Source organism: Ambystoma mexicanum, chromosome 2q, assembly GCF_040938575.1.
Source record: "Ambystoma mexicanum isolate Mex_15411 chromosome 2q, UKY_AmexF1_1, whole genome shotgun sequence".
Taxonomy (NCBI): Eukaryota; Metazoa; Chordata; class Amphibia; order Caudata; family Ambystomatidae; genus Ambystoma; species Ambystoma mexicanum.
Window position 1 is genome coordinate 185242351 of NC_090924.1, and position 72089 is coordinate 185314439.

The window sequence follows — 72089 nt, forward strand, 5'->3', positions numbered from 1 at the left end:
CATGGATCTGCCGTATGAAACAAGCTTAAAATTAAAATTAAATGCAGCTATATCTCAAGCGCAAATTATTAATGGCAGATACTGTAAATTCTCCATCTGTCCCCTAATAATATTCTACAAGCAAAAAGTTATGCCAATCTTATTATATGGTTCTGAAACCAAACAATGGAAAGGTGCTAAGTAATGGGACATGATAGAGGGTAAATACTGGAGGACCTTTCTAAAATTACTGTCATCCGTGCCAATAGCTATGATCAGGCACGAGTTGGGGCTAATTTAATTATTCATGACTTATAAATGGAGAATGTGTATGTTATAATGCAAAAGTATACTTAATGGCAATAAGGATGGTCTTCTGGCCATTTTATCTAATTATGTGAAAGATTCTAATGACACCTTTATAAAATGTTGGGAATTGAGGGCACAGGAGTTCTTGCACAATGCTGATATTATAGAGGAATTGCTCGTTGAAATTCCTGAAAAAGTTAAATAAAAATGGTGGGAAAATGATTGGATCCAAACTGTAGAATGGCGCCTTAAGTATAAGACATTTAAGAAAGATCCATTTTGGTTAAAACACTACAGGACAACTGAGTCATATCTCTTGAAGTCTGCAAATCCTTAGCATCACACAGAGCTACTGCGTCTAAGATTCAATTTGTGGAAAACGAGAGAAATTAAAGCATGGTGGAACCTGGGGCAGCAAATACATCAATTGTGTTGTTACTGCCAAAATATGAATGAAACCCTGGAGCACATTGTAGCGGAATGTAACAATTTATCAGTACTGCGAATTAAGCACTTTAAAAAGTCCTTTGAATCTTATAGTAATGTTGATGCACAGACATTATGGAGGCAGATCTTCCATATAGGATCAAAAACTTTGGGATATGCCACTGTGAACTATCTGCAAGAGTTAAAGGTGGGAAATGAAGAAATTATAGAAACTTAAAATAGGAAGAAAGATGCATGAAATACTAGATGAGAGATTGTTGTTGGACATTTTTATCGGTGTTTAAATCATGTTTCTATAGTATAGGTTCTTAAATTTTATGAGAAAATAGAATTGTGTTTAAAATGACAGTTTTCTTCTTTTTTGGAATTGTGTTTTAAATGGTGATTTTTCTTTCTGTATAACAATGTTGAAAGGTTGAATGTTTCAGCCACACCAATAACAAAAAAAAAAACTACCCTTTATTTAAGCAAGGTGTTTCTACAAGTGTGGCAGGCATACGCGTGTTATACCTGTCTTAACACCTTGTTTTACAATCTGGGCGATATGTATGTTGTGTTGGGTTGTTGTGGGCACAGTGAGCAGACTTAACGTGTCTCTCGTGCATTCCTGCTCTGCCTAAACACACTGCATGGTTTAACACTAGCGTACATTTTCATGCTGGCATTAAACCAACAGATTCCCTGGGAATCCATTTGAACTGGGGTATCCAACCCAGCCCTTTAAAACAAGATGGCAGTACTTAGAGACGGATGCAGATGCAGAACATACTCAAACATCAATAATCAAAACTGACTCTGGAGGTTGGCAAAGTGCGACTGCATTAATATCAATTATCTAAAACAGGGAGTTACAACGAACATCAGCGTGTTCGCTCGATCTTCACACTCAATGCAACACATAAAAAACACTTTTATAAAGAAAACTCATCATTATTGACGTCTACCTACGTTGCAAACTACAAAAACCTACTTGGAATGGTGATAGGCTTACAAAGAACATATAGGTATGTGTTCCATACTGGTCAGGAAGGTGATTGAGTCTCTAACATCAGGTGGGGCAACTAAGCCCTCCCCTAGTGCAGGTTTCTATGAACATCATCAAATACACAACATTCCATTGGTTATGCAAACTATAGGGCTCTCTATTATGTGGCCCTCTATAATTGGTTGGCACCCTTGTACCCCTCTGTAATATTCCACCGACGCAAGCAGCACCCAAGCTATCATCCGGGTGCTAGAGGGCTGGTCATAACTATAGCTTCCCATCAATTAGCCCTGTCATCTATCATCACCCTTACAGTCTGCCAGTCAATTAAGCTTTGAACATAGCCTTGAAAATGTTCTCTGTGCTGAAGAATATGAGGGAATATATCATACTCTGTCTTCTCGATATCGATACAGCTTGCCATCCTATCTATTCTCATCCAACCATGTGAATGCAAACCATGTTTTCAAGTCTTTCTGTATTTAAAATACTATAATAATAATAATAATAATAATAATAATAATAATAATAATAATAATAATAATAATAATAATAATTATTGTGATATAGTTTAAATTATAAACTTTACACAAACATTTTTAAAATAACAAAATAGTAAATAGTAATACATAATCCAAATACAAATGCAGAAAATTCATAGCCTAGGAAAAACACATAAAACCCATCAACATATATTCATAAGTTCAACTCTCAGTTATCTGTACTAAATTAAAGTAACATTTCTTGATCAGTAACCTAAAGTGTTGTGCCCAGGCTAACTTCAACTCTCAGCCAGATGGTCTATAAGGCTGTCAACAAGCGCATACTATTGGATTTAATACAGTAATGTCAAAAGAGGTCGTCCTTGATGTACTTATTGTCATGAGCGTAGCTACCAAGGAGGGGATTAAATGTACTAGCCATTTCAGGGCATTCAGTCAAAAGGTGCTTTGCCGTCTCCAGCTGATCTTGAGCTTTACATAGGTGGCATGTTCGCAGCTCAACAGCAATCATATTCTTTTCTCCCTGTGATCATAATAGTGGGTAGTTGTTCCAATCTGAGCAATAAGATGAACCGTCTAAGTCTGGCAGATGGGCAGATGTTCAAATATCTCTGCGGTTTCTTAAACTCGTACAATCTGTATTGCACAAATTGATAGCTTTTTAAACTCCTTAGATGTTCGTAGTTCTCTAACCAATCTCAGAGATCTATTCGTTTACTCAGAGCCCTTTGTACTTCTTCTGAGTAGCAACCATCCCTAGATTGCCAGCCTATTTCATGTAACAGTTTAGCCATCTGATCAATGGTCGTACATACCGAATTCTCCCTAGCCATTTCCTGATGGACAGCTGTTAACAATCCATTACTTGAATCTTGAGTCATTTTTAGGTATGATGAGGCCTGCTTCTTCAATACTAAGGCCCTTAGAGAGATGAAGCCTAGCTCTAATCTAATAATGGCCATTGGAATACTGGGAGGTAGGCCAAGAATACAGTGCCAAAATCTACCTTCGATCACCTGTAGCCACTTTAGATCACTCTCAAGAAGGGATTCCAGCCCCTATATTATGACGTAGAGAAAGCTTGTAGGTAAAGTTGGCGAGTGTCCTACAGAGAGAAACCGCCCTGTTTGTCAGTAACTTATAGAACAGGGCAGTCAGTTGTGCCACTCTAATGCTGCGCACTTGTTCACAGACCACAAAATCACCAGTGACTTCAAAATCAATGCTCAGATATCGATATTGGGGAACATAGGAGATACTCACCTAGCCTACTGTAAGCTGCACACGTGATACTTTCTTATTTGTGTATCTCATGACCTTCGTTTTTCCTAGATTGATACTAAGGCCATTCACATCTGCAAACTCCCACAATGCAGCTGCCGATCTACGTATCCCACTAATGGTGTAATCAAATATCACCAATTCGCCCGCGTACGCTAATACGGGACAAGTGGCAATGCCAATTTTAGGCGGGCATTTGCTTACCGCAGATATTGTTGAGGGATGTCATAAACATACCAGTTGTAGATTAAAGGTGCTGTGACACAGCCTTGTTTTACTCCCCTTGGTCTAACTTCAGTTTGACTGAATTATCTTTATGTAAAAGTCTAAGATAATATAGTAAACCTTCAGGGCAGCCCATTAGTTTCAATTTGAAGCGGCTTCTAGGAATGGAATCGAAGGCTGCTGTGAAATCTATATATAAGGCATAAAGTGGGGCAGCCCCCCCTCTTTTCGCTCTAGATCGTCAGTTGTCCATAACCATGATATTATGGGAGGTGGAGTATCCCTGTCTAAACCCACTTTGAAATTTGGACAGTACACCGGAATTCTCTTCCCCTAGTTGTAGCTCTTTTAGCAAAAGCGAGGCAAACATCTTCCCCATGGCATCTAACATCGAAAGCAACCTATAGTTGCTTGGGTCCAGTCAATTTCGCTTTTTGAACACGGGGATTAATATTGCAGTTTGCCATGAACGGGGTATTTTACCTGATTTTAAGATCTTCTCAAATAATATGCCCAGCAGGCTGGCCCAGGGTACGATTTAATAACAATATTGGCCAATCCGTTAGGGCCTGGTGCTCGTGAAGATTTTATCTCTTTAATCTTATTCAGTATAAGTTCATGTGATATAGCAATCGGAGCCACTGCCCAATACTGTTGGTTTATCATCCTCGACATTCTGATTTTCCAGGAATTTTACCCACACCCTAGCTTCAATGGGGTTGGCTAGTACCCCATTCTGAACACCTTGTGCCTCGCCCAGGAGGGACCAGATATTACGTGTCTTTCCTTCACATATGGTCTTCACCAATCTTTGCCAGGAGAGAACCTTGTTCCCCCTTCTTTTTGCCTTAATGGCTGCTCTATATCTGTTTTTGATCCCCCTGATTTTTTCATAATATCTCAATATCTCTCCCCAGGGGCCATAGCTTTCTTGGCCTTACGAAGCTCAGCTCTGAGATTCCTTTTCATATCTCTAATCGTTTTTTCATAGGGCAGTTTTTTCCCCTCAGGTCCTATCATAACCCCCATGGATGCCGCTGCATGCTTTCCTGCGAAAGCATGAATCCAGTCCTCTATAGAGTCGATTGACATTTCATTAAAGTTAGGGAACTTATTGAGTTCTACCACCCCCAGAGCTTCAATGGCGAGTGTTATGTTCCTGGTACCCGCTTTATTAGTTTTCACCATACCTATATTACTGAACAAAGACCGCTGTCTGGAAAAATTGATCTCACATTTCAGGGCACCGTGGTCACTCCATTCATTGGGGATAACTATCATGTCCTCCACCTGTTGTTGGATCCTAGGATATACAAATACATAGTCCAACGTACTATGAGAGCTACCATTTGACCATGTATGATGCCCAGGATGATCACTAATTGTTCTGCCGTTAAGCATTTCCATATCCCAGGACTCAAACAGGGATTCCCATGCTCCACCCTCAAGATCTTTTTTATTATGATCCATGACTCCCAAATCTTTTAATTTAGAGTTCTGCATTTTACACTCATGCCCTGTCATATGACAGTTAAAGTCTCCAACAACAATTATTCCTGTGTCACTGGATAAAGACAGCCAGTTCGCCAATAGATCCTGGAGAGAATCTTGCAATTGTTTGCTTAGCATCGCCCCAGGTGGATTATATAGGCTCACCAGCAGAAATGAGCCCTTGGGGTCCTTACTGTCAAGAATCACTTCGACTGCTATCATGTTACTTTCAAGGTTACAATAAATCTGTCTCGAGCCCAAGGTATTAGCCACCCCTATAGTCAGTCCACCATATGACCTGCCTTTTTCTCCTCTTTTGGTTGTCGAATGGTATAACACATAGCCATCTAATATTAGGGGGTCTATGGCTCATGTCTCTTGTAAGTAGTAGCAACTATGTTTGTCGAGTAGTTTTGTAGAGCCCTCCGATGATAAAAGATATGAGAAGCCCCGACAATTCCAGGATAGTATGGAAAGATCTCATTGTTTGGATAGGATCTCGGGAAGTGCATCTACCAACCATTTCAGTACTTGTTGGACTTCTGATGCCTCGACCTTCTTTCCCTTTGGTGAACAATCTAATGTTACCAGAGGGATATCTGCCTTTTCCATCGGGCAGTTTGGGTCTATTTCATTTAGATCGGCATCCACTTCAACGTCCACTGCTTTTAGTTCCTCTTTATAACTTCTTAATTATTCAGCTGTGGATATGTGGATAGGAACTTACAATGTAGCGCAGATACTTTAGGGTTTGGGCCTTTCAGGGGTTCCACAAATTGAAAGTCATCAGATTTAAGGACCCGCAATTGTGGAACAGAGTATAGTCTTGTCAAAAATTTAGAGCGCGATAGCCATTTGTTGTCCTTGCTCTGATACAAATTCTTGATCAGACATACATGACTTCCTCTCGTCTCCCCTTTATTTTCCGTGGTGGCAGTTAATATGGTTCCTGGATTTTTCAGCTCTGTAGATTGGCTTACTGCCTTATCCATATTGGTGACGTCCACATCGCACACCACCTCCACCTCAACGGTCTCTATCTCTTCTTCCAGCTTGTGTTCAACGGCTTGTTCGGGTAGCAGCCAGCTGGTGAGGTAACCCTCGCTAGCTACCTTCCTTTTCTTGGCTCTTGCTAGTATTTTCCTGCTCTTCTTGGTGGTCAGTCCCATTGGGCCCTGCTCTAACATCGGGGATATAGTGGTACTGGCTCTTTTACCCTTTCCAGCCCTTCTTGCTAATCTTTGCTGTTTTCTTGAAAAGAATGGATCAGGACTATCCATATGCTGGTCAATCTCCAGGTTTTGCTGCTCTTCAGTTTCATTAGCAATATGCATGGCTTTGGAAAGATTAGTTTCTGCATCTTCTACAGTTATCAACCTCCCCTTATTTTCCATGGTTAGTACATCAGTATTAGCTGGTATTCGCCCCGACATCTTAAGCAAAATCTTGAGCGCAAATTGTAGAGATGCTACTGATGACTGGATCTCAGCTAACTCTGCTGCCCCTGGGTAGGACTTATCCAGGTACTCTATTTCAACGTCAGGAACATCCTCCATTGAGACCATTGCTAGGTTTGGTGAGATTGATAATCTACCTAAACCTCCTCCAGTGGTGGATGTCCCTGGAGGTGTGGTCATCAGTCTGTCTGCCTATATTCCACTGTGTTGCTTGGCCTTGCTTCGGGGTGTGGTGTCATACTTCTTTGGATGTTTAGACATAATTCTAGTAACGAGTTGTTGTCAATGCCTTCAAAATTTGATGAGCTCAATGGGTAATTTTTGCAGTGAGCAGGTGTGTTTTCCTTGATAATGGTGGAATTTATATCAAGGGGTGGGTTTAGTGGAAAGAATTTGGTAATCACACCTTGGTTTGCAGGAGTGGTTTTCTTAGCTTTGTTTTTAGACTTTGTTTTTTCCATTTTGCTCTCCTTGTTAGCAAGGCTCCGGGTTGTTGCTGTTTCCTTGGTTCTTCTTAAATTGTATATGGTATGGTTCCACTCTTTTCCTAATTGCATTTGGACCGACCAATTAATAGTCCTCTTACTGTAAGCCAATACAATTTCCTGGCCGATTCGCCTTCCGCAGGCTGTCGATCTCAATTGACTGGGTTCCATCCACCGTGCTCACTTTACCAGTACCCCTTTCAGTTGCACAACAGGATCAAAGGCACAAGGCCCGCAGTCTCCCGATGTTATTGTGGAACCTACTGACTCCGCAAATAAGCAGGCTCAATCCTTCTGTATGTCAGGTACCACCAGATTGTGTTTGCAATTTTCTGTTCAGCCCTGCCTAAGGGAGTCTCAAAATCTCTTTTCAGCAGGGCTACCGGCAGTCCTCTAGGTGCTGGCCCAATAAACACCGGGAGGGCAGGGCCGGGGAGAGTTAGGGTGAGCCGTCCTGGCCGTTATTTTAAAACACTCGCTTACACCCCCCCAGGTGGTAAAATCCACGCCCGTAACCACCTCTTGTCACTAGGTATCAGTAATGACTTTTTTTAGAGAAGAGGCAATGGGGGAAAGGGAGGCAAGGGGGAAAGCAAGAGAATGGAAAGGGGGAGGGGGGCCTCTGTTATAATATAGTGCCCAAAATGCTGCTCAGGATCGAGTTCCACTTCCTGGTTCCCAGGTTATCTTCCAGGCTGCTTCGATTCTATTCACAAGGCTAAGCAGCAGAGCCCGGAAGCAAGCCCTTACCAGTCTCTTCAAGGTCCACTCTATCCGTGCTATTCGCGGTTGCACCTTTCCCCTTCCTCTGGCAATCGACCACTGCTCTCCTGCTGAGCCTCGGAGCCTCAGAGCTTCAGATTCCCAGGTTTTTTTCTGCTCCTCTACCCGAAGCGCGAAGCACAACCGCAGGAGCTCGCACTGCCATCTCTCGTCCCAAGGCTGAGGGAGGCTGAGGAAAGGACCTTACTATTAAATGATGAACCTCTGATGTCTTTAATGTTCTATCTCCTCACTTAAGACAGGTGTTTTGTTCTTTCATACGTTCTGTAACCACTGTGCAAACATTCAGACTCATGGTGGCCTTAACTTCTTGGTGTTGAGCCAGCCAGATCCTTCTTTCATTCACCTCCATGGTCCAGCTTCCCAATTTCGAATGGTGACACACTGAAAACTTTTCCTTTCCCTGGATCTTGCTCTCCTAAAGTGCATTGTGGAATCATCCAAAGTCCATATGTTTCCTATGCATATACGTTGGCGCATCAATGCAATCTCTTCACTACATAGCTAGCCTTTACGAATACTTTATCTACTTGCGTTTCTGCGACTATTCAATTGTAAAATGACTTGATAGCTTCTTAATTATTTCTGTAGCCCGAGCATCTTCATCTTGAGCCCAAAATGTTGCTAATCTTTATAGAATATTTATGTTCTCTTTTCTCTGCATCTCTTGTGGGTGCGTTAGCTCTGTCCTGTATGACGGCACCAATCTGCTTTATCGCTTGCTTTTCCCACTTCCTCTGGGATTTCATTCATATGGCCATCATATTGTCGTGTATGCATGTATGGCTTTCTCAATGAGAATCTTCCTTCCAGGATTCTCTTTTGTATAGGTATTCTCACTGGCAATGTGCATGTTTCACACTCTGGTCCCCAACCTATAGGCAGCATGGGGTAGGAGCTTTGGGTCGGGGTACTTGACTCCACCTCTACACTCCCCCCTCTGGGCAATTCATTTACCACTCTTTCATCTGCCTTTACATCAAGACATACTCATCGGAAGAAATGCTTTGTACATCCACTTCCCCACATATTTCTTATGGTTCTTCAGGTACATGAACTTTGTTCCCTCAGGTGCCTGAATGCTGGCATTCACGTAATCTCTAAATTCTTCATCTGTCAGCTCTTTAGTTTTCAATCCTGATTCAACATCAATCATGATCTTCATTCCCACAGCTTTCTTTGCACTCTTCTTGTATTGTGAAATTACTATCCTGATCACACAGAATCCAAGCAATAACATCCTTATATGGGTTGCAAGGAACTTGAACATGTCTGCCATACATTGTGGAACCCACGAAAAGAGTGATCCAAACCAACTGTCATCAGCAATGTCTTCCACTTCGTCTATCACTTCGATGTGTAATTTTGTCAGCATTTCTATGGCCTCCGTCAAGGTGCCATTCTCATCGTCATGAGAATGTATGAATGTGCAACATGATTCTCCAATTTTGGCACAAACAGCTCCACCCATAGCTGTGATCATGTCCAGGATGTATCTATTCTGGAGAGTCATCAATCGTATGGCTCTCAGCTTTGATATCTTTGATATCATTGGATCCCTTTGTGGTAGTGTTGATTGTCTGCAACAGTTCCCATCTGGTTATCTGGTTATTTGTAACCACTTAGTGTTTGCATCTGTCTGAATCCTGGGCATGAAGATTATTGTGAATATTGATGAAGTCCTACTGAACAATCTGTGCTCATACGGGATACAATCAAAGGCTTCTATTGATTTGGCTGAGAAATAGTTCTCTCTCTTCATCCAATTCAGGAGCTCAGCAGATCTCTTCTTCCTTAGGTGAGCATCTGCTTTGGGAAATTCACCAATATCCAAGTCACCCTTGGGAATCACCAATGCTGAAACATGAACATTCACTATAGGACATAGTCCTCCCCAATCATTGGGCAGCTTCATATAAGCTCTGGGCCCACATTCCCAGTAGTGGTCCATTATCACTGCTGTTCCAATGCTCATTCCTGGTACATCAAAGATTCAACCACAGTTCTGGTTTTCTCCAAGTTTTCTTGTGCCATTATTTCTGAAACACAACTTTGCACTTTCCAAAGGCACTATCTGCAAGGACCCTCCTTTATCTTTGACCCATGCCAGTAGTTTAGCAGGTTTTGGCAATAGAGGTTTGGATCCATTCTGTACAATGTCAATAGTTGGCTTGTAACGTCCCATCACTACCCATGCTCTGCAGATGACCACTCCTTCCTCCCATCCATCTGGAGAAAACACTAATCCCCAAATTTGCATCTGGCCTCTGTTTTTCCATCTTTGAATGTCTTCTGCTGATTTTCCTGGACTCTCAAGTCTTCTGTTTACTTCCCATCTGATTCCAGCACCTTTCATTCCAGGCTGTTTGTATCTTATCATATGATTTTTATTATGGGCTCTTGCTCTTGTCTTTGTGTCTTGCAAATAATCATCTTTGTCTGGATATGTCCATTCAGTTGCCCACGCGAGGTCGGCTGTTCGGCCCGTAAATTGGCCTCTTGTTCAGCAGAGGGCAATGTGAGATAGGAGGTGTGCTGTTTGAACATTTATTTCAATAGCTTAACATATTTTAGACTTCCCCATATTATAAGGAAGGAGGGCACATCTACAGCATTCCTCCACTGAGGTTCTTCTTCCTACCTCTTTCATGTGTTCATACCATATGTTGTTTCCCAAATGAGCTGTGCTGTCTAGATAATCATTTAAGTCATGATCTCTTGGGTGTCTTTCTTGCCTCATGAGCTTCTATAATCATCTCATGAAGTATGTCTGCATAGTTCCTTCTCATGATAGATCAACAAGGAATATCGAGGCTTAGTACCACCAAAATTTTAATCCGCCAGTCACAAAGTCAAAGTTATGAATATAACTTTATTCTGTACAGATACAAATATCAAAGCAGATAGCTATCTGGCTCGCAAGCACCTTGCAGTGTGTACCAGCAGACACAGTGAGGGTTGAGAGTACTGGTCATCACAAAGCAAGCAGTATTCATACACAGTACTGGTCATTGCCCAGCCCTTCTCCAACCTAATAAGTTACAAATTTGTGTTTGTGCCCAGTTCACATGACAAATATAACAATATTAGTTTACACTTTTGACATGTTGTCCTATCCTTGGAGATTCAATGGTGATGTTGGTTCTCCAGCTCAAGTTAAGCCCAGTTTCAAGAAACAAATTCAATAGTTTATTGCAAAGGCACATGGTTTTAGTTTGTGTGCCATTCAGTTCTGATGTTTGTATATGGCTGAAGCTATTGATGTCCACAACACTTGAATTGAGGTTCACTGTGGCTCCAAGGTTCCTTAAAGATACATTACTGACAAACTGTGTTGTATTCAGCTGTGTAGATCTTTCCTTGTTTCTTGAGGTTTAGTATAAGTTCTGTTCCAAGAGATGCATACAGGATTTCTTCCAAAACACATTGCTGTAGTTGCTTTGCTTTGTGTGTCGTTGTTTGAAAGAGGATGAGTCTGTAGGCACAGATAACATTTTGAATGGGAGTTCATTTTGACTATAAGGTGTCATGGGTACTAGCATAGGGACCCACACCTCAGTAACACAAACACATGGGGAAAAGCCTAAGACACAAGTAGGGGCTAGATGGGTAAAGGCCTGGCAAGCAAAACATGCACTGAGGGAGTTTTAGAATGTGCATCATTCACATAAGCCTTATTTCCTAGTCACTTCCTGTGCTTCCAAAATGGATACCTGTGTGACATCCAGGAACTGTGTGGAACTGTGAAGCACACTCTAGTGTTTGGGTGTGGCTGCCTCTATAAGCCACACCCAAGAATTGGCCCATGCTTCGTGCATTCTGTAGCTTTGAGCACACGTTCACCACAGCCCGGATCCTTACCTGTTTCTGCTGCTCGCCCCTCGGATATGCAGCGGAGCTCCCGCCATCTGTTTCGTCGCAATTGAGGCAGGTTCTCTTCTCGGGTCTGCTCTTCAGCGCTCCGGACCCGATCTACGGAAGAAGAAAACAAGTCAGAACTAGTATACGTGCGCGCATGCAATTAATGTCTCAGCCACCCACGCGACCACAGTAACTTACCTTCATATGCGAGTCAAGTGGAATTCTTCTCTCCGCGCCCGCATCCACCTGGCAGCTTCATTCTGAGACCTGCAAAGACAACAAACTCAATACTAACACTCAGCATATCCCCAACCAACCACTCACCTTTGTAACTAGCACTCTAACCAGTGAAGTAACTGGCCTCCATTGGACTTACCTTCCGCTCGCAGTTTAACTTACCTATGGGCTCCTGAACTTAAGCCCGTGCATTGAACTTATGGACATACCCAGTGCTGTAACTGGGCAAACGCCGAAGAGTGCGTTTCTCATCTACATCTGCCTGAACCTAGTGAAGCAACTAGCTCCGAACCCCAGACTTCCACACCCCTGCAGATGCAGGATGGAGAGCGCGCCACACTAAAACAAAAGGTGAGCCACACTCCAAGCAAGGGAACGCACTCCACTAGGGACACTAGGAGGGCGAGGGAGGTTTGGGAAGTCTATTTACAGAAGCCCTCTAAACACCCATTCTTTTGGCAGATCAGTTTCCAAGCCCCGGGGTAACGAGAGGAAGAGTCCGGAGGAATCCATTGCTCCCACAGAGACCCAGGTGAACGTGACAGAGGTCTCTTTGCACAGGACAAACATTTCTGATTTTGGCAGTCCTAGTGTTGACATAGGCTCAAAGGTAATTCTGCTCAGTGGCAGCTGAAAACATGGTTAATCATTTCTGAACAGGCAGAAGGAGTTGGGATCAAAATGGCGGATGTTTCCAAGATGGCGGCAAAGTCAATTCTATCTAAATCGAGTTAATCATAGGTTTTAATACAAATGCCAATGTCTTAGGGCAATGTTCATAATCAGGCGGTATTTATGCGAATATGGTTTAACAAACCCTCCTTTTGGCCTAAGCCAAGAGAATTTACTCAAACATTCGCTTTACTCAAAACCCAACGTCACAATGTCCGTACATCCTGAATCACATTCTTCAAAAATATCAATCGCCGTAAGTTCCTTGATAGTAATATCCTTCATTACCAAAACATTAGTAGTTTCCTTGGGCGCATGTATCTTAGGTCGGTCCTAGTGTACCTTTTTTTGTGCACAACATCCTCCTAACATCGAACATATGGCAGGAAGACATCGTACACAACAACAAAACAGTAGAACACCAAGAACTACCATTAGGACTGCAAAGAGTTTCCAAACCCATGATCGTAGTAAGTCCCAGAACCAAGAACTAAGATCCAAGTTTCCCTCAGGGACATGTACTTCAGTACTCAAGATATGCAGATTTTGTATTGCCTTGAATATAGTAGAGGAGGAGTCAGGTACAAAAACACAGCACGCGGATCCCACCAATTTACAAAAACACTACTGAGGTAGTACAACTGAATCAGATCACAGGCATTGATGGGGCAACGACAATACGGCAATAAGAGCACAGAAGCATTCTATGACATTGGGTGCTAGCGGTAAGGAGCCATGTGACGAAGGGGAGACCGCACCAAAGAAACAACACGGCATGCTAAGAAAGAAAAGAGAAAACACACATGGGGCACCAGTAGATACACAATTTCACATACCTACCAACAGTCCCACAGCCAGCCAGGGTCCCAAAAATTCACACAATCGGGCAGACAAAAATCAAGCAAGCCCCAAACACTGTTTAAAGAACTGAAACAAACAGCTAAGACAGGACAAGACAACCCAACAGTCACGTAGCACAACAAGGGTAGAGGGTGCTAGAGAGCTGACCAAGATGGCGGCTCCCCTGTGAGCTCCGACAGAGTACCCTTAATGAATCCTGAAAAGCATTGGTTCCAGGAATTATTTAACAGTCCACCGGGGCAAAACTCATCCTGGGACATCCAGCACCAGCAATCTGCCTGGCTGCGGTGCCAGAGACCCATCTGAGCTGCTCAGACCAGGAGAAGCCCATTTCGGGAGGAACGCGGCGCTGCGGTCTCCTGATATGGCTACGCAGCCCTCCGAGACACGAGGGAACTCTGGTGCTCCACAGACCCGGCTAGAACCAGACAGACAAGGAACCCGAGTGGTGCACTGTGCCCCCCGCACCCACCCCCAGTGAACAGGGCGACAGGCCGGGTGGAAGTAGGCGGGGGACAACATCCGCTCCGCCTAGCCGGGATCCATACGCCGGAGGCCATGGGGGAGACCACCGCCACTGCCCTCCCCAGCAGTAATCGGGACCCAACCTCAGCAAAAGTGGTCTGACTCCAACGGAACACAACGGTCCAGATTCAGCATCCACCATAGCAGACACAGACCGGAGGGCAGCCCATCCCCACGCGCCCGCCCCGTAGCCGAGATGCTTCGGAGCCCAGTGGACAGTCCGAGCGGACAGTCTACACCAACGGCGAGTGCCGAGGGGGGTCCCAAGGTGCTTCTGGAACAGCCCCGCTTCCAAAAAACTGCATCGCTGCAACAAACTGCTGCAACATACACCACAACACTGGCTCGCAGCGCCAACTAACCACAGTGACCACCGGTCGGAGTGGCAACTAGACAATGACACTGCCTGAGGTGAGGCAGCACATCTACTCCATACCCCCCCAGCCAAGGTGACTGGAGGAAGGCACACAGGGCCCCTGGATGCTGGCAAGAGGGAAGACTTCTAGCTGGGAGACCCCACTCCCTCAGATTAACCTAACTGGGCACAGACCCAAGTCAACCAGCGGGCTGCATTATCAAACGTGAGCCCAGCCCCGAACTTGGGTGGGGCAGGCCCCAGGATCCTGATTCACCAACCCATTCAACAGCAAACTCCACAAGGGTGCGAATAAGCTCCCACCACCGGGCCACAACATGCATCAAGTTGCGAACTCCATCTGAGATCCAGCTACTTCTTGCCTGTGGACGATAACCCAGGATTCCCCACTACGCCGATACCACTGTGCAGCACCACCCGCATCTCCTGGGGTGTCGGGGCGTGGAGGAGCCTTGGGTGGCCAGCAATCGGCCACGTGCGGCCCTCCGGTCAACTTTCAACACATCCTTCTCGCCCGCAGGCCATCACCCAGGATTCCCTCCGGCACGGATATCACCGCACAGTGCCACCCGCTCCTCTGTGGGAGTCAAGGCATGGAGGGTTCCCCGGTGGCCAGCCATCGGCCACGAGTGGCCCGCCGGGCCAATTACCAAGATATCCTGACCTGTGAACCTACCCACCCAAAAACATCTTCAAAGCATTGCCTCCATGATCAACAAGGCTGGCCTCCAGCGGAGGTCCCAGAGGGCCAGCGTCCACCTGTGCCGCCCGTAGCCGGTGACACCCTCGTAGTACTCCCCACCTGACCACATCTCACGAACAGGAGGAGGAGCAGGGGTAAAATAATTGGTCACCTAACGGCGGGACCTCCAAGATGGGAAAATCAGACAAATCACAAAGGAAATTAACATTTGAATCTGGAGCAGTGGTCAAAACCCCTAAAACGACCGATCGGCCAATTAACCCTGAGGTGACAATGGCCCAAGACAGTGAATCCACTCAAGCCAAAGACATCAGGGGCATGCTCCTCGAGCTAAAAACAAGTATAGACAGTAAGCTCGACACCTTGTCCACCAAAGTGGATCAGATACAACATTGCCTGGACAAGCACGGAGACAGTCTAGATACAGCCGAGCAGAGTATCCCCGACCTCGACGATAGCACGCACTCCCTGTCAACAAGGATATCAACACTAGAAACCCAAATGAAGTCCGTCATAGCGAAAAACGAGGATCTCGAAGGGCGATCCCGCCGCAATAACATTAGGCTCATAGGGGTAAGAGAACACAAATCCGCATTGAAAATGGAGGACTTTGTAGAAACCATCAGTAAATAAATATTCAGAGACACCGCACTTGTTCATAGTGGAGAGAGCCCATAGGGTTCCTACCAGCCACCCCATCCCAGGTGCGGCACCCCGCCCAATCGTAGCCAAGCTCCTCAACTTTAAAGACCGCAACACGATCTTACGCCTGGCGAGGGAGAAAGGAGTCTTGAACTACGAAGGAGATAACATAACATTCTTCCCAGACTTCTCCCCATCGGTCCAAGCGCAACGCTAGACTTTCACAGGAGTAAAACGGCGGCTTCAGGAAATTAAATGCTCTACTCTATGCTATACTCGGCCAAACTACGGATCCAACATGATGGAAAGTCCCAATTCTTCAGTACACCTGAGGAGGCAAACTCCTTCCTCGAAAGTCTGGGATGCAGACAAGCTGCCAATAACCCAAGACCCCTCAGACGTGATCGGGCAGCAAGAGACCCGCCATAACACCTCATCCTGATCACCAACAACCAGCTCTAAAATACATAAATGTTCTCCTGGAACCCTAAAAAAAAAGTGAATAGAGCATAGGGTGCACTGGACCTTGGAAGGACACCAGCGCCCCAAGCGCAGCTTTGTTTATGTTTCAGTGGTTAGGGAGGGGAAATTTGGTTGGGGGTTGCCTGCGCAGGGGAGGGAAGTTATTCAAAGTTTAGGAATTGTACTTACTATGGGTCTGCGTCCCACCGCCCGCCTTCGCTGTCTCCTACCGAATGCACTACAAAAGTTCTTAGCCCGAAAAAGCTTGTTCCCATGCAGCAACCTACTAAGCAGAAGTTCAACACTACCAACATCAATACCACACGATCACGAGGCAAAAATGGCATCAACCCGCCGCATTCAAGCTAGCTACATGGAACATTAGAGGGGGCAATCACGCGGCCAAAACGAGGAAGATACCCCAATATCTCCGGAGGTATAAAGTGGACATCGCACTGATCCAGGAAACCCATCTCCTCCCTGAAACGGAGAACCGCTGGGCACGAGAATGGGGCTGTCATAGATACTTCTCCTCGTACTCCTCGTACTCCAGAGGGGTGGCCATCATGATAAACAAAACCCTGAAATTCAAACTAATATTGTCCAGCAAAGACGCAGAGGGTAGATTACTTCTGGTACGTGGGATCCTAGAAGGAACAGAAGTCAACATTGCAAACTCCTATGGCCCAAACAAAGACGGGGCTAACAACTACGACTGGGTGATGACACGCCTAGAGGGAGCAGAGTCAGCAACAATTATCTGGGGCGGCGACTTTAATACCATGCTAGACCCTATGAAAGACAAATCCCATGCAACAGTCACACCCGCCCCCAAGGCAGCGCGCCAAATATTAGAAATCTTCAAGGCATACGGTTGCAAATGCGTCTGGAGATGCCAACATGGAGACACCCGTGACTTCACGTTTCACTCCTGGGTCCACAACACAAGCTCACGCCTCGATTACTTCCTGGTGTCAGCTCGCAGCCATCTGCAGTGGAGCCAATGCAATATCCTGCCAAGGGTCAGAGGGTTATGCATAACCAAAGAACTTGGAATACTGAAACTCATTAGACAAGAATTTACCCTAAGTGAAACCCACTTAAAAGATCTTGAAAGGCAACACCCCTCATCAACCGACCCACATACAACTGCGGTGATAAAAAAGGAATTGGACAAATTTAGGGCAGCAGCAGACCATGAAATAAAATTCCTATTACACGGCCACCATATACAGCAATACGAGGAGGGCCAGAAACAGGGTGCCCTTCTCGCAAGACTGATTGCAGCAGACAGAAGGCCCCCAGTGATAGAGCAGTTACGAGACTCATATGGCACCCTGGTGCACACCGACAAGGAAATCGCAGAAACCTTCTGAACCTTCTATCAAAAACTGTACAAGTCCAACCACACGGCCGGCCCAGAGGAGCTCAACCGATATCTGAATGACATCAAACTCTACTGGGTAAATGCCTCGCTAAGGGAGCCGCTAAACCAACCTATCACGTCAGAGGGAATCCTCCAAGCAATAAAAGAGCTCCCGAACACCAAGGCTCTCGGCCCAGGCGTTCTGATCGGTGAGTTCTACCAATCATTCGCCCCCCTCCTTGCCCCCATACTGTTGCAGGTCTTTGAGGAGGTGCTTGAGACAGGTTCCCTACTCCCGACCCTCCGAGAAGCGAATATGATCCTGCTGCACAAAGCTGGGAAACCCCCAGAAGAATGCAGCTCATACAGACCAATCTCACTGATCAATCTCGATAACAAGATCCTGGCCAAGATCCTTGCCACTAGACTACTTCCCCTAATGCCCGCACTAGTACTTGCAGACCACGCAGGATTTATTCCGGGCCGTAATACGTCATTTGGGATAAGGCGCATGCTCGGTGTCATGGAAGCATTAGACCCATCACACCAAGCGGTAGCGACCCTCTTAGATGCTGAAAAGGCCTTTGATTCCATTGAGTAGCCCTTCCTGTTTGAAGTCCTGAGGTGAATGGGCCTTGGGACTACTACATTAGGCTGACCACCCTTCTATACAACCAACCCCGTTCACACATAACCCTGGGAAAAACCAGATCAGCACCCATAGACTTGCAGAGTGGGACCAGACAGGGATGCCCCCTGTCTGTCATCTTGTTTGCGCTAGTGATGGAACCCCTCGCTGCAGATCTCCGTATGTGACACATACAGAGAGGCCTCTCCTTTGGCTCACATAAACTAATAATCTCCTAACATTGCCCTCTACATCTCAGACCCTACCGAGAACCTAAACCCAATAATGGGGGACATCATTAAATTCGGCACCCTATCCGGCTTGAGAATAAACCACAGCAAGTCGATAATATTTCCCCTGACCATAGTGACCCGAGTTTTCCCAGATGACTGGTTTTAAATGGGAACATACCAACGTCAGATACCTAGGCATCCAACTGTCCAGAAACCACCAAAACCTCTTCCAAGACAATTACGGCAAAGTAACTGCGTTACTCCAAGAGAAAGTCAGCAGATGGAAAATGCTACTACTCACTCTTTGGAGGCGGGTGTCACTGGTCAAAATGTTGATCCTCCCCAAACTTCTATATCTCTTTGGGAACCTCCCTCTGCTGGTGTCTCAGAAGTTCCTCCAACAGTTACGATGTCTGGTCCTTGAACTACTATGAGCCGGAAAACCAGCCATAAAAGCATATAAGGCATTGATCCAACCAGTGACAAAAGGGGGCGTAGCACTCCCTGACCTAGAGCGATACTGCTGGGCAGCACAGGCCCAATTCCTTGGCCACTGGTACGCCATCCACTTCTTCCGACCTCATGTCCAGCTCGAGCCAGCTCGAGGGCAGCTATCATTGGCCACACACACATACCGCATGATACTCTAAACACGGTCCTCTCCACCATTGCAATCTGGCTGGAAGAAAATAGCACAGAGATGCGACATTCCAGTCAGATTCTCCCCGCTTCTCCCAATAAGATTTATCCCCGGAATCCCACTGACCTCGGAGAAAGTCTTTCAGAACTGGACCAACAAGCTACAGCTCAACACCATGGGCGATCTGTTTAGCGACGAGAACTTCATCACACCGGAACAGGCCAGAGCCCGTGGGGCCACCACCGCCCTAGACACATTCATCTATTTCCGTCTCAGGCTCTCTCTCCAGGCCCTCTTCCCCTCGTTCCCACATCAACCCCCAACATGTCAATTATTACACAGGGTTATCCAGTCACAAGGGGAGGGCAGACTTGTGTCATCAATCTACAAAACGCTGCTATCTGACACGACTCTACAGCCCACAGCGCGAAGAGCTAGATGGGCAAAGGCCCTACACCTGACAATACCAGATGAAGACTGGGATTACATCCTAGCCCAAACATAGAAGGTATCAATAAACACTCAATATAAACAAATACACCTCAAATACATACACCAGGTATATCACACCCCCGCCAGATTATACTGCCACCACCCCACTATCCCACCGTCCTGTAGCCGCTGCAACGCCCCATCAGCAGACTTCATCCATCTCGCATGGTTGTGTCCGGCAATACAACAACTCTGGAAAACGGTGCTTGAGAAGACAGCAGCAATCATAGATATGCCCCTCGAGCCAGATCCCAAGATCACACTTCTTGGATTAACCAAACATCTACCACCCCAGTGCACAAGCTGTGTGGGCTGTTATTGTTACTGGCCCGTAGGAGGATCGTAATGACATGGGGAAAAGGACCTCTGCCGACAATACAGCAGTGGCTAAACGACATAACATACTGCCAAGATACAGAAGCAAACTTCATTAGACTTTAGCCATTGCATACTCAACCCCCCGATATCTGGGGCCCGTATATCACTTACCTAATGTCCACCTCGATCAATAACTCTTCACGAGACTCATCCTCAGGACCCGCCACCAGCGAGTCTGTGCATACCGTAGACCAAGCCAGAGATGGAAACAACCTCTAACCATGAAGTGCAGTAGATTAGAATCAGCACCAAGGGGAGGGAGGGCGGTAGGATGGGCGCGGACACCAAGGCACCTGTTTTTTTGCCGTTTCTTCTTTTTTTAAATTATGTTTACTATTGTATAACCTATTGGATATATCAAAAATAAAGTTTTTAAAAAAAGGTAGCACAGCAAGCAGTGTGTTTGCACTTTGTTAATCCGCTCAGAGACTCTTGGTTCCAGTGTCCAGCTAGGGCAGTACCAAACAGCCCACAGTCTTTCAAAAACCAAAAGAACTATCTGTCTCAGATTATAAACCCGCGCATAAATGCAGAGCCGGATTTTTAACACAACAAACATAGCGCCCCTTTTTTACATCAACCCACAACCTGCCAACACAGTTTCAATCCCCGGCAAGGCCCGAAACCCAGCCTGTCACACCCCCCTCCCTGAGGGTGAAAAATCAGCGCCTCTCACATCAGGGGTAAGAATAACACAGCACTCAGAGATCTCTAGGGGCACAATTATAAGTTTAGCAGGGCCTAGACCCAGCAACAGCACACATACCAAAGTCAGAGCCTAAAGATTATAACAAACCCCAAAATTAGGGTGCCAACAAACAAGAAGCATTCCAGACCACTGGAATTTCCCACAAGGTACAAGTAGCACACAAGTTGATTACCAGGCTTCCAGCGGTTGGAGGGGACACACCACAGCAAGGGCAGAACATTTTTGGAGCCACTCAAGGAAGACACGGAAGCACGTTTTCCTGACAGCTGATAAAAAAACAAAGCCACAGATACAAGCCTATCCAAACGAGAATGGGGAAGAAGCAGCAGCAACATATATAGGCGGGACAAACGAGCAGCCCAGGCTTGCCACAAAGCACAGCCAAAGTAACAGAAAGGGCGACATATGCCCAAACATAGTCACCACCCTCCCAAACGGTGCAGAACAGAAAAGAGGGGGGAAATCAAAAAAGGTATCGGCACATATAAGAGAATAAGGTGTACTTAAACACAAAGAGAAGCCATAGCACATGTGAAAAATCACAAGTCAGGCAGATAGTACATCGGGATACTAGAGAATAGGGCGGCACAGCTCGCGAGGCAGCAAAAATACGAGCGTGAAAGAAAAAAAGACAAAGGGCCAACAACCGAAGGCTGGGGCAGGAAAACTGCAAGTAGCATGGAACCTGAAAACGGGTTCTACAAAAATAATAAGCAGTGGGCAATAAACACTAATCAACACAACATGCAAATGCCCGAGGGCCGGGGCCAGAGAGCTACAAGTAGCACTCACTTTTATAAGAAAAAGGTTTGTTGGTTGGCTGGAAATATGTACCAGGACCCATTTTGAACAATTTCTTCCAAAGTCTCCAATTGTTGTTCGCAGTCCACCCTGGGTGTTAAAACACCACGCAGCACAAGAAAACCAGGGCCCACAGCTTTTTATAGCATAAAAACCAATAATGGTTGAAATAGACAAATGGGCCAATGCCACAAGGGCCGGGGCCAGAAAGCAGCTAATAGCAGGATAACCAAAACGGTTTGGAAATATGAGCAGTACTGATAAGCGGGGGTAGCGTGAGGGGCTCCCCAGGAACAGGTGGAAAAACTTGCACCAGGCGGGAACCGGAGTAATAAAGCGAAACCAACCCCGCAGCAAATACATGGCAGAAAACCTACACCACAGCAGACGGGCCAGAAGGCCCCTCCGAGCAGGGCTATACGTAAGTACTACCTCAAGTAGATGAAATAGTAGGGGGCCCATAACCATTCAAAACCACGAGCGGTCAAAGCAGGAACCATCCCACCCACCATACCACCCAAGGGGTATCCAAGGTCTAAATTTCTTAGACAATCTGGTTTTGATTGTTTTACTAAAAAGAAACAAACCTAGACAGCCGTACAAAGGGAAATTAGAGGGCAGCACAAGATGTTGGGCCACACATAACTACAAGCCAGCAAGGTGCAGGCAAATAGAAGGAGAATGGTTTTGCAGCATTAACGCACCCCTCTAAGGTTGAGACCAGGTACAGGGGCCAGTACCAGGCACGGACAAGGGACTAGCCCAAACTTTTGGGAACAGACAACTCAGCTAGGGGGAAAAATGAGCAACAACTTTTGGGGGAACCTGGACTGCCGGTAACCCATCCAAGTTGTTGTGGCATGGGCCAGAGGGGGTAACCTTGGGAACCGATGCCCAAAAGTACAGCATATTATGGTTACTGTAATTATGATTATGTTTGTTATGACCATAACTTTACAATAAAATCTCACTGCCTTTTATTGACAACACCTACCCAATGTCTCGCGTACTACCTGGGGGGAAAAAGCATGGGGCGTATTGTTAACCAAGTCATGTTACCACCCTGCCGGCATATGGGTCAACTGGTTATGAGCAACGCCGCAGGCACCAGGTGAGGCCTGGTAACCTGTGCCCCATGGCAGCCAGGCAGGGTAGAGGGGGAGCAGCAGCCCAACAAATGGGCCTGTGCTCCCCCTCCTCCCCACCAAACTACAAAAGCGACAAGCAGTCGCCGAACAGGGAAACACAGAGGGAAGGGCACAGTGTTAATCAACACATTGCCCTTCTCCCACAGGGATGCAAAGCATCAGGGCCCCCAAAGGCAGGAAGTAGGCGGGGGAGCAGTTGTCAGGCACCATAAGGTGCAACTTGTTGTCAGCATCAGCCGGCCTGGGGGGTTGGCACCACACCCCCGCACCACACAGAAGGACCCAGGGGACAGCCCCTGGGTCCTATATAAGGAGCTGCTTTGCCAGTTTGTGGTACCTGCACGGGGACCCAAACCAAAGAGTACTCTGTGCACTCAGAGTCTCTTTGTTTTTCCCAGAACCCTCCCACCCTAAGAAAAAGGAGGAGAAGAAAAAGAAAGAAGACAGGTCAGTGTACGGTGACCACACTGTCGTGGGACAAGAAAGGTGGCACGGGCACGGGCCAGAGGGGGTAACCTCTGGACCTGATGCCCAAAAGTACAGCATATTATGGTTACTGTAATTATGATTATGTTTGTTATGACCATAACTGTGCAATAAAATCCCACAGCCTTTTATTGCCAACACTTCCCCAATGTCTCGCGTACTACCTGGGAAGGGCATGGGGCATATTGTTAACCAGGTCGTGTTACTACCCTTCCGGCATATGGGTCTACTGGTTACCACCCACAACTTTCAGTCCTTTTGTTTGTTCTGCTTAGGACAAGCAGATGATAGCATGACTCGCTCTCTCACTCACTCTGGCAATAATGTGAGCAGGAGAGAGGAAGGGAGACAGGGATGAGATGCCACCCATGTCTAGTTAAATAATGTATCTGTGACAGCAACTCTGTAAAGAACACCAAACCGAATCTCTCTCTCTCTCTCTCTCTCTCTCTTTCTCTCTCTTTCTCTCTCATTCTCTCTCTCTCTCTCTCTCTCTCTCTCTCTCACACACTTCTATCTCCATTCCCATCTCCGCCCCTCCATCTCTGCTGCTCCCATTTTCTGATTGTCTCCCTCATTATTCAACTCGTTTCCATTATTAATAATAACACTTTAAAGGCTACTGGAAAATGTCAATATATTTGTTTCAGTTTGTATACGTCACCTACAAGTTAAGTGGCGATACTGCGATTAAGAGGAGACCCTGTGCACAGCAGTAGATAGCGTCTTTATCTGCGTTAACATGTCCATTTCTCACCATTGTGTTTCTGCATCTTTTTTTTGCCATTGGTGATGGAATTGGAATTCAGGGGTTATCCTGTAAATCCTGCGCTCCATTTGCATGCCAATTTCAACCGAATAATGGGCAATTACACTTTAACGTAAAGCGTTAGCACCGCTTTAATGACCCGTGTTCTGAATGCAATCCCCATCGCGTGCCCGTGCACACCAGCAATAAAGCCAGGTAATGATAGTCGCATCCGCAGGACACGCATTCCCAAAGATAATATTAACCTTCTTTATCTGCAAGACCCATATGTAAGTTCCTGGCCACTTGCATATTGTATCGAGTGTGATTTTCTATACACTAGATTTCCGATTCATTATCGAGCTTATAACAAAAATTAATGACAGTTTCATGCACATTTGTTCACACTGTGACCATTAAGTCACTCCTTCCTTGACCTATGACTCCACAGCCCATAACATATATTTAAGTTGTCCATACTAGGGTGCATTTATTTTTGTATCTGCTAGGGCCAGTATGTGATGGCCTTCTTAAATGGTGAGAAACTGAGTTTGGTTTATTTATTTATTTATTTGCATTTGTTGAGCGCTCAGCAGTGCATCGTGGTGCTTGTTACAGTGGATGATCGTGGCTTAGTTACATACAAAAATACAGAAAGGCATACTCAGAATAGATAGTATGCACAGTAGAGGAAATGTACAGATAGTGGGTATATGAGAGTGGACAGTTAGTTGAAGAGAGCCGTTTTAATATTTTTGCAGAAGGCATAGAGAGACGTTTCGGCTCTGAGTGCAGTGGGGAGCGCGTTCCATAACTTGGGGGCAAGATAAGGGAAGCTTATTCCTCCTGCCTTGGCCTTTTTGATGCGCAGTACCGTGAGTTGGTTAGTGTAGCATAGTCTAGTAGGCCTTGTTGAGTGTGATCTGGATAGTGTGTCTGATAGGTATGAGGGTGCTCGGAGGATGATGCATTTGTGTGTGGTTGTGAGAATTTTGTATGTAATGCTGTCTTTAACTGGGAGCCAGTGAACCATCTTTCTTGCTTGTGAAGTGGTCTCTTTTGGGTATACTGAGTGTCGCTCTGAGTGAGTTATTTTGGGTGGTTTGGAGTCTAGCTAGGTTTTTTTTAAGGTGCCAGCTAGGAGTCCATTGCATTAATGCAACTTGGCTCCTATAGTAGCTCTGGCAATGGAGAGGCCGTTTTTCTTGGTTAGAAATGGCTTAATAGCATTAAGAAGTTTAGTGCTCAGTGCGGAGGCAGAGACAATGGCACTGACTTGTTTATCCATAGATTATGTAGCACCAATGTGGACTCCTAGAGTTTTAACAGAGGATAAGACTGGGATGACACAGTTATCGATACAGAAGTTGGAGTAGAGCGAGTCGAGATTAGCTAATGTGGACTTTTGACCAAGAATGAGGATTTCTGTATTGTCTCCATTGAGGTAAAGTCCGTTAGTGGCCATCCAAGCTTGGATGGTGGAGTAAATTTGCTGTAGGGTTGTAGCGTCTTGGAGATAGCTCCCGGTGAGGGGAAGGAGCACCTGGGTATCATCAGTATAGTTTGTGTATGTGATCCCAAGAGCATCCAGTTTAGCAAAGAGTGGCTTAGTGAAACGATTGTAAAGAGTGGGAGCAGTACAGGATCCCTGGGGGACACCACAGTGAATGATAGTGGGCTCTGCATTTGCTATATTAGAGAACACTTTCATAGCTCTGCCTTCTAGGAAGGAGATGACCCACATCGCTGCATGATTGGAGAAGTGCGCAACATGCCTGAGATGATTGGTGAGGGTATTGTGATCAACCAAATCAAACGCCGCTGAGACATCTAAGAGGAGGAGGAGGGCAGGCTTGCCCTTGTCAAGGATATGGGTGATTTGTTTTTTTAAGTCTAATAAGGCGGTTTCAGTTCTGTGCCCTTTGCGAAAACCTGACTGTCTTTTTCCTAAAATAGAGTTAGTTTCAAGGTACAGTTGAATTTGCCTGTGGGTGGCCTTATTTAGTATTTTAAGGAGAAATGGGACAATCGTTATGTGTCGGTAGTTATTTGGTTGAGAGGGGACTAGCATGGGTTTTTTAAGAGCGGGCGCACCCAGGCCTCTTTAAGGCTGATAGGGACTGAGCCTGTATTGAATGATGCGTTGATGAAGGCGGTAAGGAGAGGAGCGAGTGGCTCCGAACATTCCTTGATGATTTTGGGGGGGCACACATCGCCTTGCATTGTGATGGTTTGAGATGTTTAAGGATGTCTATGACCTCTGCTTCTGTGATTTCCGTAAATGTGAATTTGGGAAAGTTGCTGTTTTTGGAATGAGCAGGGTCTGGGTTGGGTGGTTCTGCTTAGGCAATGCCTTGTAATGTTCTGAGATTTAGTTTTGGAGGAGGTCTATTTTTTTTGCATAGCAGATTGTATGCTGGTGCCCCATGCTTCATCTTTAACGATCTTGTCAGTGCAGATGGGCGGGACTGTTAGTTCTTTAAAGATGGTAAAGAGTTCTTTAGTTTGAGCGTTAGCATCAGTGATTCAATGATTGTAAGCTTCGGATTTAGCAATGAAGATGGAGTCTTTGTATTTTTTAGCAATGGTTTGGAAGTTTCTTTAGTGATGTCACAGGGGTTGCTCTGCCAAGTTTTAAGCACCTGGCGCTTGCTTTTGCACAGGGTATGGAGCTCCTCTGTGAACCTGGAATTGGAATGGAATGATTTTTTCTCTTTTTTATTTTCTAATGGTTCAACAGTGTTAATTACATGGGTAAGGGTGTCTTTGAATATCTCAGCTAGGATGTTAGGGGCTGGTGAGAATGGCGGTGCTAGGCATAGAAGGTCAAGAAAGGCACAAATCCTATCCGCAGTGAGTTTTTTTAGCGCTTCTAGCTAAGGTAGCAGGTGCTGTAGTAGTAGATTTTGTGCACAGCGTTAATGGGCCGGTGAATTGTAGGCAGTTGTGGTCTGTCCATGGGAGGACAGTGTTAGAAATGATGGCTGAATCACAATTATGGTCGATCACCCAGTCTAGGATGCAACCTTTGGAGTGAGTAGGAGAAGTAATTTTCTGTGAGAAGCCCAGATCGAGGAGGTCCTTGGTGAGAAAAGTGGCAGTTTTGTCATTCTGGTTATTGAATCCTAAATTGAGGTCGCCTAGGAGCAGTGTTTTGGTCGATATTTTAATATTGTCTCTGAGAAGGTGGATGACTTGACTTTGGAAGTCAGTGGGGGGTCCCGGAGGTTGCTAAATGACATGAATGTTTATGGTGTCTTTCGGGGAGAGTGATAATGTGGCTGATAGGATGTCTACCCTCTCTTCCCCTTGGTGAGCTATGGGTCTAATAGATCTGGCCTCTTTGAAGATTAGAGCTACCCTCCCTCCTGTTTTGGAAAGCCTGTCCTGTCTGAGGATTGAGAAACCTACAGGTAGGGTTAACGTAATAGTGGGACCGGAAGCCTCATGAAGCCATGTTTCCGTGATGGCTAATATATCTAGGTCTTCACTAGTGATTAGATCATTAACTTCTAGTGCATGGGCATTAAGAGAGCGTACATTGAGTAGGGTGCATTTATAGTGCAGAGGCTGGTGGTTCTTTTGTGGTAGAGGTGGGAAGCCTATTTTAGTTGAGGAGGTATGTTCTTTAGTGGCGTTGTGGCTGGGCATTAAGTGGGTCAGCTTAGTATTACTGAATTTGCGGACAGTTAAGCAGTGGTGGCTAGTGTTTGCTCTGAGGGTGGTGTGTGAACCCAGTCGGGTGTTTCTGAGTGCTACCATTGTGGGAATGGCAGAGATGTTCATGGGGTGGGTGCATGTTCTGAGTCTATGTAGTCTGTACTGATGGTCAGGTGCGTGTGTGGCTACATGCCTAGTGTGGTGAGTAAGGTGGATGTGCCTGGGCAGGATGTGCATCGTGTATTGAGGCATTTGGGGACTAATTGTATAGTCCCTGCAGCATAACATAGGATTTAAAGAGTGGCCCTGAGGAATTACACCTGCCCCAATAGTTTTTTGATGCTCTGAGGGCTTTTCTCTGATTTTTGAAGGCAGTGTGGGGGCACAGATTGGATGACCCGTTTCCGCCTTTTTTATTTTATTGCTTATGGCAGGAACCTAGATCAAGAGCAGCAGAGCGCTTTCAAATTAAAATGGAGGGTGGAGGGAGAGCAGTTGATAAGGATGTTTTTTGCTCAACTGGAAGATGGTGGCGGCATCTTGCATTTTGCGTTCTAGATTGTAAGGCCATTTATTTATTGTATTTATTTATTTCATTTGTATTTAGCGCCTTAAGCCAAGGCGCTGTACAGAGAAAAAGTAGTACAATAAAATGAATTACAATAATGATACTAAAAACAGTCTGTCATACTAGCCAGAAGAGAGCAAGTGGGACTTCAATGACTTACAAAAGACAGAATAGATTAAAATAGAATGAAGAAAATAAGGAAGAACATTCCAGTGGAACAGCGCTAGGGGAGAAACATTTCGGAAAAGAGACTGAGCACAGGGAAGGTGTGGGACAACAAGAAGAAATTGAGAAAGGGATCAGGAAGGAACGTAAAATGAAACCAAAGAGGAAAGATAATCAGGTGTAGGACCATAGAGGGATTTGAAAAGAAGACATAAGAAATAAAATTTGAGATGAGAGTGAAACGGTAATCAGCCAAGAGTAAGAAGGGAGGAGGAAATAGAATCACGAAAAAGGGAGAAGACACAGAAGATGAATGTGGACGTTTAAAACAGATTTCAGAGGAGCAAGATGAGAGAGTGGAAGACCAAAGAGAGCAAAGAGAGCAGTAGAACACTAAAAGAGTCTAGAAAAAATCAGAGAAGATACAAGTAATTTTGTAGCCTGAAACGTAAGGGACAAGCTTTACAGATGTTATATAAATGGAAGCGACAGGCGGGCAAATACAGAGAGATATGATGAGCAAAGGATAAGGCAGAGTTAAAACGAAGGCCCAGATTACGAGCATTGAGGGAAATGGAAAGCTGGGAGTGGGGACATGAAAGAAAAGAAGGAGAAACGGAGGGCTTGCTTGTGAGTCTTCCCTTGATGGGCTGGTTTAGACCTCAACCATCAGACCGTTTTCCTGTGAGATGCAGAACAGCCTCCAGAATTGTGGCGTTCAGCTGCCAGATATGTTGCTGTTCCGTTCCAGACTGGATTTTAGGCAATACATGCGCCTTTACATAGGATTCTGGCAGGAAGGGGAAGCCACTGTAGATTGTGCAATGTGGGAGAGATACCGTTGAATTTGAGGGCACCTGTTATGAAGCGGGCTGCGGCGCGGCAGGCTTCCTTAACAGAGGCCATGTGTGTGGCTGTAAGCCCAGTACGGAGAGCAATTCCCCCAACGATGTGTGAGATCACGATGGCTTGGCCGACATGCGGAAGTCATGCAAAGGGATGAAGGGTTTCTTTTTTAATGCGTGTGGCCATCTGTAGCCACATGTGCCTTCAGAAACCACTTGGTCTTATGCCAGCATGTCCTTTTCATGCTGTTGCAAAATCAGTAGAAACGTGTTCATTGCATGGTGGGAATCACCAACGTTAGCACATTTTAGCTGTTAGTTCCACTGCCTGCAATTTGCTGCTTTTCCAGAACAGAGGTCAAAATAGCAAAACCGGGCAGAACACTCTTTGTTTTACTCTTTCTGACTTGCGGGCAGCATGTACATTAAAAAATATTAATTTGCAGTCTCCATTTGCAGGGATTCCTATGAAGTCTGCCTGCTCCCAGCAGAATGCTAAAACCAGGCGTACTCCATGAAGCCATTACTTTCACCCTTGTGTGAAATCTCATTCAGGTGTAAAAGTATGTGCACTTGGAAATCAGACCATCCAGCTCATCGCAATATCAGTCCTTAAAATATCTGTGGAAAAAGGCCATTCTTGCAAAGCCACTAAAGGGCTTCAAACCTTCACTGAAACCTGGCCTGGATGATATGAATCAATGAAGGCTGGTTCGATAGACACCAACATTGGCTTGGCAGATTACGAGTGCATGCACCCTTCAATATGGCGCTGCAAGTGTCAGTAGAAGGCCTGCTTCTTTGGTGATTGCCTTATTTATCACACTGTGTACATGTGGAACGCATTAGAGCCTCTGCTTTCATGGTTGCCTTCTTCGTCCCTCATCTGCTGTCCCTGCTGCAGCTGACTGATGCGAAGTACCACAGCTGGTAGATTTAAGCAAAGTGAGTCATGAATTTAGTTTTGTCCCTCCCTTTTACCCGTTATATATAATGTTTGCTTTTACTCGTCATAGCTCTCCCTCACCCAAAGTTCCTCTTTGTCTACTCCTACAAGCCTCTTCCGTTCTACTACAATATACATACCTTCCCCATATTCATCGTTGTCTGATCACCAAAGCCTCTTGCTTTCCTTTTATTGCCCGTAGCCCTTCACACACCACACACACACACACACACACACACACACGCACGCCATCTCTCTAACACGCCACTCTCTTACTGCTCTAACTAACCCAATCTAACACTCTCTCACTGAAACACTCTCACACTCTCTCTCTTCCTTATGGACCCTCTCTTTTTTCTCTCTGACCCTCACTCTTCCTCTCTGACCCACATTGTCTCTTACCCACATTCTGCCTGTCTGTTTCTCCCTGTGATCCATAGTCTCTCTGACCTCCTTGTTCTCTATCTTTTTGTCACCTTTTCTCTCTCCGAGTCACTTTTTCTCACTCCAACTCACTCGCTCTCTCTGACTTTTTCTAACCCCTCATTCTGACCCACTCTGCCGCTTTCTGACCCTCTTTCAAAAGCTCTCCCTGAAACACTCAAACTACTCTTTCTGAACCACTCTCCCCTCCCATCCACTCTCAACTCCTGGCTCAACCGCATTCCCCTTCTCTCATACAGGCCCTCTCACAAAGCTCATATGTTCTCCCTCGGTCTCCCCTGTGTGCACTTCACACTTGCATGCTCTCCATCCACTCTCAGACCTTTGCTCTCTTGCTTGTCAACTTTCGTTCTCTCTCTCGCACCCTTGCACCTTGCTATCTCACCTGCACTCTTGCTCCCAGCCACGCACCCTGACCCACTCTCTAGCACACTGGCTCTCTCGAAACCCGTGCGCCTTGACTCCCTCCACCCAATGTGCCACTAAAATGTCAAAAATATAATTTTGTGTCACAACATTTTTGATTCTATGCAGCAAAATTCCTGATTCTATACCTCAGAAGGTCCAATTCTATGCCACAATATCCTGGTCGGTCTGAGAAATGTTAATTCCATGTTGTGTTCCTTCTTCCCCGCCAAGTGGCTTTAAACCCTCCTGGAGTTTAAATGGAAGGCGTACATTGAGACCACCTTGCTTTTATGCCTTACCTTTGCACCCCAAAGCCTTTAAACCGACACACCTCTGTTTCAGGCTCCAGCTGAAAACAGATAGATTCCATAGAAATACAGTGCAAAGGTCTCCCCAGAGCATTATTTTGTGAGAGGCAAATATATTTTCCATTACAAAGTGCAAAAATATGTAGAGGCAAGTTCACCTGCTTGTACATGCTGTCTTTGCACTGTTTAGTGCAAATGACAAACACTGTTGGGGGAGACTGTTTTGCACAAATGGTAAAAGAAGAGGTTCCTCTGCATGCAATACATTCTTTGTTTTCCTATTGGGAGCCTTGATATTTCACATATCAATGATACCAATAATTATGAGCTAGAGGAGAGTGGGCTATTAAGTACATGAAGGACATAAACAAGTGCTGTATTGTGTAAATGTGTTTTATTTACAACAGGAAAATATGTTGAATGTCCCCAAGGCCTAAATATCTCATTCAGTTCCAACAACTCATACAATGGTGCATTTAAAAAAGCATGTGATTGGAAAATAAAGGTTAAGTTTTAGGAAAGATTTATGTATCTTTGTATTAAAACGCACCCTTTAATTAAACAAGGTGTTTCTACAGGTATTGAAGGCATATGCGTGTTATACCTTGTTTCACAATCTGGCCGATATGTATGTTGTGTTGAGTTGTTGTGGGCACAGTGAGCAGACTTAACGTGTCTCTCGTGCATTCCTGCTCTTCCTATACACAATGCATGGTTTAATACTAGCGTACATTTTCATGCTGGCATTAAACCATCAGATTCCCTGGGAACCCATTTGAACTGGGGTATCCAACCCTTTAAGACGAGATAGCAATACTTAGAGCTGGATCAAGATGCAGAACATACTCAAACATCAATAATGAAAACTGACTCAGGAAGTTGGCAAATTGCGACTCTTTTAATATCAATTATCTAAAACAGGGAGTTACAGCGAACATCAATGCGTTCACTCGATCTTCAAACACAATTCAACACATAAAGAAACACTTTTATAATGAAAACTTGTCATTATTGACTTCTACCTACATTGCAAACTAAAAAAACCTAGTTGGAATGGTGATAGGTTTACAAAGAACATCTAGGTATACGTTCCATACAAGTCAGCAAGGTGATTGGGTCTCTAACATCAGGTGGGGCAACTAAGCCCTCCTTTAGTGCAGGTTTCTATGAATGTTATCAAATACACGACATCCCATTGGTTATACAAACTATAGGGCTCTCTATTATGTGGCCCTCTATAATTGGTTGGCACCATTGTACCGCTCTGTAATATTTAACCTACGCAAGCAGCACACAGGCTATCATCCAGGTGCTAGAGGGCTGATCATAACCATAGCTTCCCGCCAATTAGCCCTGCCATCTATCATCACCCTTACAGTCTGCCAGTCAATTAAGCTTTGAATTTAGCTTTCAAAATGTTCTCGTGCTGAAGAATATGAGGGGATATAGCATACTCTGTCTTCTCGGTATCAATATAGCTTGCCTTCATATCTATTCTCATCCAACCATGTGACTACAGACGATGTTTTCTTTCTGTATTTCAAATATTATTAAATGATGAACCTCGGATGTCTTTAATGTTCTCGCTCCTCGTCTTAAGACAGGAGTTTTGTTCTTTCACATGTTCTGTAACTACTGTACGAACATTCAGGCTCAAGGAGGCCTTGACTTCTTGGTGTTGAGCCAGCCAGACCCTTCTTTGATTTACCTCCATGGTCCAGCTTCCCAATTCCGAACTGCGACACACTGAAAACCTTTCCTTTCACTGGATCTAGCACTGCTAAAGTGTGTTGTGGAATCATCCAAAGTCCATAAGTTTCCCATGCATATACGTTGGCGCATCGCCGCATTCTATTCACTACATAGCTAGCCTTTATGAATACTTTGCCTACTTGCGTTGCTGCGACTGTACAATTGTAAAATGACTTGATATCTTCTTCATTATTTCTGTAGCATGAGCATCTTTATCTTGAGCCCAAAATGTTGCTTATCTTTAACACCTTCTCTTCAAAGCTTATAGAAAATGTATGTTCTCTTGTCTCTGCATCTCTTGTGGGTGTGTCAGCTCTGTCCTGTATGATGTCACCAGTCTGCTTTTTCGCTTGCTTTTCTCACTTCCTCCAGGATTTCATTCATATGGCCATCATATTGTTGTGTATGCATGTATGGCTTTCTGTCATGAATCCTGCCTCTCGTGTCCCCAGCCCTCCAAGGGCTGGAGCCAGGCCACGATCACCTACATGGCCCTCAAGGGCCTCACCATCCCTCCAAAGACCCACTTGGAGTCAGATTTGGCGCTTGTGGCACCAGACTCACTCACTCCCATAGGATAACATTGGGGATTGGACTTGTAGTGCATTGATGGGGACAAGATGGATGCCCCCACATATTTTGGTTCCCAGAACTGTATGTGCGGTCTAGTCTTTCGGGTGTGGTTCAGCCACAAAGATACACCTGGGATACCCAGAGACTAGTTAAGCTACACTCAGGCTGAGAAACATGCTTTGCGTTTTCTGCATCTGCAGCGTGACACTTACCGTGTTCGGATCGGTCTCCAGTAGGCCTGCATCTTTCTTCTGTGCTCAGCTCCTGCAAGAACAAGAACACCATTAGGAACAGCCTTACTCTGTGGCGCTTCTGCCCATCATTCATCGCTCCTTCTGTTCTGCGGGCATCTTCGGCAGTGTCATTCCCATCCCGGCACTACGCTTCCTAAGGAAAAGGGAAAAGAACAGAAAAAAGGCATTAGTAAGCATTCTGCAAATCTTTGCTTATTTTTAAATACTGTACGAACTTCAAACGCTTACCTGAATCCCAGCCGCTCTGGGGAGCTCTGTCTCTGGAACTTCTCATCCATCTGCAAGAGGGAAAAGACACTCCAGGTTAGCGTGGAAACATCTAGAGAGGCCGCATACCGCGCTTACCCACCGCATTTGTTCTTCATAACCGGCATCCATGGTGAAAACGTTGCGGCACCCAAAAGACACAGAAAAAGAACTCAGTTCAATGCAAAGACGAAAGGGGAGCATGGCGCGTCGCGCTCTCAAACACCTTCAGCGCTACTCATCTCAGCAGCACGCCGCCATCCCCAGACACCGGCCATCATCTAAGGAAGGAAAGGAACAAAGTTAGAGAACTGTTCAAAAGACTCATTATACTTACCTGTCAGACTCTTGCCAGTGAAGTAACTAGGCAGCAACGAGCCTGCATCAATCAACGCGCCCCTGCGCTGAAAGCAGGACGAAGAGCACACGATCCAAAAAAACAAGGTGAGCTGTGGATCAAAGGGAAGGGTTGAACCCCGGGGAAGAAGGGGTTCAAGCACACAGAGACAATAGGGAGTTAAACTCTACCAATCCTGTGTTTCAGGCCCAGTCTCCAGTCGAATAGCCTCCAGGGAAGGGTTCGGGGTTGTAAGAGGTCAGAACAGGCTGAGTGACGTCCCTGTGGATACCAGGTGAGCGTTACACTTTCTCAATGAGAATCTTAGTTCCAGGATTCTCTTTGGTACAGGACTTCTCACTGGCAATGTGTGTGTCCCACACTCTGACCCCCAACCTATAGGCAGCATGGGAGAGAAGCATCGGGTGGGGGTACTCGACTCCACCTCTACACATTGTTAGGTTACTCTCACAATAGTTCATTGTGGGACAAAAATGTGGTGGGAAACAAAGGTCTGTTTTTATAGGTTTTGTTTTACACCAAGTTTAGAAAATATTAAACATTGCATGGAAGCGGCCTTTTGCACATATTTTCACAAATAGGTGACCGCCTCTGTGCAATATGTTTAAATGAAAGTGCCCTCACCATATCTTTTGGTGATTAAATTCAAGAGGTCAATCGCACAGCATGTAGGTAGTAGTAATACGAACTTGATAATGAAACTGCTCCCTGATTTTAGCAGGCCAGCTAAAGCGCACGGGTAATGTACTGCTTATCTATCCAAGTTACTTCGGTATCCTGGATCTTTGTTTTAATTGAACAAACAGGTGGGGATATTTTTCATATAACCTTAAGTGGTAAATCAAGGCATAAACCCAGGCATACATTGCATCTGAAGTCAGACAATGGATGAACCACAACAAACTACATCTCAACCTCTCAAAACTAAGCTTGCTATCCTTGGTCCAAAAAACCTGTTAAGCATTATCTCACATCTTCCATCCCCTCCTCCCTTATTCAAACTCACCACCTCAATCTCTCCAAAGGTCAAAAACCTAGCATGTCTATGGCAAGCCATCTTGGATCACTAATACCAGGTCAGTGAAATAGTGAAATCTATCTATTTCTGGATTCACTTCTATGTCCGGTTCTCCTTCTCAGTCATGCAACCGACCGGCTTGTAATGGTAAGTGCCTTCAACAACTTTGAATTGGACTGGAAATGCTATATCAGCTGGCACGCCTGAAAGACCAATGCCATACCACTGGGTTGCCCAAAATTTTACCATTAGATAGATTTTCTGTGTCCTATTATCATTCCCAATTTCACACATTCGTCGTTCCCTCCACTACTCACTCCGGGTTGATCAAACCTACCCTAGCATCAGACGCAACATACAGAAATGGATCAGAACCAATGATGCCCACCATAGGACACAATGGTAAACAACATACTAAGCCAAATATCTATGATCATAAAATCTTACAACTGAAATCACCAATATTGCTCGGCAATATAATCGTGTATATCTGTAATTCACTACAAAAAACCTAATAGAAAGAACCCCTTGTAGGTAGGGACTTTCCGTCAACATTATTTTCACATGTGATGTCATCAGTGATGTCATCAATGATATTTGTGATGTCATATTTGATGTTCTGGGTGTTAGTATTAGCAATGCACGTAGATGCTACGAGTTATGGTTGCTGAGCTTACCATAATGGGGGAATGTGCAGTGTTTTTTGGTTTCACTGTGAAGTCTAACATCCCTTTAACAAAGTTTTTTTTACTGAATGTACATGTATATATGCGGCAGGGAATGAAAACAAAGGGGCTAAACATGTGATGTCGTCAGTGATGTCATCAATAACATTTGTGATGCCATCTTTCATGTTCTGGGTGTTAGTGTTAGCAGTGTACAGTGGTGATGGCAGGTATGGGGGCTTAGTTTACCATAACTGGCGAATTTCAGGGGGTTTTCGGTTTTATTTTGAACCATAATGGGGAGGGCGAACATTATTTTTTTAGTGAAGTGCACAGGTTTTTGGTAGGGCAACTTAACCATAACGTCCCCTCAACAAAGATTTTTTTGTAGTGAATTTTACAGGTTTTTGAGAGAGCAACGTAAGCATAACGTCCCTTTAACACATTTTTTTAACTGAATGCCATAGGTTTTTAGTAGTGTAAGTACATCATTACAGTATGTTAACAAAAATGTTGTACTATATTCATCAGGGTTCTAATAGTAACACATAAGCGTACTACTGTAAAGGAAAATTTGAAGTAACTGCCCACCTTTCAAAGAATTCCACATTATCATATGCTGGCGCACAGCATGGGGGCGTGTTCGAAAAGTCATACGCACCTCACAATGACATGTGTAACTGGGTGATAGTGGAGAAGTACATTCTATATTCTTGTACAAACTTGAAAATGAAACATTTCCGGCACAGAACTCCACAAGGCAAGCGTGCAACACAATATAAGCAAGAGTGCATACCGACGTATCTGGATCATTAACCCCCATTCCTCCCCAAAGAGTGGGTGATGAATGCCATATGCAATCGAGATTTTACAGCAGTAACCCGTGCTACCAAGAAAGAGGATGTTTTGTCTTCCACCGGAACGCCTCCGGCGTTCCCGGCTGAAGAAAACAAATCCTTCTTTAAAATGGCCACCATAGAAAGGGAAGAGGGGTGTTGGATAGAAACCCTTCTTCGCTTTCCATTGCAGGCTATAGAAAGCAAAAATGAAACTGTGTGACCGTAAAGGCAGCACCACGTTTCTGTTCCTTGAGAAATGTATGGTTATAAGCACACCTTCACCAGAAATGCAGTCCCTGGTGGACATGGCGACCTCAATGCAATGTTTTGTCCCTTCCAGTAATAGCCAGTAGCCACATCCCCGATATTGTGGCCACTAACCATACATATATGTTACCCCTCAGAGACGGAAGTTGTACGGTTGATTTGTTATGTACATGAGTACACTTGTTAAACATCAAAACACTATCACATACACAACATAAACCTTTTCGGATGTTGGCAATGACCTTTACTTACATGGTTAGTAAATGTACACATTTTTTTCTGTAAAACTGTGCTTACAAAACACAACGGTGTACTTTACTTACAGTTACATAAACTCTGAAACAAACTCTGTGATGGGAAGCACAATGATGTTTGAAGGACTGGAAGCAACACCATTACCACTCCCCGTTCAACACATAATTTCGTAAGTGGCACAGGTCGAAAGGTGTGAAAATATGTGTATTGGGAGGGTGTAACCATGTATTATTTTACAAACATTTCTGTGCACCAAACACTTTCAGTGCACCTTACCTCATTTTCCTGCTTTTAAGAGGATAGTAAGTATTCGGAACTAATGTTGGTTAATAGTGCATCTGGGTGATAAAAATTGGTCGGACGGTGACAAAAATTGGCCTGATGTCACTAAAGCATGTGATATGGGCCTGACCCTCCCATAGTCAAAGCAGATGGGGTATCCAGTACCTTTCTCCATAATGTTCCTTGGCAGCTTCAACAAATGTGTCCATATTGACATACATGCCGTGATGTAGCACCTACAAAAGAATACATTACAACATACATGCCACAATGTGAAAGGAGAAAGTACATTTGTAAAAAAAACACTGACATTTCAAAATTAATACAATAGTTTTATTTCACAATAAACAAAGCGAAATCATCGCCCTAAGCAATTAGTATAGTAGTTGTGTTTCACAATGAACTGTGCGAAATGATTTACCTATGCACATTTCCATGCAAGTAGTACGTTTATGTCTTTTGTCGGCAATGAAAATTTTAATGGGCACGTTGATTTCTTTCACACACAGAAAGTGAGCGTTGCCGCCACAATAATCGTTTTCCTCCCACATTTATGTGCAAGATGACGTCAACCGCTGTGATCTACACCACCAGAAAGGATGGAATGTTACTTCTTATTGCGACAGCAGAGTACGGACAGAGAGGTAATGAACAGTTGCATTTTACGGTTAAAAAAGGCGTCACTAAGCAACTGTAATCCGTGACAATCAAAATAGGGAATGAAGTTTCTGAAGGGAAAAGCGTAAATAAAAGGTATATCAATATGCAACCTCTGCACAAAACAAAGTTGTAACACATACTTTTATTAGTAAAGAATAATTTAAATTGGGGGAAATGTACTGGCACCCTACAAACGGCGACAATGTGCAATATGACGCACAGACAAGCGGTAATTAACAGTTGCATTTGACGGTTAAAAAAAGGTGTCACTTGCCAGCTGTAATCCGTGACAATCACAATAGAAAAGGAAGTATCTCAGGGGAGAAGCGTAAAAGAAATGTATATCAATATGCAACCTCTGCACACAACAAAGTTGTAACACATACTTTTACTACTAAATAATTATTTAATTTCGGTACATGTACAGGCACCCTGCAAACACCGACAATGTGCAATGTCCATAATGGGGAAAAAAATGTCAACGGCAATTCAACCTTGTAATGCAGTAGGATTTTTTTTTCTTTTTCCTCCAAAGTAAAAATTTACTGTCAATTTCCCATATAGGCGGGAAAAATACACTTACATGAGGTGGACCGGCTCTATTGCATTAGCTGCAGTCAGACAGTAGTGTAACTAATACTTCATGGTTGGTGCAAACGTTTTTGAAGCATAACCTTATCAAACAACATGTTTTTCTAACTGGTACTCCCTACATTCTTTCTGCTCTTTCCCTGGACCTCAAGGTTAAAAAACAACTGCCCCTTATGGCTGTCGACAAATTTGCGGCCGTACCAAGCTTGTATTTCAAATGGAAAATGAAGTGGCCTTCACTGCAAATGCAAATACATTCTCATTTTGCAACAACATATCAGCGACTATTCATGAGAAAGGCTACTCCCGTACACGGGCGGAACTGCTCTGTGTAGGAAATAGAGCAGGTGCCTGCCTCAGATTCCCGCCAGTCTGACTGCAGTAATGTTGTTTATGTATTGTAAAATGGACGCAGTAAGTTCATTTCGTACAATGAATAGCAAGTTTCACTGTACCGTACGATAGTGCTAAAAAGAATACTTCAATGGTTCACTTTCTACTATCAAATCTCATTAACGCTCACCCTTCGGAACAGGTATATTAGCGGCGATGGCCGCGTTCAACAGAAAACGAAGTAAACATGGCGGACGTATCGAAAGATTAAGAAGCACTTGACGCTGTGCCACAACCAATCGGTGAAAGCGCAACATGGTCACGGCCAGCACGCCATGGAATAGCCAATTGCAATCTTCTCCACGGAGCGAACAGGGAAGTGTGACCGCGGAGCGGACATAGATATCACTAATTTGTAAACACATACTTTTGGATTGTTTTTAAGGAAACTACTGGACGGATTGTCACCAACTTTATAAAAGCAGGCTTTCGGGACCAAGCCCCTGCTGCAAGTTTGGTGAAAATCCATCCAGCGGTTTCACCTGTAGCCACGCGCAAAGTTTTTCCCCCATTCAGTCTATGGGAAAAAAGATGTTTTGGTACCCCCCCTATAACTTTCTCCCCCCTAGATGAATTCTCACCAAACTTTCAGAAACAATTCAGAGTGCCCCACATACTTTTTTTGCAAAGTTTGGTGAGGATGTGTCCAGGGGGAGCGGAGTTATAGGCCACCCAAAAAGTGCTCTTCCTATGGAAACAGCAACTTAACCATAACTACACAGCCACTACTGTGGCTGTGTAATGTAACTGTATATATCCTCAATGCTTACCTGCAATTTGTGAACCATAATTTGTGTACTGTCAATATCTCCATCTTTGTACCTGTATTACCATGTCAGCAACTCTATGTATCTCAAGCCTAAAGCCTCCTTGTACTGCTTGCGCCCAGTTACCTTTGGGTTTGGTGCGCCATACAAATAAATTAAAAACAACAAAACAAAAAAAACAAACAAACTAGTTACCAGCTAAGCAAAGAGTGTGATTCAAGATCCCCGGTCTGATATTTAAATGCATCAATGGATTAGCACCAGCTTATCTGGTAGCCAAGATCCATCGTTATTGGCAAAATCGATCTTTTCACTCCAGCAACCAATGCCTGCTTGTTATACCAGTATCCTATCATACCCATTGAGGAGCCAGAAGTGTTTCGGTCCTGGGGCCCCACCTCTGGAATTCATTACCCTTTTTTAAATGTTTTTAATATATATTTATTGTGATCAACAGATGCATTACATGTACATTGCAATCCTCTCAAGTGCTACCAACACAACACGTGATCAAAAAGAAAAAGTTTTAAAATGTTTGTTAACAATGAAACCCCCTACCCACCAACCATGTTTGCCCTCCATAGTCCCCTCCTTGATCCAATCAGTCCGGGTAGCAGGGAGACCCTGCGGAAACTAGCAGTTCCCTTTTCGTTTACATGAAGCCAACAAAATGAAGATGACCAACCCAACCACAAGAAGAGACGAGAAAAGGAACAAAAGGTTTGAAGTTGATAGAGACAGAGCACGACGGGCAAGTACAGGAGTGACTATGGTCCATTCTGCAATTTTTCACTGCTTGGCGCATTAGAACGCTCGTCGGGGACATAGGTGTCAGGGTTTGGCAATTTATTCTCTAATAAATTCCAAGAAGGGGAGCCATTGTGCGTCAATGTGCGTGTGAGATTCCATGAGCATTGCTGTGAGGCTTTCCATCTCATAGATCTGTTTAGCTTTGGGAAGCCAGTCTGTTTTGGTGGGGAGTGTGTTTCCCTTCCACTTTATTGTGATGCAGATGCGCGCCATTGAAAGCAGGTTGCATTGGCCACCAGGGGGCGCATGGATGAACTCTTCTCCTGCGTGAGCTCCGGTAGCCGTGGCCCCACAGGTGAATTGAGCCCAAACATGCGGCCACCCAAACCTGACCAAACGGTGTAGGAAGGTGGCCCCCCACGGCTGACTGAAAAATCTGATCGGAATCGGATGAATATTTACTGAGAAACACAACGTGGAGGAGGGCCCCCCTCCCCTGGCTCCATTCGGCCCTCAATGAAGAGGACGACGCGGTGCTGCTCAATCGAGGCGAAGCTGCAGCTGAATTCAACAAGAGACACCCAAGGACTGCAAACCCACTGGGTGGTGACATTACCCCCAGCCATGGCTGCCCTTACCAGAAGTTGAGCATCAGAGAGGAGACAGGGCAAAGTGGCGCCACGTCAGACCTTTCAGACACTGCGATACAATGCTTGTGAGCGACCCCTGTGCAGCCCCATACACTGCGGCTCTTGTACTCTCCCAACTGTAGAACCCCTCATCGATCCTGGAGAAGTAGATTTCTAGTGACTCTGTAGACCGCGGAGGGGGGAGTTCCTGAAGTAGCTATCCGTCTGATGCGCATTCCATTCACCCAAATGTGCAGACTCGCAGCCTGAAGAAATGGCGGACTTGGACCCCCTGGCCAGGTACACCCTCCTCCACCCTCTCAGAGAGATCACTCACCCGGGGTTTGGCAGGGCTATACCGAGTATCCGTGCAAGTAGTTTGCCAAAGACCAGCCAGCTCCCTTACCCTATAGCCAGCACTAAAGGTGACTATTGCAGCTATTGACTAAGGGTGTGCCCCTGCCGATGAGACGTGTATCCTTCCTCCAGTGAAGTGGTCAAATATTGTTCATAGCAGATCGACCCCTACAAACTGGATATGCTCCATCGAATAACTTAAAATATCACCCACTCTAAATTCTTCGGACACGCATGAGTCACACAGCGAGAAAACTCCCTAGAGGGTTGGGCCCCCGACCTCGGGCGTGTGCCTTCCTCTAGGTCCTGCTAGGTCCTGGCAACACACACAACGGGGAAAGTCAAGTTTTCACACCACCTCAAGTGGCCCAGAGAGCAACAGCAAGTGGCACTATATCATTGGTAGTACTTTAGAGTCCATGAGACCCTCGGGATCGAACGCCACCGCCCCGATAAGAGGTCTACCACTGTGGATTCACAACTCTCGCAAAGCAGCACTAAACCTTCTATACCGTCCTTATCACAAACCAGTGGTTCCAGACGTCCAGTAGAAAATCTGCTTGCGCATTTATGGACATAAGGCTGAAGCTGGCCACTTTCGCCTACTCCTCGGCCCCTCCTTCTAGTGAGATCCCTCACATTTCGAACATGGAAGTCTCCGGGACCGAATAAGCTGCCACAAAGGGAGATATTGCAGCCCTCCTGAGTGAAATCAAAAATATGGGAACCAGCATAGAAGGAAAGATTGACAAAATTACACAACAAATAGACAATATCGAAGAGAGACTCAAAGGGGTTGAGAACAACCAGGCCTCAATAGACACTCTTGAGACACAAATGTAGCATAGAATCACAGAGTTAGAACAAAGAGAGGAAGAGTTCAGACTCAAAATGGACGATTTGGAAAATCGAAAGAGGCGAAACAACTTGCGCTTTTTCGGTATTCCGGAATATTATGGGGAAACAGAAGGCGCTTCACGATATCATCAAACGTTTGGTAGCTGATGATGCGATTGATGAACCGAAGACAGAAAGAATCCATAGAGCATGAGGACCACTGGGCGGGCAGAAGTCAGTCCTTGCCCGCTTCCACAACTTTCAGGATAAGGCCAGAGTATTGGAAAAGGCTAAGGGTGCTGGATCGATCACTCTTGGAGGCGCACAGATATCTATTTTTCAGGATCTATACTCCTTGACTTTAGCCCTGAGGTGGATGTGTGGACCCCTCATGAAATAGCTGAGGGAACGCGGAGTCAGATATAGATGGGGCTATCCATTTTCCCTGTCTTTTGAACATGAAGGCAAGAAAATACGGCTGAGGTCAGAGAGGGAAATTCGGACATGCACCTACGAACTCATGGAGCCTCACATGGAGGGAGGTGAATGGGAGGAGGTGGGAGAAGATGGGTAAAAGGGTTTAGAAAATTTCAGAGGGGAAACACATCACCGGAGGGAGATAAATGAACATCGCTGACACTTCACTTGGTGTCCGATTGATTCTGAAACTGTGTGTGAAGCGAGTTTACCATTTACCGTTTATAACTCACTAAAATGATCCTATTTTGATGTGGGGATGGGAGTGGGGACGAAGGAGGCAACATTTTGCCTGAGGGAGACAGCTGAGTGAGGAGATCAACTAAGTGGATATCCTGAAGTTCGCCGCTGCCGACGGGCTCTTCATGGCCCAGACTCTGCCCGGACCGGGCGTGTAGTGGATTTTACTCGCCCAAACACTCTCTGTTTGGGGAAGCTATGAACCCTACTGTGGGCGAACTTAAGTGAGAAACAATTTTTCAATTTATATTAAGAGTTATTGTTGTTTTCTGGATGGGGGGACATGGAATGGGGGCTCAAATGTTATTGAATCTGATAGGCACCTACATTGACTCCTGACATTTGCCACCACCTGTTAGTAGGCTGCCCAAGACACTTACAAACTGGATCTCCCCGGAAGTCGATCTGCGACCTTAAGAGATATCTGATGGCTCCTTATGGACCCAGACCCTGCCCGCTCTGGCGCGGAGAGAACCTCATTTGCTTGATTGCCTCTCAACCAGGAAAAGAGAGCTTTTTTACAGAGAGCATGCCAGCCTGAGTTCAAAACATTAACTTCTAAAATACTCATTTAGAAGTTAATGTTTTGAATTGCACTGAGGGGGGAGTGGAAGGGGGTTAAAATGTTATTGTAGATGTTGAATGAGATGGGGCCATGAGGTAACAGTCTTCACTGGTGGTCCAATACCGAATCATTGTCCTTAACTGATCTTGGTCGGACGCCGTCAACTGGGAAGGGTTTGTGGGGGCAGGAGGAGTGAAAGGGGAGAGTGGGAGTCCGAGGGGGGTGGGTGTGGAATAGGATCTTCATTGAAACATGATTTGGTTCACACATGGTTGGTTGAAACCTCACTGGGTCGCCAATCTCTGTAGAGGGGTCATTTGACACAGACGATCACAAATGGCAGTTGACAAGGGCTCACGGATGAATGGTCTCCTCAAGGTAGCAACGCTAAATGTTAAAGGTCTCAACTCTCCAACCAAAAGATCACTAGTATGCCAGAATTCCGGAGGGCAAAACTTGACATGATATATCAAGGGTGAAGAGCGAAGGCTCCTTGGGACATGAATGGGTCTGGAATTCTGGGGCTCGGGGCCTCGAAGGAAGGGAAGAGTGGGCATACTCATTAGGAAAGGGCTGGGCTTCACGTCCACTAAGACATAGACTGATGTGGAACGGCGTATCCTGCTGTTAGCAGGCTCGATAGGTAAAAAAAATGTTACGTTTGCCACAGTGTACTCCCCTAATACAGGACAATCCCGATTCCTGGCTAAACCAGTTCCCAAGATCATGCTGGAGGCCATAGGGCATGTCTTCTTTGCAGGTGACCTTAATTTGTGGGCCGATCCCGAGGTAGATAGGAAAGCTGGCAATCCGGACACGAAAGAACCGGTTGAGGGTGGGCGCACCGAGGTCATGAATATGTTTAGTATATACAAATTATGAGACGCGTGGAGGGACCTCCACCCGAAAGAACAGGGCTACACCTTCTACTCTGCCCCCATAACACTTTCACCTGGATTGATTATACATACCTATCAGAAGAAGTTTACAACACTGTGGCCGGATCAGATATTGTCCCAATCACCTGGCCTGACCACAATATGGTCACGGCTGAGGTGAATTGGGACAACTTACCTACCGGGGAAGGTCCATGGTGATCCAATGAAACCCTCTGGAAGGACTCTGTCTTTAAAGCAGAGTTTGAAAATGAAATTAGTGAATATTTCAAGGTGAACAATACTGGAGAGATTTCCAAATTAACGATGTGGGAAGCAGCGAAGGCAACCTGGCGTGGGGTTCTCATCATAAAAGATTCAATCAAAAAAAAGGGAAAGGACCTTTGTGGAAAATAAATTTAGGAATATCTGTAAGTGATTTCAACCCGGCACACACCTAAGTCAATGCCTAGCATGTAATGCACAACTGAAATCCTTATTTAGTTTTGTCTAAAAGTGCTTTTATTCTGAATGATGTACCACTCATATCACGCCCCTCTCCTGGAACCCCCCCACGGTCACACTGAACCAGGAATCAGGCTGGTTTGCAAAGTTAAAATATTTATTTATGTATTCACAATTCAATCACACTATGTTTTAATGGGTATACAATCATCACCAATGGGGTGATGTAACACTAAATAATATCTTTGATATACAAGGAGTAATAGTGGGCAAAACAACGCAACACACAAATGATACTTTTGTGTGTGTGTTCAGATTAAATAGCAGTGTGGTTACTAGTTCCCCCTGCACACCCCTCAACCCCCCAACAGGCAATGTAAAGAGATGAGAAGAGAGAGCAGGTATTCAGGAATGACAGCATTCAAACAAAATATCAATCCCAATTTCCCCCCAGCAACACAAGAGAAAAACACAATTGATTGCCAAGCGGTCAGAATGGTTTTAAAATTATCTTGAGAATGGATTGGGTAAAAACACTAAATATGGTTTAAATTGCTGGAATTGTTTAAATTCTTATGGGAGCAGCTTTGGATAGTTACATACAAACACTAGCAATGATTTGATACTAAGAAGCAATGGGAAATCTTAAAACTGAGGTCGGGAGCAATTAAAAGCTGTTTTACATGTGTAATAAATTTACCAAAACGGAAATTCACGGCAAACTTTTCCATGCGCGATAACCACGATTGCGGGAGAACTATATGGATTTGCGATGCGGTTTTAGATGCAAATTAAAGCTGTGGATGTTAGATACAAGTTGACATTTTGTTTCTAGCACCAAAACTGAGGAAGTTATGGACGTTTTAGTGGAGGTCGTTTTTTCGAGATAGTTGCAAAAATGGAAAACAGGAATGCACTTTTAAAAGACAAATGGGATTTCTTACACTAGATTATGACTATAGAAAAAGAGAATGCCACACAAGAATCTCCATCAGTTCCTGGCCAGGGAACCCTTAACGTGGGGGATTCTCAATTTCTTTCTGGGATTCACTTTAGTTACTCACAACACTAATGACTTACGATTTTAGAAAACAAATGAGAGAAACTCAGCGCAAGAAAAGTTCTGACAATACTATGATTCTGAATTTGCAGATAGGATGAATTGAGATTGGGATGAGACTGCAAAGTACATATGCTATGTTATACAGTTCTTTCTATAGATACTCACTAGATAGGTTTTTAAACGGAACCATCAGGATTCTGGTCAGGGATTCTGGTCAGGGATTCTGGTCAGGAAAGGCTGCTGGGCACACCGGGCTGGACTGGGTCTGTTCACAGCACGGCACAGGACTGGATTGGGTCTGCAATGGCTCTGGTCACAGCACGGCACAACTGGATTGGATCTTTTGGTTCTGATGATAATTCTTTTAGCAGGCAAGCAGCATAGCACAGCACAGCTGTATGTATTTTGAAGCTTCCCCTTAGGTGGTGAGATTCTGGTTCTGGAATTTTAAGGCCTAGCTGAGAATGGTTCAGCTATAAGATAGGCCTTTCTGCTTTGCCAAGTTTCTGGAGTCTGGAGCAAGTAAGGTGGATAGTTCTGCGACAGGGTGCTCCGCCAGCAATGGGATAGTGGGTGAATCTGTGTGTCCTTCTGAGTGCTGAGCTGTCTCTATTTATGCTAATGATAAAGGGGTGTGTGTGCTGGTTTATCCTAACCATGCCACTTAGACAGGGATTGGTCAAAGTCTCCTCTCTGCCTTGATAGGAGGAGAGATACAGGGTGTCACCTTAATGGTGTGGGTTTATGAGGCCTAGAGTCCACCCCTAGCCTCTACATATTTACAAATATGCAACCTCTATAACAACCACATATATAGATCATATATTTTGAGTAGCAGATACTCCTCCAAGCCCCGTCACTGTAGGATCTTGTGTCTGTTTTCCACCGAATTTCACCCTTTTTATCAGGAACACAATGTCCAGTTTATCAGCAAATTTGTACAAGTGTGCGCGTATAATATGGGCATAAGTGTATAACGTTTCATACTTCTAGGCTAAATACATTTGTGCTACTCCTCATTGAATATGCCACCTGGGGGTGGAGTTTACACCCGGGTCTGGTCCTCCATTTACGAAAGTGAGAGTCCTGCATGGCTCACTCTTTTATGGGCACTGTAAGAGCTGCATTTGCTTTTACCCGGTTTGTAGCCTCTGACGAGCCCACGTGGTCACTCTGGGTGATGGTTCCCCTGTCGTGGTTGCTCCACGGGCCATGGGCCTTGCCTTCACTTGCTTTGTTTATAGTGAAGGAGAATGTGATTCTTCTCGGGAATCGGTACACTTATGGTTGACTCCTTCTTTTGCTTTTATGACTCGTTGGAGCTGCTTGCGGTCTGGGCAAGCTTCGATCCTCCACTATGTTCTGAGCTTTCTCTAGGAGCTGAGCCCCAGGCAGCCATTTTGCCTGTGCCCCCAGGTGGTCTCCATTCATTACCCTTTAACGTGAGAACTCTGGACTCAGTTCCGCTTTTTAGGGAAAGTCTAAAAACCTATCTTTTAGAATAACTGAACATTGCAAATAATGTTCTTAGCATGTAATTCAAAGGAAAAACATTTGTGCCCAGATGCGGTCAGTCTGCCCGGGTTTGGATCTTCCCCAGAGAATCTATGCTCAATATATATTCAAAATAATCCAAAGTAATTTTAGAAATGTTTTTTAGGTGATGAGAGATTCAAGACATTTCATCTTCATCCTTCCTAATCCACCTGCAAAACCTTTTTGTTTTACATATTAAATGAGGGTGTGGGAGACCCTGTTGTGAGAACAAACATGAGTCAAATACCTTGTTCTATTGAATGTCTTCCTCTCAGGAGGATCTACAAACACGTTTTAGCTCACTGCACCCTTCACAGAGGAGAAATATGCATTTGCATATCAGTCTGGTCCCACCCATAATGCCAGTACAGCATTGAAAGGTTTGGCAATTCTCCTCTGAACAAGAGTACCATCAGCAAACTCAGACTCGTTTTTCAGCCTTGCTGGGCCTCCTCAGTGAGGGGAATCTGAGCCTCTCTAAGGCACAGTGAGCAAGGGGTCCATGTCTGGATTACCCTGGGTTACTTAGGGTGAAACCCCAAGTCTTACGAATTAAAGAACGGTGTTGGAGCCCTTCTACTGAGAACGAACATGAGTCAAATGCCCTGTTCTATGGATTTTCTTCCACTTAGGAGTGTCTAGAACCACGTTTTAGCTCACAGCACCCTAAACAGAGGAGAAATATCCATTTGACAACAACTGTATTAATATGGAATTCACTTGTATTTAGCACCTCGTAAATGGAAGTGGATCTCATGGGATTTCTTATAAATACTGCCTGCAAAGCTTTGTTTATAGACACTAATTAAATATTTTACAAAATAGACAGTACAAACAAAGAGTAGAAGTGATTTTGCCTGTTTTTATACTTTACATTTGCACTCTGTTCTGCAACAGTAGAAAGTTGTATACAAGGCCCCCACCAGCCATTAAGTGCTATCCCTAATGCAATTAGCATTTGTTAGAATATGAGCCCCACATAAGTTTCAAAAGACAAGTGATCATTATGCAGTCCCAGGGAAGTCCATCACATGTGTGATCTTGAGGTCATGCTGCATGGTGAAGGTTCCTGTAATTGGTAAACTCTTGGAAAAAGTTGCATTTACTTTTTCAATTAATGTACATATTGTGTTTTTGTGTCACCATGATGTGTTTCAGGCTGAAGTTATGTTATGTTATGTTATTTGGCATTTGTATTGTGCCTTTTACCATTGTTATGATTCCAAAGTACTGTGAGTTAAACGCCCTTGAGAACCGTAGTCTAGGTCAGTAGAGAGAGTAGTGTAGAAAAATGTGTTTTGGTGCACTCAGTATGTGCGTAGCCTGTGTGCACTAGGTGGTGTGTAGCTGCATACTAGTGCTAGGTGTGATGCGGTGGTTGTTTAAAATCAGAAGAATATGTGCAGCAAGACCAAATGGACTATGGTATCTGCATTCTGGCAGCGCTGTTGCTTGAAAATGATGTTAAGTGTGCAGCTAGTCCGAAGTTGAGGGGTAAAGCTGCGTTCTAAAGACTGTTAAAGTGAACATGGAGGTGTATAAGTATGTGTGCAGCTAGGCCAAATCAATTGAGGGGTGTAGCTGCATTCTATTGTTTGTTGGTGCAGAGGCAAGAGTTAGCATAGTGGTGTGTTTGAGTGTCTGTGTTATTTTTTTTATTTGTATTTCTTTTTTTCCCAGGGGGATCTTGTTCCTGTTCAGCTTCCAGTGCCTGTCAATTGCTTGGTGTCTCCCTATTTCTTTAATGGTCAGATTGTTTTGGGCGACGACTGACCGGAGATGACAGTCAAATCTGTCCCAAAAACTCATGTTATTATATAGGTGCTAGTGACTTCCTTGGTCAGGAGTTCTGCTAAATAGAATCCCTGATAGGCAGTTTTATTAGGACATTTCCAGATAGTTGGGATTAGCAAAGATTAAGTGCTAGAACGTTCCTTGCTATATAATTCTCCCCAGTGATTTCTCGATATGTAGGACTAGCAAGCAAGTGCATTTCCTAGATTGGTAGCTAGTGCATATTTGCAGTGCAATGATCAAGTTCGTAAATGCTATTAGTGCTTGGGTTGCTAGTTTTGCTAGAGTGATTATACCGGTGGGTAGTTCTGCTATATACATTCACTAGTAGCTGTGATTAGCAGAGCATCTAAATCTGCTCTTAGATTTCCAGATTCATAGAATTAGCAGGCAAGTGCCTTTTTAATTGATTTTGGTGTGGCTGCTATTAGTGATTATTTTGTGTCAGGCATATCAAATTCGTTCTTTTAGAATTTGGAATTCATATCTTCCAAATTATCACAGACATCCGGAATTTGAAGGTGGCTGAGCGTCCAACTGGGAGCCAGAGTAGGGTGCGGAGAGCCAGTGGGATGTGGTTGCTTCGTCCCAATGCAAGAAGCAGTCTGGCTGCCGAGTTGTGTACTCTTTGGAGTTTGTTTAACTGGTAGGCTGATGCAACAGGTAGAGGGAGTTCAAATAGTCATGTCTGAACATGACAATGGACCTAACTGCAGCCAGTCTTTTCCGGTAGGTGAGGTAAGGGAAGATATGCTTCAGGATCCTAAGGCGGAAATGACAGGCTTTGGATGTGTTGTTGATGTGGTGAGACAGAGTTGGGTCCGAGGCCATTGTGCAGCCAAGGCTTTTGACAGTGGTAGTGGTCGTGGGTGGGGGAGTGCTGAGTGTGTGTGGCCAGGGTGTAGGTTGAGGGAATTGAGCAGATTTTCCACATACCATGATCTCTGTTTTACCTGGGTTCAGAAGGAGACGGTTAGTCGTCATCGAGCGCTCAATGTTTCAGACAGTCTGGGCTAGGGTAGGTCATCAATTTAGAAATTCTCAGGATGATTTGTGTGTCATCCACATAGTTATAGCAAGCAAGGTTGTGTGAGCGGATGATCCTGGGCAGTGGTTGATGGTGTCAAATGCTGCCAAAAGGATAAGAAGAATAGCGCAATAGCGCACCCCTCTGAGTCTTCCATCATTTTCAAGTCATCCCACCTAGAGATCAGCATGGTTTTCATTCTGTGGTGTGGACGGAAACCTGATTACGTGGGGACAAGGAAAAGGTTAGATTCCATGAAGCCATTGAGCTCAGAGAAAGCACTGCAGTTGATGACCTTTTTCCAGGAATCTGGTGTTGGCTATATACCTGTAGTTTATTGGTAGTAGAGGATCAAGGGATGCTTTTCTGAGCACTTGTTTGACATGCACATTTTTGAAGGAGTCTGGGAAGTTGTAGGAGGTGAGGGAGTAATTAAGAATGGACCACAGATGGTGGTGAAGATTTCTTTGCGGAGAGAGGCTGGACAAGGGTCAAGGCGGTGAGCTGGATTCTCAGCTGACTGATAGCAGTTTTGCGAACTCCTCAGTCGTTGAAAGAGCAGAAATAAGGGTTCACAGGGCGAGTGTGGAAGGGTCTGGTAGAGCAGGTTTAGAGCCGGTGTACAAGAGGGAGAGTTTGCCATTGGGGCTGGCCGTCCTGTCTAGGGCAGTTTTGTGGAGGTGATCAGACAGGAAGTAACAGACCATTTGTGAGGAGGCAGTTGGGTCTGCAATACAGGGCGGGTTAAGGAATTCAGTGATGATCCTGTGGAGCTCTTTGCTGCCGCTAAAGCAATTCAGGGACCTTTTATTGTAATATGCATTTTTGGTCTTTCGGATCTCTGATTTGTAGTTTCTGTGATGGTTCTGGAGTACTGATTCGCTCAGCGGGATTCTGGAAGCTCACCATTTGCGCTCAAATGAGCTGTTATGAGTTTTTAGGATCTTTCGGAGGGGAGTGTTTGATTTGGGGGTAGGTCCTGTCCAAGAGGGAGTAGACTTGGAGGAGGTTATGGAAATGAGGGAGCCGTTTAGCCAGGAGTCAAAGAGCTCTATGGGTAAGGTTCTAGCTGTGGCCGAGAATGACAGGAGGGCGCTTAGCAGGACCTCAGCCAGGTCCATTAGTACCTTGACTTTGTTCCAGCACTTGATCTGAGATGCAGTGGTACAGGAGGGATTTTGAGGTGGTGGTGGTGCAAGGATGGATACAGATGTGGAAGAGAGGTCTGTCCTGATGAAGGGTTGGGTAGGACGTTGATATGAGGTCGGAAGACCTGAAAATTGCATTGATTGTGTGGCCAGCAGTATGTGTTGGTCCTCTGATATGCTGGGTGAGGTTGAATGCTTCTAAGCTGTCAACCAGGAGTAGAATCATGGAGTTGCTGGGGAGGTCGAACCAGATGTTAAAATCTCCCAGTAGGGTGAGTGCAGGACGGTTAACTAGAATGAATTCTAGTGAGTAGCATAAACTGTTGGCGAAGTGTCTGTCATAGCCTGGGGGCGTGTTGACAAGTATGAAGCTGTGTGAGCGGGTAGGTAAGAATGAGAGTTTGACTCTCCTAGTTGACTAGGAGGGGTTTGCATTTAGCTGTGCTAGGTTGTGTTTCAGTGGAGGTGATAGAGATGTGAGGTATGCACAGGATGGCTAATCCGCCTCCTCTGATACGTCTGTTGTAGGTGATGAGAGAGTAGTCAGGTGGGAATGCTTCCTGAGCGATAGGCTTACGGTCGTCCGAGAACCATGTTTCGTCATGAAGATAAGATAAGGGTTCTCTGAGGTTAGGAGATCATAGATGCTATGTTTGTTCTTGGCTACAGAGTGGGCATTGAAGAGGATGCAGGCGACTATGTGAGAGGTAGAGGGGGTGGGGTTTACCTGGGTGTCCAAGGTTGACTGGGCTGGGATGGTCTGGGTCATTGGAGTGTTGGTGATGGTGGTGGGGAGAAGGTTGACGGGGAAGGGCAGTGCAGTAGTACGGATGGAAGTGGTCGGGGATACAGTTGAGGGTGCATAGAGTGCCACAGGTGGCTAGAGACTGGGAAGAGAAGGCAGGTGTTCACTGGTCTTATACTCAGTAGTGGTGTGGGATGGGTGGTTTGTGTGGTAGCGAAAGGCACTGAGGGTTGATGCCTGGTGGTGAGAGGTGGTAGGTGGTACAGAGGAGTCTGGCTAGGTGTTGTTGCAGGCTGGTGTGTGGGTGCTACAAAAGGAGGGGTGGGGATTGAAGGAGAAGGAAGGGGGATGCTGTCTGTAAGGAGGGGTGGGAGGCAGGGATGGTGGAGGTGCCATGAAAGTGGGGGTAGGAGAGCAGAGGTAGATTGAGATGTGTAGGGCAGGTGAGGCATGCAGAGTTGAGGGTCATCATTCCCTTTGAATTTTGTGTGTTAGGGTGCTGAGGGAGTGTTTGAGAGGGTGGGGGGTCAGTTGGCAAGGGGGTAGAGGTGATTGCCGGGGTAGGCCATTTGGGGGTGGTCGGAATAATGGAGATGGTGGTAGGTAGGTGGGCAATGCTTGCCAAGGGTGGAGTGGTCGGGGCGAGGTAGGTGAAGGTAGCACTGGACATTTGAGGGCTTGTGTGTAAACTGTTGCAGCGTGCCCAGGATTCCTCTGGGTTGGTTTGGTGAGAGTATCGGAGAGGTTGAGATTGTGTGTGAGGAAGGGTGTCTGTTTGGAGGGTACTGGGGGACAGGACGGGCAGTTCGGTTGAGGAGAGCCTCCCCTTGTGTGAGATATGGGTTGAAGCCAATGTCTGGTGTTCTCAGGGTTTGTAGTTGAGAGGGCCTGGGACAGAGGGCTGGCGAGAGAGGTGCAGGGTGTATTTCCGAAAGAAGGTGCAAGGGTTGAGCTGGCACAGGGGCTATGTTTTCTGGAGCACCAGAGAGCTCCTGTGGTCTGGTAGTTGGACGTTCTGCAGTGGAATGCTTTGGGAGGGAGGAGGCCTTCTGCCTGGGGAGGTTGAGAGAGGAGGAGGGGGCAGAGAGGGAATGGGCCAGGGTTCAATAGAACTGGCAGGGATCAGAGTGTCCCTCTGCTCTTAGAGGTGGATGGTCAGCGCTGAGAGGATGTGGGAGGCTGAGTGTTTTCAGTGAGGCAGGGAAGGAAAACGGGTTTAGAGGTGGGAGGAGAGCCAGCACTGGTATTTGGTATGGGGGAATGCAGTGGACGACCCAAGATGAGCAAGGGAGCTTCTCTGGTCAGTGAGTTGGAGGGTGTGTGGTGAGCGGTTGTGGCGATGGATCTGTATGTGTGTGGGATGAGAATGGAGGGCTCAGTGGTGATGAGGTTTAGGGGTATGTGAAGTGGGTCCAGGACTGAGGGTGTGAGGGTGGAGGATATAGGTAGAGTGGGGTGTAAAAGGAAATGTCTGAGAGCTCTGTGTGTATGAGATTAGGGTAGTGTGTGGTGATAGAGGTGTGTATGATAAAATACAGATGAGGTTTGTTCTGGAGGTTCTAAGAGCTCCATGTATATGTGAGTTGAGGGGTGTGTGGTGAGAGGCGGTGTGTGTGTGTGCATGATTCCATGTGAGTTTTGAAATGGGTTTGAGAATGAGGGTGCGAGGGTAGGTCATGTAGGGCGAGTGTGGTGTATTCTGCGGTGGATGATTCTGGGCGAGTGTGGTAATGGGTTCGAGAAAAAGGGCGCGAGAGTGGGTGGAGTAGGGCTGTTGTGGTGTATTCAGGAGTTCTTGAGAGCTGCTCTTGTAGGTGCGAGTGGGGTTGTGTGATGAGTGGTAGTGAGTGAATGATTGACTATTGGTGAACACATTAGTGATGTATGGGGTTGGGGTGGAGGAGAACTAGGAAGTGTTTATTTCTGGCTTAAGAGTATGCTGATCACCAAGGTCGTGTAAAGATGTGGCTGGAGGTGGGTGGGTTGGAGGCACTGGAGGTCGCTGTGATTAAGACACTACTGTAGATGGGAGGGCTAGATTTGATGAAGTCTGATCAGTGCACCGAGACGCTCAGAGTTGAGGCAACGGTGGATAGTGCATCTGGATTGAGGGAGAAGGGTTTTAAAATGGGAGTACAGCAGCAGATTTGGGACACCTGGATAGAGGGAGAAGTGCTCAAAAATGGATGAACAACAGCAAATGCATTAACCCCTAAATTTGGGATATCTGGACCTAATAAGGGGGCATACACAACAGTAAATGCAGTGACACCTAGATTTGGGACACCTGGATAGAGGGAGAAGGGCCTAAGTGGGTGCACAACAGTAAATAATGTAGCCCCTAGATTTGGGATACCTGGACCTAAAATGGGAACACAACAATAAATGCAGTAATGCCTAGATTTGGGACACCTGGATATATAAACACAATCACTAACTGTGAGGTATGGTAACTAAATATAATCAGGATAACTGTGAGGTATAGCTAACTAAACACAATCAGGCTAAATGCGGGATATGGCTAACTAAACACAATCAGGCTAAATGCGATATATGGCTAACTAAGCACAGACAGGCTTCATGCAAGGAATAGCTAACTAAACATAATGAGGCTAAATACGAGATAAAGCAAACTTATATAATCAAGATAAATGTGAGGTATGGCTAACTACACTGAGTGTGATAGGTGGGAAAACATAGTAGAGGGCCATATTTGGCAGAAATATTGTGCCTATCTAACTGCACACAAGTACAGGTGATTAGGATGGGCAATAACTGCCTTACTAACAATGATTGAGATACAGAGAGGGAAGCTATACAGTAAAATAATGTGTTCGGTAACCAACTCTCTGTTATCATCAATCAAAGACGGGATTGTGTCAGGGAACAGTCCCGTATTAACTGAATTTGTAAAAATATCTAGAGCTTTTTTAAACAGATAGCATGGTCTCTGAGCAGACAGAGCGGGGAACTTAAGAGCATTTTTGAATAAATGGGCAAAGCTTTGGGATTGGGTGCAGAATTCTGATCATGTGAGTGGATTAAAATCATTGTGTATATTCGCAAAAATGAGTTTCTAGTACTTAAAGCCACAAATGTATGTTTACCAGTACCCTGCACCTGCTTTAAGGCGGGTCTTCTTGCTAATTAGAATAAATAAATTACCGGTGTTAGCGATTAAAGGGGCATGGCAGAGTGTCTCGCAGGAGAATCATTGCTGTTGGATCTGTAAGGTTTCTAGTAATATATAGACTGTAAGACATGTCTTAACAGCTTGCCAGTGAATGCGGAAATGCTATGTTTTGTATTATAAGAAATATCCTCAACCAACATTTTGAGGATGAATGCTTTTGGTTAAATTGTGTGTCAGGACATAGTGTGACACTGACTTCTGCAATTTTAAGGGTCTGGCAAACCTTTGCAAATTAACTTATCAGACTGGAGCTATCAGTGTAGTAAAGTCATTTCGGACTTCCCTAGTGAAACGATGAATCCATTGCTTAGATACCCTGAAATCAGGAACTATGTCTATTCTAGTGAAATGTGAATATACTGTTACTGGATATACAATGAATGGGAGGTAGTATCTGAAAGATACATCTGTTGGCTGGTTATTTGATGTGATGTATTATTTATTAGTGCATTGCTACTGAAAGGATCTGATGATTTTTAGATCTTGTATGTTTCTTATACATTTTATTTTATTTTGTGTGATTTTTTCCTTTTCCTTTTCAAATTAATATTAATGTGCCTTTTATATGTGAAAGGTTTATATTAAACTGAATCACAAATAAAACAATATGGGTGCGCATGCTCGTTCCATGCTTTCATACTTTCACTGTCACAGTTACATCTCCAGCTTTTATTGGCAAATTTAGCAGCACTGTCATTCCAGATTCCCTGGTCTCATTCTAATTTCGGCTTCCGATGGTTTCGTACCGGGATTCGTTCCAGCATTTTCTGACCCCACACTTTGCTTCACCATTGGTGCTCATCCCACTTGGACTGACACTCACTGTGTGAAACTTAAAGCTTCGCACTCCCTGCTTGTTTCTGGTTTCAGCATTGATTGCTGGGCACCCGGCCCACAACTCAGTGTTCGTGGTCGCACCAACAAATAAGGGGGCTTGCTTCCTGTCTAGGCACCCTTCCAGGTAGGAGCTCCCTGCTTGCTCTGCATACTGTGGATTCTCATCCTTGCGTGAGAGTCATGCACGGCTCCACCACCCTAGCCTCACACTGGGCGGCTCCCCACTGGGGAGAAGGGAAAATTGTCCAAATTCGTCACAATACCTGCATAAAGTATATGTTTTTACATGTTCAATAGTGTTATATAGGATATCAGCCTGACCATGTTTTGCAAGCCTTGCCTCTTAACTGTTATCTGATGTTTGAGATACACCAAGACAAGTTGTGGTACGGTTTCAGACATAGTGAATAATAACAAAGACTTTATTCCTCCTTATTCTTTTTTTTTTTTGATTGATTTAGCTGTTAAAAACAACTTTTCAATATACAAACACACAATTTTGTTTTGATATAATCATAAAAATAGCAGCAGATTTAGAAAAATTCATGTTAGAATGTACAAACTCAAGCAGCATAGATGTTATTGCCCTACATCTAGCAAATATCCAGACATTTAGCTAATACATGATAGAAATAAAACAGATACACTTCACAAATAAGTAATTCACAAACATTATGAAAAAAATTAAAAGAAAGGAGGGGTTTCCTCTTTTTTTAGTTTTCAGGCTGCTTGACACTTAGATTTCTTCTCAATTAACTTTATCCAAATTTAAAGATAATAAAAAGTTGGTTAATGCAATCTGCAAAAAGTAAGTATTAGAACACAGTAAAAAGGTCCATCGCATTTCTTGGTCAACAGTTTCTATGATGGGTAGTACTTTTAAAAAGTGCATTAACCTTTGAGCATTCAATTTGGTACAATAACAGACTAGATGTTCCAATGATTCTATGGTATTATCTTGCATACAGAATCGACATGCTTGTAGTGCTCGTGATCGCAGATTTCACCTTGCCTGAACCTGATAAGTGGGCCATAAAACTAATCGTGCTCTCAGGAAGCCTGCTCTTAATTTAGCAGAAGGAAATTTTGAAAGATAAGATTCAGGGCAATTCATTGGTTTGGGCCAGAAGCGAAACTTACATGGTTGACAATACTTTTGGCATTTATCGATGGTATTGGACCAGTCTAAGTTATAGAATGTTTTTTTGGAACCCACAGGATTGGCTATTAATTTGTAAATTGAAATATTTACAGATGCTAAGGCTTCCAAACAAAGATTAATCCATAATTTTACAAAGTTCTTATCAGTTGTTAACATGTAGTCACCTATTACAGATAGCATATTCATTTTTTGATTTGCCATAATAACAAAGACTTTATTCCTCCTTATTCTTCTTCTACCCAGGATAGTGGTCTCATCATATGCATCTGGTGTATAGACGAGAGGAAACCGGTGGGCCATTTGCAATTGCTTTTAATTAGCAGCTATGAGTTTTAGCTAGATTTTTCTTGAAAGTTTTGCATTTGGTGGAATATAATCAAATGGTTGCCTGCTTATCTTCACAAGCAGCACTAATGTGATTATGTCTGTTAGTTTGCTATGTCACACTCAAGATGGCTTGCATATTAATAATGAGCTAAAATTCTTTAGAATTTTAGAATTGATTAAGATCATTATTAGTTGTTATGACTGTATTGAAGCATTCTTTTGCTTGCTATGGAAATTCCTTGTTAGGCTTTATTATTTTGAATGCACATATATATTCAGTAGAATTGTGAGTGCACATTTGATATGTTCATGAATTTTAGAGGCACTATATTGCAAGTGCAAATGCTGGATGTTTCATTGTAATGTGGGTGTGGGGCTGTTTAATGCTCATCATTAACACAAGGGTAAAAATAATAGGTTTTCTTTCTAGTTGTAGGCCCAAGGCAATTCTGCTGGCTTGAATCATCACCCTATCAGCTGCTCAAGATTAGAGGGTCCACTTCCGATATCTGTGGAGCGCTAAACCCTCTCTGAAGCCAAGTTTCTGATACAGCACTGCTCCTTTCTGCAAAGTCTGCCACAACTGCAGGTGGTCTTGGTAAACTGCCTCTAATGTGAAGGCTAGGCTATGGCAAGCAGGTTATTATGAACAGCATTTCAATGGGGCTCAGATGCCCATTCTATAGTGTGCTATTTTTGAAAGATTTCACTTCTTTCTCTTAAGTACATAATTCATATGATAGAATGTGCTGTGTATTTGTATGCAACCCGCAACATGTGATAGGAGATTATGGTGCATGGAGTGATCTGCTCACCCTTAGGTTGTTGCTAACCTCATAGCTAGAGGCTTCAGCTGCAATCAGTCAAATTGTTGTTTAATATGTGGACATGTAAATGCATTTAATGTACACATGACGTTCTGTTGATTTATTATGCGAAGACTATGATCTATCTGTAGACAGAAAATGCAGAAAATGTTTGCAATGGATTGAAACAATTATTTATTTCAGAGGTCTGAAACCTTTGGCTCTCCAGATGTTTTCAACTACAACTCCCATTACTCCCAGCCACAATAGTCAATGGTGAGAGGTAATATGAACCATAATCCAAAACATCTGGGGAGCCACAGGATGCAGAACCTTAGTTTATTTAAACACATACGTTAAAGGGGATTTGAGCTGTTTGCCCTTGGAATGAGAGATATGTTTCATTTTCATATTATTTTAAAAATCAGCTTCTGTTGAGTGGATGTGACATGTAAAGCAGAAAAATGACACACCTTCTGAAGCAACCAGTAGAAAAGACTAGTTGTGGGCTACTTTTCAAAGTTTTCCTTGTTACACTGGATTTTGGCCAAATTTGTGAAGAAGACTGATGACATTACACCATCGGGGAACTCCTGCTTAAGCTTTAATTAGAGGACATCTGCTGATATTAGACTGTTCTCTCTTAAAGTATGCTCCACTTGACAGCTCCTCCTAACAGTCCATGGCATTTATAGTTGCTCATAGGGCACTCACTCTAGAAAATCCACCAAAACAAGAAAAACAAGTTTCGCGGTGAACATTGTAAACAGTGGAAATTGCTCCCTAATCCTCTCCTTTTCTCTGTCCAACCCATTTTGACAGATCTAAAGAAGGAGCAGAGAATGATTTGGCTAAGGTTTCAAATGTCATGTGGGCAAATTGTCCTGTAAATTAACGGTAGAGTTGCTTGGAAAGTGCACACCAACATTCCCCTATTACCTTCACGCTAACTCCAAAAATCAATTGAAACAATTAAACAGGATTAATCATGATTTCCCAAGAAAAACAAGATATGTGGTAAAGCCCAAGAATGGATCCAAGATACAAGATCCAATAATTCAAGAATAATATCTAATTTATATATGCATCAGTAACATTGCTTACCCTTACGTTCTGTAGTGCGCTAACCGAGCTGTATTTATTTTAAATTCTTTCTCAGAACTGCATTAAAGCACACGCTCAACTTGTGGCTTGCTAGGGTACCTTTTGACAAATTGACTTCTCCCCTGCAGGAGTACAAGGAGAGTCTAAAATGCCTACTCAGCCCCTACACTTCTGGTGCGGAAAGGGATGAATGATGACGTAGTTAGTCACAAGGGCTCAAAGAGAACAGTTACCAGATGATAGTACCTTTTTCTCGTTTTAGCGGTTCAACAGCGAACAAAGTAGCTATCAAGGTGCTGCTCGTGTGCTTTGAAGTGGCTCGAATGAGGTGGTTGTGTTGTTCCAGACAGTCAGAGGTATCAAACCGGGGTCAGCTGAAGTTTGTTGTAGCTTGAAGCAATGTGTGAAGAAGGACAGATCCCGAGAGCCAAAAGGATCAGTGTTTGATGGTCAGTTTTATTACAAAGATGCTTGTGACTGAATTTGCTGTTCTATACAGTCAGTTCCTTGAGGTGCTCAAGGAAGTGTGACTCATTTGCGCCACCGTGTGTCAGTTCAATGGTTGGTTCGAAGGCTAAGATACTGTGACTAGATTGCAGTTCAAGTCGTGCAGTTAGATGCAGCATTGGATGGTCACTGTTCAGTGTGGCCACATTGGTCATTTAGACTGGCAATGAAGATTGAGAGTGAAGATGCTGGCAGTTCTTTGGCTCTGAACAAAGAAAAAACAAAGCTGATGATTTTTGGCTGCAGCCATTTTTCCATCTCTTAACTGTTTCATAGTGTAAAGACTGGAGTGGGTAGCTGTACTCCTGCTCTCTATATGGCAGAATAGAGGCAAAGAGCACTCCAGCCAAGATTCTCTATTTGGTAAACGTGGATGAGCAATCAAGGCTTAAGCTCTCAGGAGGTGATGCAGGCTGGTTCATAAGTATAGTGTTGTCCCCAACCGCCCACAGAGGACAGGCCACACACTATGTTAGTGAAAACAAAGTTCTTTATATAAATAAGGTTTTGATTATGTACACATACCATACATAATACACTGTGTGCTCAGGCAATTCTAAAGTGATAAATATATACACTCTCTATGTCGTACCAACATTACTCCTTTAATTCCATTAAAATGCATCAACTATAGACAGTTTCAAATTGCATACAAATTAATTAATAAAGTAAATCAACAATAGACATGAGGAGGAAAACAAGCTTGTTAAACAATGGGCAGAATACTGGGCCCTTACCGCTAGGCACAGTTCTGTGTGAGGATCCCACCAACTGGGCAACCTGTAAATAAAGATATTAAACAAGCCCAGTCCATATATTGTTTATAAGAGTCTTATTTCCTTCTACAAAAAGTTGGGTCTTCGACGGTTCCATCTTCAGTGACTTCCTTTAAAGCAGGAGCCATGGATCGTCGAGATCCCTCGAAGAAAAAGTGAAGAAAGGCACCGAGGCAGCAGCTTCGGTATGGCGGTGCTCGTCGACGATCGGTCGTGGACGTCCTGCGAAGTTGAGGCGTGCGGTGCACCTCAACGTTGATAGTTTGTTGCCGCTAAGAGTCAATGACAAACTTTGGCCCAGCAAGGGGGCGTCAGGGTATTAGCGTCTTTGTGGTCTTCGTGTGGCGTCAAACCCACTGGCAAATTCTCCTTGGTTCATCGGCGACCTTGACTTTCTCCAGCGGGACAAAGTGGTCAACGGTGATGAGCAGGGGAGTCCTTGATTCAAAGAGTTCTTAGGCAATGGTGCATCAAGCTGTCCCCGCTTCTGGGCAACACAACTTCGACGGGCCTCCAGCGTTTCCAGTGATCCTCCGAACCCTGGTCACTGACAGTGGACGGAATGTCCGGGTACTTCTCTTCAGTTTCCTCAGTGGTCCCCATCTCCGGGTCGACAGTCATTCGAAGGCTGACTTCCAGGGCGCTTTGGCGAAGGTTAGCTGGTGCATGATGGTCCCTCGTAGCTCGGGGAGAGGTAACCTAGCCAGGTCCTCTCTTGGATCAGGTTCTTGAAGGCACAGCAGCTTTCAGATTGCGTTGAAGGGAACAGCGCTTCACCTTCTTCTTCCAGCTCAGCTTCGAGAGTAAGCATCAAGTTTCAACTTCAGCTTCTGAACAATTTCCATCAGTGAGAGGTCCCCAGATATTCTGTTTGGTCTCTCATTCACTTTGCTGGGTCGCACTCAGACAACCAATCATCCAGAAGGGCATTTATGCAGGCAGGCAGCCAATCAGGCTCACCATACATTCAATACATTCAGGCCATTCTCCTCCCCCCAGACACTCACAACAAGGAATGTGAATTGGGACAGGCACCCAGCCATTCAGCACTCCACACTGCATTCATTTCATACCAGTTTCGGGCAGGGCTGTCTCAGTCATTGTGTCACACACCAGAAACCAGACACCCATAACATGAAATGTACATTGGTCACACACTCCATTCACCCAGGCCCCACCCCAAGGGTGTACCCACAACAAAAAGTAATTAGGAAGGCTTCAGCCAGTCTGGCCTGGACTTCCCCACAATACCATTTATGGAACTTACACCAAACAGCCTGTCAGGGAAAGGGACAGAGTCAGGGCTTCCCAGGACCTTGAGAAAACAAGGTAACAGGCAATAGAAATCAATAGGCCACAGGGGCCATCTTGTCTTCTATCAGGAATTAACTGATTCCAATGGCAGGGCCTGGGTATCCCAAAATGAAGGATACTCAGAGCTCCAATCAAATTCAGCATGGAGCTGCCACCAGCCCATACCCTACTCTGTGGGCCACACACAGGTGACAAAACATACACTAGGGGTACAGGGTTATGCCCCCACCCATGGGTGCTATAAGGGTATCCCAAGGGTCTATTCACCACAACCAAAAAGAGGGAGTGCTGCACTGCCATGCGTCCCACATGGACTCCTGTGTATAAAATAACACAGAACACACATAATAAAAGGAGAACAGGGCAAGGACATGGAGGCCCTGTCCCTTCAATGTATTTACAGCATCACACATCCAGTGAGCTCTACTATTAAAACTTTAGGAGTCTTTCCTGATACAGGATTAACCATGAAACACAAGTTCAGCATCTTAAATCAACTTGTGCATATGTCAATAAATTACTGAGACAAATCAGACCATATGTATCAACACAACATCAATCTTCCTTGGATACTGCACTTATCAATTCACAGTTGGATTACTGTAACAGTCTTCTTGCAGGTATATCCAAACAAAACTTTAAAAGATTTCAAACGGCCGTGAATGGTGCTGTTAGAGGTGTTTGTAACATAGGCCAATATGATCATGTCTACGTTTCACACAGCTCATTACATTCTCTTTCAGTATGTCATTGTATTGCTCATAAAATACTTACCTTGACATATAAATGCATGGCCTAAAGAGCTCCATGGTACCTTATCAACCAGTTGCCCCAGGCGTATAAGGAGTATAGGGGGTATTCTTCACTCCAATGGAGCTAATACCATTTCTTTACCCAGACATAATCTGAAATATTTTGGTGGTACTTGTTTCCAGGTCTGCGCTTCAGTGCTGTGGAATTCCCTTCCCTCTCATCTTGGTAACCTTCCAAGCACTGCTTGCTTTAAGAAAGTACTAAAAACACATTTGTTTAACTCTAATGATTAGTCTTTACAATTACAATTATTAAACACTGTTTAATCCACCAATCATGAATGTATAAATGCAGGTAATACTTTACAACACTGGCAGAATAGTTTTCAGAGTAAAAATGCACCTCTTTGTGGAGATCTCCTACACCTGGGCAACCTGTAAGATAAGGTAAATTATACTTTGCTTTTATGTTAATGCCCAGTCCGTATGTGTTTATTAGTAGTCTGCTTGTGTTTCTACAGATCCAACCACACCAAGATGCCTGTGAAGCAACAGGAGAGCTGCTCCCAAGATGAATCTGGGACCCCTAGATGGACCCTTAGTGTGGAAGCCTCTCCCCCTCATCTCAGTACCGTGGGTGCCTTGGAAGGCAAAGTGGTGGAGTCCATCAGCTTTCCTCTGTGATACCCTTTGAGGATGGACCCCCTCAAGAAAAAGTAATCACTGTGTTGATGTTGTCAAGTAGGAGAAGGGAACCAAGCAGTGTTGGAAATGCAGCATTGAAGGTCTGTTGCAGTGGTCCCTTGGTTGGGTTGCTTCGCCGGCTGTGGATGTACCACGAAGCTGCAAGGCCTTCTGGTCCTCAACAAGGATTGCGAGATAAAGATGAGTCCTTTGGTTTTAATGGATGACCTTTGGTGGCAACAAGTGCAGTGACAGATGTAGGTGTCAGGTTTCGGTATTTCGCGATTGCCCACTCTTTGGTTCTTTGGTGCTACAGCCACTGTCACGCCCCTGCGGAGACCATGGTCACTGTGGCATAGATGGTCTCTTAGACGGATTGCGGCCATCTTTACTCCCAAGATGGCCGCCGCTACGGATGGTGTGGGTCTAGACTTACACCAAGGCCGCGCGGTGGAAGGACCGCCCCCCTGCTCCGGAGCCGGTTCATCTGTTCCTGCGGACAACGCGCAGATGCGTTGCTACTCTTCCACAACAGCGCTTCGTGAGTTCGATACTAGGATCTGTTGCATACTAGTTTGTTTGTCATTCCTTCTGTGTAATTCAACCCTTGCCTTCACCTGTTTCAGACTTGACTCCTTCTCCCAACTCTTGCACGACATCGGAGACTCGAGTGTACTCTCTCAGCCACACTCGTTACGAGCTGAACCTCACTGATCGATTCGCTAGTGAGAATTCCTCCCTGGCGTGAGGTACGTGAGAATTGATAGTCAGTCCCTAGTATATCCGGGGGTTAGAAGAAGAACCAGAATTGACACCTGATATTATCTCACCTATTCAGAAGCAGGGATATGCGGGGTCCGATCCGCAGCATTGAGATTTGAGAATCATTCTCTTCCTGGGACGTCCACGAGGTTACTCCTATCCGCGTCTCATCGGAAGACCTACAATATAGCCCGATAGGTCGTATCCCCCTTCCAATCAGGTACTCCTCGTCTTCTCTACCCATATTCTGCTTTCTACTTACCCTTCTTAAACTTACCACTTTCCTCTGTCTTTATCCAGACGGCTCCCCTTCAGCGGATAGTCCGGGTACCAAGAACCTCTCCAGACAGACGACATCTATCCAGTGGCCGTCGACACAGGGTTTTCCTCCCCAGAGGGTTTCCCTGGGGTCCTTCCCCTCCTTAATCCTTGTATTGAAGGCGGAGGAAGGGTCTCAGGGAGGCACTCATTCTCTACCCCTGTCGGAACCATTTCTGAAGAAGGAAGTTTAGGAGGGAGAACGACTGGTGTTTCTGTAAGGTAACCTTTCGGTTATTCAAATTTCTCGTAATTTGTCTAATTATTACAGCCACAGCATGGATAACAGGGTGGCTTCAGGTGACTTGGACATGAGCACTAGACTCATCTGCACACCACCACCGAGTTTGGACCCTCAGGCCTCTTTCTCTGTTTCAGAAGGGCAGGAAACCCACTGGTAGGAAAAAGCGGACAGCCACTTAAAGATTTCTTTGGTTGGTTGGAACTTGGCAGGCATCAAGCAGCTCCATGCCAGGGTACCCCCTCTTCTGTGAGATACACAGCAGTTTGGTTTACTTCTGGTCAAGGACCCCCTCCAGACACAGGATGATGCTGGTTGACTTCTTGGGCTCAAGATGTCCGGTCACTCTTCTTCTGGACCCATGAAGTTACCTTTGCTGGATGGCAAGTACACGGAACTGGCATCCAGTACACTTCGGGTAAAGAGCAGCAGTTGCATGATGTCCCCTCATAGCTATCGGAAGAGGAATTCTGTCCAGGTTCTCTCTTGATCCATCCTTGAATCACCACAGCAGCCTGTGGATTGTGTGAATAGTTGCAGCAGCAGAATTTCTTCCTCCAGCTGGATTTAGAATACACCTCCAGGACACTCCAGGCTTCCAACACAGGATGATTCCAAGCTCCTGACACAGAGGTAAGTGAGCAGTCTTCTGATATTCACAAATCCCCCTCATTCACTCAGGCAGAGCTAGGCTGAGTCAGCTAATCACACATTGGTACATTCACCAAGCAACATCAAATCAGGCTCACAGGCATTCAGGTAATTTACCCATAACCAGATACTCAAAACAGGGGCTGCAACTCCCAGCCTTTCACAGAACAAACTGCATTCTCTCTAGTTTCAGACAAGTTTGGCTCAGGCAGACCACATGTATTGCGAAACATAACCAAAACCAGACACCCACAACACAGAATGTGAAATGACTCCATTCATTCAGGTCCCAACCTTAGGGTGTACCCAAAACAAGCAGTCCCATTGGAATGCTCCTACCAGTCTAGCAGGGGGTAGCCCCTGTCCCCTACACAGTCCTTCCACCCAGCATCCAATCAGGGGAAGGTCAACAGAGCCAGGGCTTCTCAGTACTTTGAGAAACAGGAAGGGAAAGACAGGAAGCCATTAGCCTTTCATAGTCCTTCTTGCCTTTGTTCAGGAATCCATTGATTCCTATGACAGGGCCTGGATGTCCCAGAATTATGGAGACCTAGAGCCTCTACCAATTCAGCATGTAGCTGCCACCAGCCCATGTCCTGTTCTGTGGGGCAACACCAGGTGCCCATAAACACACACTAGGGGCACCAAGTAGTACCCCTACCCGTGGGTGCCATAGCATAGAGGTATCGCATGGGTCTTGCTCACCATTAATATAGATGAAGCACTGCACTGCAAGAAGTCCAGACTGGATCCCTGTGGCAGAATAATACACGGAACAACACATACAGGAAAGTAGAGAGACAAAGGCTAGGATACCCTGTCCCTTCAAAGCATTTCCAGCATCACACACTGTGTTCATTTTCCTTCTGAAATTAAATGTGGATTATTAGAATGCACATTTTTTCAGATTTCAAAATAAACACCTTGTTTGTACTTGTCTGACCCATGTTCAATTATTATCAATAGCCCTAGCTAATGCCTCACTTATCTTGTGAGTGGTGTGAAGAATCAGCTTGCCAGCCACCAGAGATGCTTCTTGAAGCTGATACTTGATTGTAGATCAACACATGAGGATAGGAGGGGTTATTTATATCCATAATTGACAATGATATGACATGACATAGGTTCACTCTGCACTGAAAAATGTGTAAAATGTCACTCTGACCCTCAGTAAGGTTATCAATGAGGATCCCACTTTAGGCCTTTTCATTGTGTCTGGGTAGTGTTCCATCTCACAGGATGTGAAAAACCTGCACTGGAGTCATTGCCATGTGGTTTCACCTTTTCAGCTATTATGAATGCTCGGATGTTTGTGAACTGTTACAAAACAATATTTAATGATGTTTTGTGTCCCTGTAGACTGGACTACTTGCCTGTCTGGGGACCATATGTTGAAATGGCAGAGAATTGGGGAGATGGAGCCCATTAGACCAACACGTGTTGAGCTCTGCAGTCTACAAAAGTGTGAACAGCTAGTAGACATAAGGGATTGAAAAATGCCTGCTCTTTTGATTTCCATTGGAAGAAAAGAATCCTGAAACTATGGCCACATGGTTCTTTGCTTAAAATAACTGTCAGAGTCATCTGTCCAGTTCACAGTTCCTCACCCATAATCAAAGCAGTCAACCTGAGGCACATGCCACTTAGGGATAAGTGAGTGGTAGTCTTATTGCAACTGCTCTCAGATCTCCACATTGGGCACAACCCAGAATACCAAGAAGTCAACGGTCCCTGTACCCTACATCTTTTGGCGTCAATGTAGACCCTCACAGTCTGCTTGCAGATTCTAAAGTGCTTATTTAATGTGAATTGTCAAAGGTAGCACCTACTTTGTCATTGAGTTTTTTGCCTAAAGTAGGTATTTTGCTTGGACTCATCCCCTCTAACCTTTTCACTGCATTGAAACCAATTTTTACCAGTATTATGACACATTGTGCCATTCAGTCCTGTGCTAATGTTACCCGATTAAGAGTTCGACTCTGTTTATATCTTGCATGGCTTACAAGGAAACTGTTTAACCCAAAAGGACCTGAAGATTTGAACTGGAGAAAGTCAGAGATTCCAGTGAGCAGCTTTGATCTCTTTGTGCTACCTTATATCTCATTCACAAAGTCTGAAACTGAAACAAATCTGGAATATTTGAAAATCAGTCCAAATATCTCTGTATCGAACAATGATGCCACTAACCATTTGATTCATTTTCCTTTTACACATCATCTCCTGATCATGGAATCTGGAATTTAGAGTGTTTAATGTGTTCCCAAACTTGAAAATATGTTAGATTACGGAGTGCCAACTCCAACTTGAAGGTTGTCAGATAAATGTTGCCGTGTTTTAAATGATAGGTAAATTGTTGTTTTGGGTAAGACATGCTTAATTTCACTTTTTTGACTGTGCCTGATTTAATGGTGTGTGTATTTAAACTCTATATGCAGATACACAGGTCACCATCCCATCTACCCTACATTGCCTCTCATTTGAAAACCTGCTCTCCAGCCTTGACTCCAATGTATCCTGTGTCCTCATCTTTCTTGATCTCTCTTCTGCCTTTGACACGGTCAAGCATGCCATCCTGCTCAACATTCTCTGTGATAACCTAGGTACCATTGATCAGGCCCTGGCTTGGCTGACCTCCTTCCTCTCCGATTGACCCTCCCAGGTCCAACTTGGGTCCTTCCTCTCCTCTATCTCTACTGGTGGTGTTCCCCAGGGGTCTAATCTCTCCCCCTGACTGTTCAAACAATACCTGGCACTTCTTGCCCACCGTGTTGCCGCTCCCTGCCCCAACTTTCAGTGCTATGCAAATGACACTCAGCTAATTTTCAGGCTCCCTTCCATCACCTCTTTTCCTTCTCTCATCTCTGACTGTCTGTCCTCTATCCAGGAGTGGTGTGCCTCAAATGATCTCTGCCTTAATGGCAGTAAGACTGAGATTCTCCTCATCGGCACACCTGCTCCCTCCTTTCCTGTCGCTCCCTGCCTGGCCTCTCTTGGCGCTCTTCCTTCTCACACCTGTGAGGCTAAAAACCTTGGGGTCATCTTCAACTCCACTCTCTCCTTCTCTCCTCACATCGTTGATGTCTCTAAGAAGTCACACTACCGGCTGCACCTCCTCAGAGGTATTCTTCCTTTCCTCTCATTCCCCCAAAATCTCACTATCTCCAGAGCTCTGGTGCTCTCTAGGCTGAACTACTGCAACAGCCTCTTTCTAAATCTGCCTGCTTCTACTCTTTGTCCTCTGCAACTAATCCAGAACAGGATTGCAAGACTTGTCCTTGGCCTCAATCCCAGGTTCATATCTCTCCAGGACTGAAATCTGTGCACTGGCTCCCAGTGGCTGCAATGATTATGTTCAAAACCCTACGCATTTTCCACAAGGCCTTCTGGGGCCTCAATACCTCCAACTCCCTCTTCCTAAGTATCTTCCTTCTCAGGTTCTTTGCTCATCTGCCTCCAACTCCCTCAGGGTCAGTCGCTTCTCCAAGCAACAAGTTGGTGGTAGATCTCTATCTTCTGCTAGGGCATCCTTCTGGAACAGCCTCCCTGCCTACCTGAAACTTGCAGAGAACCATATCCAGTTCTGGACGCACCTCCAGACCTTCCTCTTTGCTTCTGCTTTCTCTCCTCCTCTCCCCTGCTGAACTCCTGACTGAAACTGCACTGGTCACTTGGCTTACCTCTTATCTCGGGCCCAGGTCCCCTCCCCCACCAGCTGCACACCTGAACTGCCTCCCGGGCATCCCCTGCACTTGGGGGCTGTTTCTGTATCCCTACAGTCCCCACCAGCTCTTGACAATTAATGTCTGCACTCACCTCCGCACTTGCCACTAGCTGGCCGCACATTTACCTACTGTTTTTATTTATTCTATTTATTTTGTACTGTTTATCCTATGTATTGCACTGCCCCCTTCCCCTCCCCGCACTTTCCCTTTCCCCCTCCCCTGCACTTGCGCAATCTCAATGTCACCTGGTCTACTAAGATTGTTATCTCTGTCGCGCCTCTTCGCGCTTTGAAACACTTGTGTATAGGCATGTTTTTAATGCCATATCATATCAATTCGAATTGGGTGGACGTGGATGAACAATGTGGAACATTGTTTTCTCACCTTATTTGAACTGGAGTTCCCATACGTGGATCCAGCAGGATGTGAGCAATTGCAATGGAACTCTGTGGGGATCTGATTTCTGAAAACAAGGACCACCACTATGCCTATCATGGCGGCTACCATGGCAGATTATATGCATGGAGGATATTCTGTGTGACACACATCAATCTGCCATGAAAGACACAATACCACAGAGTACAGTAACTCCCTGATCTATTTCAGCTCTGTGCAAAGAATGATCAATATACCATACTGCACAAGGAGAGTTCATTCATCGGCATTCATTGTGCTCCCTCAAATGAGTCCTGATCATGTTCAACCATTCATTCATGGTGCCCTGTGGTTAGAAAGTGCAAGCCACATTTTTTTTCCAGCCTGTCTCCTTATTAGCTTCATTGACAAGACCACTTGCCCTCTAGTAACTATAAATGGTATTTCTTGTATGGTAGATGTATGGTTTTGCATATTTTCGCAAGTGTCCTGTTGAAAACAGAAGGTTACATATTTCCATTTTAGTAACTCTATCATCAGAAAGACAATTGGAATATCTGGAGTTGAAATGTTTTCTGAGAGCACATTTACTCAAGTTTATGTCCATTGTTCATGCACCAAACCCTGGTCTAACAGGGCCCCCACACCTCCCAGGCCATCACATGTCCTGGGAGGGGGGCCACCATGGACAAAAAAAAATGTTTTTTAAAATAAATTATTTTCTTTTTGAGGTCCAAGGGCTTCCCCCACCCTATGGCATGGAAGCCTCTAGGCTGGAGGCCTCCATGTCATGGGGTGGGGGAGCTCCACGACTTCAAAAATAGTTTCCTTTTGAAGTCAATCTGTCATGACCACTGTGAGGGGGCACAAGTTGTGGCACACGCAGGCTCCCACCAGAACCCTGAGGGCCTTAAAACCACTGCAAAAGGGCTCCTGGAGGCAGTGCTGGCACCTTTGGCACCAGGCTCATATGTAGGAAGGAAGGGATGTTCAAACTAGGTCCCATTTATGTAAATGGGCCTTTAAATCTAACATGGAAGCACCCACACAGTCTTGGTCTAAGAACCAGGCCATGCGGTCTAGTGTTTTGGGTGTGGCAGACCTGGAACAACTTTCCCTGGTACTACTTTACCTGGGCAATATAAACTACACCCTGACTGCAGAACACGCGTCATGTTATTCTGCAACCCGCAGCGTGACGTTCACCGTGTCCAGCTCCTGGTCGTCAGAATCTTCCTGTAATCCTGCAAGAACAAGAACAAGGTTATTCTGTTTTATCTGTGAAAACACCATCCAACACTCAGCATCTCAACTGGGCTGCAATCTGTGGAAACCGAGAGAAGAAGAAACATCACTCACCTGTGAGTACTAGCTTAAGGACTTCCGGCGAACCTCTACCACAGCTGCTGTTCGAACCTTGCGACCTGCAATAACGAGAAAGGGAAAAACAATATTAGAACGCGTGCTTCTAAAAAATCGAATTCCATCAGTCTTACTTAATTCCATCGCGCTACGCCACGCTTACTTCCGGAGCACCACATCAACATCTGCAAAGTAAAAAAGAGACATATTCAGATTCGCTTTCAATATTAAACAACCGCACAGCGCTGTACTTGCCTTAACGGATTTTGACGGCCTGTTTTTCATTGCGCTCTCATCCACTCGCAGCACCATAGCGGCCTGTGAGGAAAAGAAGAAGAAAACCCAGGTTAGCTTTAAAAGACAATAAAGGCGCTGCGCTTCGCGTTTTCTCTTACCTAGGAAACGTGTCTCTCCATCCGGCATGCCAGCATCAAGACCTTCGCACCGGAAAAGAAGGAGATAAAGACATTCACAAATTCCCACCATAAACAGAACAAAGACTTAGAATTAA